Below are 72089 nucleotides of genomic sequence, written 5' to 3'. Positions count from 1 at the left end.
AGTAGTTTCCGATGCACATCTGGTGGCATTCTATAATCTGTGGACTATCAGAGTGTTGATGAAACACAGAAATGGCATCGGGATTGAATACAACAGTCACCATGCACACTTTCGTCCACGGGAGTAATGTCTCAAACAGTCTACCCTTTGATCGTTCCCTGGAAGACCACTAGTATTTTGCGATGTACGTCTGTTATCATTCTGTAATCTGTGGACTATCAGGGTTTTGACGAAACACAGAAATTGCATCGGGATTGAATGCAACAGTCACCATGCCCACTTTCCCCCACGGGAGTAATGTCTCAAAGAGTCTACACTTTGATCTTTCCCTGGAAGACCAGTAGTAGTTTCCGATGCACTTCTGGATGCATTCTGTAATCTGTGGACCTTCAAAGTGTTGATGAAGCACAGAAATTGCATCGGGATTGAATACAACAGTCACAATGCACACTTTCCTCCATTTGAGTAATGTCTCTAACAGTCTACGACTCGATCGCTCCCTGGAAGACCAGTAGTAGTTTCCATTGCACATGTGGAGGTATACTGTAATCTGTGGACTATCAGAGTGTTGATGAAACATAGAAATTGCATCGGGATTGAATGCAACAGTCCCCTTGCGCACTTTCCTCCATGGGAGTCATGTCTCAAACAGTTTACAATTTGATCGTTCCCAGGAAGACCAGTAGTAGTTTCCGATGCACATCTGGAGGCATTCTGTAATCTGTGGGCTATCAGGGTGTTGATGAAACACAGAAATTGCATCGAGACTGAATACAACAGTCACCATGCGCACTTTCCACCACTGGAGTAATGACACAAACAGTCTACGTTTTGATCGTTCCCTGGAAGACCAGTAGTAGTTTCCGAAGCACATCTGGTGGCATTCTGTAATCTGTGGACTATAGGAATGTCGATGAAACACAGAAATTGCATCGTGATTGAATACAACAGTCACGATGCGCACTTTCCTAAACGGGAGTAATGTCACAAACCGTCTACGACTTGATCATTCCCTGGAAGACCAGTAGTAGTTTATTTGGCATGTCTGGTGGCATTCTAAATCTGTTGACCTTCAAAGTGTTGATGAAAAACAGAAATTGCATCGGGATTGAATACAACAGTCACTATGAGCACTTTCCTCCAGGGGAGTAATGTCTCAAAGAGTCTACGCTTTGATCGTTAGCTGGAAGACCAGTAGTAGTTTCCGATGCACATCAGGTGGCATTCTGTAATCTGTGGACTATCAGAGTGTTGATGAAACACAGAAATTGCATCGGGATTGAACACAACAGTCACTATGCGCACTTCCCTCCACGGGGGTAATGTCTCAAACAGTCTACGCTTTGATCGTTCCCTGGAAGACCAGTAGTAGTTTCCGAAGCACATCTGGTGGCATTCTGTAATCTGTGGACTATCAGAGTGTTGACGAAACACAGAAATTGAATCGGGATTGAATACAACAGTCACCATTCGCACTTACCTCCACGGGAGTAATGTCTCAAATAGTCTACGCTTTGATCGTTCCCTGGAAGACCACTAGTAGTTTCCGATGCACATCTGGTGGCATTCTGAAATCTGTGGACTATCAGACTGTTGATTAAACACAGAAAATGCATCGGGATTGAATACAACAGTCACCATGCGCACTTTCCTCCATGGGAGTAATGTTTTAAATAGATTACGCTTTGATCGTTCCCTGGAAGACCAGTAGTAGTTTCCGATGCACATCTGGAGGCGTTCTGTAATCTGTGGACTATCAGAGTGTTGATGAAACACAAAATTGCATCGGGAATGAATACAACAGTCACCATGCGCACTTTCCTCCACGGGAGTAATGTCTCAAATAGTCTACGCTTTGATCGTTCCCTGGAAGACCAGTAGTAGTTTCCGATTCACATCAGGTGGCATTCTGTAATCTGTGGACTATCAGAGTGTTGATGAAACACAGAAATTGCATCGGGACTGAATATAACAGTCACAATGCGCACTTTCCTCCATTTGAGTAATGTCTCTAACATTCTACGACTCGATCGCTCCCTGGAAGACCAGTAGTAGTTTCCGTTGCACATCTGGAGGCATACTGTAATCTGTGGACTATCAGAGTGTTGATGAAACATAGAAATTGCATCGGGATTGAATGCAACAGTCCCCTTGCGCACTTTCCTCCATGGGAGTCATATCTCAAACAGTCTACAATTTGATCGTTCCCAGGAAGACCAGTAGTAGTTTCCGATGCACATCTGGAGGCATTCTGTAATCTGTGGGCTATCAGAGTGTTGATGAAACACAGAAATTGCATCGAGACTGAATACAACAGTCACCATGCGCTCTATCCTCCACGGGAGTAATGACTCAAACAGTCTACGTTTTGATCGTTCCCTGGAAGACCAGTAGTAGTTTCCGATGCACATCTGGTGGCATTCTGTAATCTGTGGACTATCAGAATGTCGATGAAACACAGAAATTGCATCGTGATTGAATACAACAGTCACGATGCGCACTTTCCTAAACGGGAGTAATGTCACAAACCGTCTACGACTTGATCATTCCCTGGAAGACCAGTAGTAGTTTATTTTGCATGTCTGGTGGCTTTCTAAATCTGTTGACCTTCAAAGTGTTGATGAAAAACAGAAATTGCATCGGGATTGAATACAACAGTCACTATGCGCACTTTCCTCCAGGGGAGTAATGTCTCAAAGAGTCTACGCTTTGATCGTTAGCTGGAAGACAAGTAGTGGTTTCCGATGCACATCAGGTGGCATTCTGTAATCTGTGGACTATCAGAGTGTTGATGAAACACTGAAATTGCATCGGGATTGAACACAACAGTCACTATGCGCACTTCCCTCCACGGGGGTAATGTCTCAAACAGTCTACGCTTTGATCGTTCCCTGGAAGACCAGTAGTAGTTTCCGATGCACATCTGGTGGAATTCTGTAATCTGTGGACTATCAGAGTGTTGACGAAACACAGAAATTGAATCGGGATTGAATACAACAGTCACCATTCGCACTTTCCTCCACGGGAGTAATGTCTCAAATAGTCTACGCTTTGATCGTTCCCTGGAAGACCAGTAGTAGTTTCCGATGCACATCTGGTGGAATTCTGTAATCTGTGGACTATCAGACTGTTGATTAAACACAGAAAATGCATAGGGATTGAATACAACAGTCACCATGCGCACTTTCCTCCATGGGAGTAATGTTTTAAATAGTTTACGCTTTGATCGTTCCCTGGAAGGCCAGTAGTAGTTTCCGATGCACATATGGAGGCGTTCTGTAATCTGTGGACTATCAGAGTGTTGATGAAACACAAAATTGCATCTGGATTGAATACAACAGTCACCATGCGCACTTTCCTCCACGGGAGTAATGTCTCAAATAGTCTACGCTTTGATCGTTCCCTGGAAGACCAGTAGTAGTTTCCGATGCACATCTGGATGCATTCTGTAATCTGTGGTCCTTCAAAGTGTTGATGAAACACAGAAATTGCATCGGGATTGAATACAACAGTCACCATGTGCACTTACCTCCATGGGAGTAATGTTTCAAACAGTCTACGCTTTGATCGTTCCCTGGAAGACCAGTAGTAGTTTCCGATGCACATCTGGAGGCATTCTGTAATCTGTGGAACTATCAGAGTGTTGATGAAACACAGAAATTGCATCGGGATTAAATACAACAGTCACCATGCGCACTTTCCTCCATGGGAGTAATGTCTCAAACAGTCTACGCTTTGTTCGTTCAAAGAAAGACCAGTAGTAGTTTCCGATGCACATCTGGAGGCATTCTGTAATCTGTGAACTATCAGAGTGTTGATGAAACACAGAAAAGGCATCGGGACTGAATACAACAGTCACAATGCGTTCTTTCCATCCACGGGAGTAATGTCTCAAACAGTCTACGTTTTGATCGTTCCCTGGAAGAGCTGTAGTAGTTTCCGATGCACATCTGGTGGCATTCTATAATCTGTGGACTATCAGAGTGTTGATGAAACACAGAAATGGCATCGGGATTGAATACAACAGTCACCATGCACACTTTCGTCCACGGGAGTAATGTCTCAAACAGTCTACCCTTTGATCGTTCCCTGGAAGACCACTAGTATTTTGCGATGTACGTCTGTTATCATTCTGTAATCTGTGGACTATCAGGGTTTTGACGAAACACAGAAATTGCATCGGGATTGAATGCAACAGTCACCATGCCCACTTTCCCCCACGGGAGTAATGTCTCAAAGAGTCTACACTTTGATCTTTCCCTGGAAGACCAGTAGTAGTTTCCGATGCACTTCTGGATGCATTCTGTAATCTGTGGACCTTCAAAGTGTTGATGAAGCACAGAAATTGCATCGGGATTGAATACAACAGTCACAATGCACACTTTCCTCCATTTGAGTAATGTCTCTAACAGTCTACGACTCGATCGCTCCCTGGAAGACCAGTAGTAGTTTCCATTGCACATGTGGAGGTATACTGTAATCTGTGGACTATCAGAGTGTTGATGAAACATAGAAATTGCATCGGGATTGAATGCAACAGTCCCCTTGCGCACTTTCCTCCATGGGAGTCATGTCTCAAACAGTTTACAATTTGATCGTTCCCAGGAAGACCAGTAGTAGTTTCCGATGCACATCTGGAGGCATTCTGTAATCTGTGGGCTATCAGGGTGTTGATGAAACACAGAAATTGCATCGAGACTGAATACAACAGTCACCATGCGCACTTTCCACCACTGGAGTAATGACACAAACAGTCTACGTTTTGATCGTTCCCTGGAAGACCAGTAGTAGTTTCCGAAGCACATCTGGTGGCATTCTGTAATCTGTGGACTATAGGAATGTCGATGAAACACAGAAATTGCATCGTGATTGAATACAACAGTCACGATGCGCACTTTCCTAAACGGGAGTAATGTCACAAACCGTCTACGACTTGATCATTCCCTGGAAGACCAGTAGTAGTTTATTTTGCATGTCTGGTGGCATTCTAAATCTGTTGACCTTCAAAGTGTTGATGAAAAACAGAAATTGCATCGGGATTGAATACAACAGTCACTATGCGCACTTTCCTCCAGGGGAGTAATGTCTCAAAGAGTCTATGCTTTGATCGTTAGCTGGAAGACCAGTAGTAGTTTCCGATGCACATCAGGTGGCATTCTGTAATCTGTGGACTATCAGAGTGTTGATGAAACACAGAAATTGCATCGGGATTGAACACAACAGTCACTACGCGCACTTCCCTCCACGGGGGTAATGTCTCAAACAGTCTACGCTTTGATCGTTCCCTGGAAGACCAGTAGTAGTTTCCGATGCACATCTGGTGGCATTCTGTAATCTGTGGACTATCAGAGTGTTGACGAAACACAGAAATTGAATCGGGATTGAATACAACAGTCACCATTCGCACTTTCCTCCACGGGAGTAATGTCTCAAACAGTCTACGCTTTGATCGTTCCCTGGAAGACCACTAGTAGTTTCCGATGCACATCTGGTGGCATTCTGAAATCTGTGGACTATCAGACTGTTGATTAAACACAGAAAATGCATCGGGATTGAATACAACAGTCACCATGCGCACTTTCCTCCATGGGAGTAGTGTCTCAAACAGTCTAATCTTTTTTCGTTCCCAGGAAGACCAGTAGTAGTTTCCGATGCACATCTGGAGGCATTCTGTAATCTGTGGACTATCAGAGTGTTGATGAAACACAGAAACGGCATCGGGACTGAATACAACAGTCACAATGCGCACTTTCCATCAACGGGAGTAATGTCTCAAACAGTCTACGTTTTAATCGTTCCCTGGAAGAGCTGTAGTAGTTTCCGATGCACATCTGGTGGCATTCTATAATCTGTGGACTATCAGAGTGTTGATGAAACACAGAAATGGCATCGGGATTGAATACAACAGTCACCATGCCCACTTTCCTCCACGGGAGTAATGTCTCAAACAGTCTACCACTTGATCGTTCCCTGGAAGACCACTAGTAGTTTCCGATGCACGTCTGGTGGCATTCTGTAATCTGTGGACTCTCAGAGTGTTGATGAAACGCAGAAATTGCATCGGGATTGAATACAACAGTCCCCATGCGCACTTTCTCTACGTTAGTAATGTCTCAAACAGTCTACGCTTTGTTCGTTCAAAGAAAGACTAGTAGTAGTTTCCGATGCACATCTGGAGTGATTCTGTAATCTGTGGACTATCAGAGTGTTGATGAAACACACAAATTGCATCGGGATTGAATACAACAGTGACAATGCGCACTTTCCTCCATGGGAGTAATGTCTCAAACAGTCTACGCTTTGATCCTTCCCTGGAAGACCAGTAGTAGTTTCCGATGCACATCTGGGGTCATTCTGTAATCAGTGGAACTATGAGAGTGTTGATGAAACACAGAAATTGCATCGGGACTGAATATAACAGTCACCATGCGCACTTTCCTCCATGGGAGTAATGTCTCAAACAGTCTACGCTTTGTTCGTTCAAAGAAAGACCAGTAGTAGTTTCCGATGCACATCTGGAGTGATTCTGTAATCTGAGGACTATCAGAGTGTTGATGAAACACACAAATTGCATCGGGATTGAATACAACAGAGACAATGCGCACTTTCCTCCATGGGAGTAATGTCTCAAACAGTCTACGCTTTGATCGTTCCCTGGAAGACCAGTCGTAGTTTCCGATGCACATCTGGAGGTTTTCTGTAATCTGTGAACTATCAGTGTGTTGATGAATCACAGAAATTGCATCCGGATTGAATACAACAGTCACCATGTGCACTTACCTCCATGGGAGTAATGTCTCAAACAGTCTACGCTTTGATCGTTCCCTGGAAGACCAGTAGTAGTTTCTGATGCACATCTGGAGGCATTCTGTAATCTGTGGACTATCAAAGTGTTGATGAAACACAGAAATTGCATCGGGATTGAATACAACAGTCACCATGCGCACCTTCCTCCATGGGAGTAGTGTCTCAAACAGTCTACGCTTTTTTCGTTCCCAGGAGGACCAGTAGTTGTTTCCGACGCAGATCTGGATGCATTCTGTAATCTGTGGACCTTCAAAGTGTTGATGAAACACAGATATTGCATCGGGATTGAATACAACAGTCCCTATGCGCACTTTCCCCACGGGAGTAATGTCTCAATCAGTCTACGATTTGATCGTTCCCTGAAAGAACAGTAGTAGTTTCCGATGCACATCTGGAAGCATTCTGAAATCTGTGGACCTTCAAAGTGTTGATGAAACACAGAAATTGCATCGGGATTGAATACAACTGTCACCATGTGCACTTACCTCCATGGGAGTAATGTTTCAAACAGTCTACGGTTTGATCGTTCCCTGGAAGACCAGTAGTAGTTTCCGATGCACATCTGGGGTCATTCTGTAATCTGTGGAACTATGAGAGTGTTGATGAAACACAGAAATTGCATCGGGATTGAATATAACAGTCACCATGCGCACTTTCCTCCATGGGAGTAATGTCTCAAACAGTCTACGCTTTGTTCGTTCAAAGAAAGACCAGTAGTAGCTTCCGATGCACATCTGGAGGCATTCTGTAATCTGTGGACTATCAGAGTGTTGATGAAACAGAGAAACGGCATCGGGACTGAATACAACAGTCACAATGCGCACTTTCCATCCACGGGAGTAATGTCTCAAACAGTCTACGTTTTGATCGTTCCCTGGAAGAGCTGTAGTAGTTTCCGATGCACATCTGATGTCATTCTATAATCTGTGGATTATCAGAGTGTTGATGAAACACAGAAATGCCATCGGGATTGATTACAACAGTCACCATGCACACTTCCTTCAACGGGAGTAATGTCTCAAACAGTCTACCCTTTGATCGTTCCCTGGAAGACCACTAGTAGTTTCCGATGCACGTCTGGTGGCATTCTGTAATCTGTGGACTATCAGAGTGTTGATGAAACACAGAAATTGCATCGGGATTGAATACAACAGGCCCCCACGCACTTTCCTCCATGTTAGTAATGTGTCAAACAGTCTACGCTTTGATCGTTCCCTCGAAGACCAGTGGTAGTTTCCCATTCACATCTGGAGGCATTCTGTAATCTGTGGACTATCTGAGTGTTGATGAAACACAGAAATTGCATCGGGATTGAATACAACAGTCACCATGCGCACCTTACTCCATGGGAGTAATGTCTCAAAGAGTTTACGCTTTGATGGTTCCCTGGAAGACCAGTAGTAGTTTCCGATGCACATCTGGAGTGATTCTGTAATCTGTGGACTATCAGAGTGTTGATGAAACACAGATATTGCATCGGGACTGAATACAACAGTCACCATGCGCACTTTCCTCCACGAGAGTAATGTCTCAAACACTCTACGCTTTGATCGTTCCCTGGAAGACCCGTAGTAGTTTCAGATGCACATCTGGTGGCATTATGAAATCTGTGGACTTTCAGAGTGTTGATGAAACACAGAACATGCATCGGGATTGAATACAACAGTCACCAGCGCACTTTCCTCCATGTTAGTAATGTGTAAAACAGTCTAAGCTTTGATCGTTCAATCGAAGACCAGTGGTAGTTTCCCATTCACATCTGGAGGCATTCTGTAATCTGTGGACTATCAGAGTGTTGATGAAACACAGAAATTGCATCGGGATTGAATACAACAGTCCCCATGCGCACTTTCTCCACGGGAGTAATGTCACAATCAATCTACGCTTTGATCGTTCCCTGCAAGACCAGTAGTAGTTTCCGATGCACATCTGGATGCATTCTGAATTCTGTGGACCTTCAAAGTGTTGATGAAACACAGAAATTTCATCGGGATTGAATACAACTGTCACCATGTGCACTTACCTCCAATGGAGTAATGTCTCAAACAGTCTACGCTTTGATCGTTCCCTGGAAGAGCAGTAGTAGTTTCTGATGCACATCAGGAGGCATTCTGTAATCTGTGGACTATCAGAGTGTTGATGAAACACAGAAATTGCATCGGGGTTGAATACAACAGTCACCATGCGCACCTTCCTCCATGGGAGTAGTGTCTCAAACAGTCTAATCTTTTTTCGTTCCCAGGAAGACCAGTAGTAGTTTCCGATGCACATCTGGATGCATTTTGCAATCTGTGGACCTTCAAAGTGTTGATGAAACACAGAAATTTCATCGGGATTGAATACAACAGTCACCATGTGCACTTACCTCCAATGGAGTAATGTCTCAATCAGTCTACGATTTAATCGTTCCCTGCAAGACCAGTAGTAGTTTCCGATGCACATCGGGATGCATTCTGAAATCTGTAGACCTTCAAAGTGTTGATGAAACACAGAAATTGCATCGGGATTGAATACAACAGTCACCATGTGCACTTACCTCTATGGGAGTAATGTTTCAAACAGTCTACGGTTTGATCGTTCCCTGGAAGGCCAGTAGTAGTTTCCGATGCACATCTGGAGGCATTCTGTAAACTGTGGAACTATTAGAGTGTTGATGAAACACAGAAATTGCATCGGGATTGAATACAACAGTCACCATGCGCACTTTCCTCCATGGGAGTAATGTCTCAAACAGTCTACGCTTTGTTCGTTCAAAGGAAGACCAGTAGTAGTTTCCGATGCACATCTGGAGGCATTCTGTAATCTGTGGACTATCAGAGTGATGATGAAACACAGAAACGGCATCGGGACTGAATACAACAGTCACAATGCGCACTTTCCATCAACGGGAGTAATGTCTCAAACAGTCTACGATTTAATCGTTCCCTGGAAGAGCTGTAGTAGTTTCCGATGCACATCTGGTGGCATTCTATAATCTGTGGACTATCAGAGTGTTGATGAAACACAGAAATGGCATCGGGATTGAATACAACAGTCACCATGCCCACTTTCCTCCAAGGGAGTAGTGTCTCAAACAGTCTACCCCTTGATCATTCCCTGGAAGACCACTAGTAGTTTCCGATGCACGTCTGGTGGCATTCTGTAATCTGTGGACTCTCAGAGTGTTGATGAAACGCAGAAATTGCATCGGGATTGAATACAACAGTCCCCATGCGCACTTTCTCTACGTTAGTAATGTCTCAAACAGTCTACGATTTGATCGTTCCCTGGAAGACCAGTAATAGTTTCCGATGCACATCTGGATGCATTCTGAAATCTGTGGACCTTCAAAGTGTTGATGAAACACAGAAATTGCATCGGGATTAAATACAACAGTCACCTTGTGCACTTACCTCCACGGGAGTAATGTCTCAAACAGTCTACGCTTTGTTCGTTCAAAGAAAGACCAGTAGTAGTTTCCGATGCACATCTGGAGTGATTCTGTAATCTGTGGACTATCAGAGTGTTGATGAAACACACAAATTGCATCGGGATTGAATACAACAGTGACAATGCGCACTTTCCTCCATGGGAGTAATGTCTCAAACAGTCTACGCTTTGATCCTTCCCTGGAAGACCAGTAGTAGTTTCCGATGCACATCTGGGGTCATTCTGTAATCAGTGGAACTGTGAGAGTGTTGATGAAACACAGAAATTGCATCGGGATTGAATATAACAGTCACCATGCGCACTTTCCTCCATGGGAGTAATGTCTCAAACAGTCTACGCTTTGTTCGTTCAAAGAAAGACCAGTAGTAGTTTCCGATGCACATCTGGAGTGATTCTGTAGTCTGTGGACTATCAGAGTGTTGATGAAACACACAAATTGCATCGGGATTGAATACAACAGTGACAATGCGCACTTTCCTCCATGGGAGTAATGTCTCAAACAGTCTACGCTTTGATCGTTCCCTGGAAGACCAGTCGTAGTTTCCGATGCACATCTGGAGGTTTTCTGTAATCTGTGAACTATCAGTGTGTTGATGAATCACAGAAATTGCATCCGGATTGAATACAACAGTCACCATGTGCACTTACCTCCATGGGAGTAATGTCTCAAACAGTCTACGCTTTGATCGTTCCCTGGAAGACCAGTAGTAGTTTCTGATGCACATCTGGAGGCATTCTGTAATCTGTGGACTATCAAAGTGTTGATGAAACACAGAAATTGCATCGGGATTGAATACAACAGTCACCATGCGCACCTTCCTCCATGGGAGTAGTGTCTCAAACAGTCTACGCTTTTTTCGTTCCCAGGAGGACCAGTAGTAGTTTCCGACGCACATCTGGATGCATTCTGTAATCTGTGGACCTTCAAAGTGTTGATGAAACACAGATATTGCATCGGGATTGAATACAACAGTCCCTATGCCCACTTTCTCCACGGGAGTAATGTCTCAATCAGTCTACGATTTGATCGTTCCCTGAAAGACCAGTAGTAGTTTCCGATGCACATCTGGATGCATTCAGAAATCTGTGGACCTTCAAAGTGTTGATGAAACACAGAAATTGCATCGGGATTGAATACAACTGTCACCATGTGCACTTACCTCCATGGGAGTAATGTTTCAAACCGTCTACGGTTTGATCGTTCCCTGGAAGACCAGTAGTAGTTTCCGATGCACATCTGGGGTCATTCTGTAATCTGTGGAACTATGAGAGTGTTGATGAAACACAGAAATTGCATCGGGATTGAATATAACAGTCACCATGCGCACTTTCCTCCATGGGAGTAATGTCTCAAACAGTCTACGCTTTGTTCGTTCAAAGAAAGACCAGTAGTAGTTTCCGATGCACATCTGGAGGCATTCTGTAATCTGTGGACTATCAGAGTGTTGATGAAACAGAGAAACAGCATCGGGACTGAATACAACAGTCACAATGCGCACTTTCCATCCACGGGAGTAATGTCTCAAACAGTCTACGTTTTGATCGTTCCCTGGAAGAGCTGTAGTAGTTTCCGATGCACATCTGATGTCATTCTATAATCTGTGGATTATCAGAGTGTTGATGAAACACAGACATGCCATCGGGATTGATTACAACAGTCACCATGCACACTTTCCTCCACGGGAGTAATGTCTCAAACAGTCTACCCTTTGATCGGGTCCTGGAAGACCACTAGTAGTTTCCGATGCACGTCTGGTGGCATTCTGTAATCTGTGGACTATCAGAGTGTTGATGAAACACAGAAATTGCATCGGGATTGAATACAACAGTCACCATTCGCACTTTCCTCCACGAGAGTAATGTCTCAAACAATCTACGCTTTGATCGTGCCCTGTAAGACCAGTAGTAGCTTCAGATGCACATCTGGTGGCATTCTGAAATCTGTGGACTATCAGAGTGTTGATGAAACACAGAAATTGCATCGGGATTGAATACAACAGTCACCAGCGCACTTTCCTCCATGTTAGTAATGTGTCAAACAGTCTACGCTTTGATCGTTCCCTCGAAGACCAGTGGTAGTTTCCCATTCACATCTGGAGGCATTCTGTAATCTGTGGACTATCTGAGTGTTGATGAAACACAGAAATTGCGTCGGGATTGAATACAACAGTCACCATGCGCACCTTACTCCATGGGAGTAATGTCTCAAAGAGTTTACGCTTTGATGGTTCCCTGGAAGACCAGTAGTAGTTTCCGATGCACATCTGGAGTGATTCTGTAATCTGTGGACTATCAGAGTGTTGATGAAACACAGATATTGCATCGGGACTGAATACAACAGTCACCATGCGCACTTTCCTCCACGAGAGTAATGTCTCAAACACTCTACGCTTTGATCGTTCCCTGGAAGACCCGTAGTAGTTTCAGATGCACATCTGTTGGCATTATGAAATCTGTGGACTATCAGAGTGTTGATGAAACACAGAACATGCATCGGGATTGAATACAACAGTCACCAGCGCACTTTCCTCCATGTTAGTAATGTGTAAAACAGTCTAAGCTTTGATCGTTCAATCGAAGACCAGTGGTAGTTTCCCATTCACATCTGGAGGCATTCTGTAATCTGTGGACTATCAGAGTGTTGATGAAACACAGAAATTGCATCGGGATTGAATACAACAATCCCCATGCGCACTTTCTCCACGGGAGTAATGTCACAATCAATCTACGCTTTGATCGTTCCCTGCAAGACCAGTAGTAGTTGCCGATGCACATCTGGATGCATTCTGAATTCTGTGGACCTTCAAAGTGTTGATGAAACACAGAAATTTCATCGGGATTGAATACAACTGTCACCATGTGCACTTACCTCCAATGGAGTAATGTCTCAAACAGTCTACGCTTTGATCGTTCCCTGGAAGAGCAGTAGTAGTTTCTGATGCACATCAGGAGGCATTCTGTAATCTGTGGACTATCAGAGTGTTGATGAAACACAGAAATTGCATCGGGGTTGAATACAACAGTCACCATGCGCACCTTCCTCCATGGGAGTAGTGTCTCAAAGAGTCTAATCTTTTTTCGTTCCCAGGAAGACCAGTAGTAGTTTCCGATGCACATCTGGATGCATTTTGTAATCTGTGGACCTTCAAAGTGTTGATGAAACACAGAAATTTCATCGGGATTGAATACAACAGTCACCATGTGCACTTACCTCCAATGGAGTAATGTCTCAATCAGTCTACGATTTGATAGTTCCCTGCAAGACCAGTAGTAGTTTCCGATGCACATCTGGATGCATTCTGAAATCTGTAGACCTTCAAAGTGTTGATGAAACACAGAAATTGCATCGGGATTGAATACAACAGTCACCATGTGCACTTACCTCTATGGGAGTAATCTTTCAAACAGTCTACGGTTTGATCGTTCCCTGGAAGGCCAGTAGTAGTTTCCGATGCACATCTGGAGGCATTCTGTAATCTGTGGAACTATTAGAGTGTTGATGAAACACAGAAATTGCATCGGGATTGAATACAACAGTCACCATGCGCACTTTCCTCCATGGGAGTAATGTCTCAAACAGTCTACGCTTTGTTCGTTCAAAGGAAGACCAGTAGTAGTTTCCGATGCACATCTGGAGGCATTCTGTAATCTGTGGACTATCAGAGTGTTGATGAAACACAGAAACGGCATCGGGACTGAATACAACAGTCACAATGCGCACTTTCCATCAACGGGAGTAATGTCTCAAACAGTCTACGTTTTAATCGTTCCCTGGAAGAGCTGTAGTAGTTTCCGATGCACATCTGGTGGCATTCTATAATCTGTGGACTATCAGAGTGTTGATGAAACACAGAAATGGCATCGGGATTGAATACAACAGTCACCATGTGCACTTTCCTCCACGGGAGTAATGTCTCAAACAGTCTACGCTTTGATCGTTCCCTGGAAGACCAGTAGTAGTTTCCGATGCACATCTGGATGCATTCTGTAATCTGTGGATCTTCAAAGTGTTGATGAAACACAGAAATTGCATCGGGATTGAATACAACTGTCCCTATGCGCACTTTCTCCACGGGAGTAATGTCTCATTCAGTCTACGCTTTGATCGTTCCCTGGAAGACCAGTAGTAGTTTCCGATGCACATCTGGATGCATTCTGTTATCTGTGGACTATCAGAGTGTTGATGAAACACAGAAATTGCATCGGGATTGAATACAACAGTCACCATGCCCACTTTCCTCCATGGGAGTAATGTCTCAAACTGTCTACGCTTTGATCGTTCCCTGGAAGACCAGAAGTAGTTTCCGGTGCACATCTGCAGGAATTCTCTAGTCTGTGGACTATCAGAGTGTTGATGAAACACAGAAATTGCATCTGGATTGAATAGAACAGTCAGCATGTGCACTTACCGACATGGGAGTAATGTTTTAAACCGTCTACGCTTTGATCGTTCCCTGGAAGACCACTAGTAGTTTCCGATGCACATCTGGTGGCATTCTGAAATCTGTGGACTATCAGAGTGTTGATGAAACACAGAAATTGCATCGGGATTGAATACGACAGTCACCAGCGCACTTTCCTCCATGTTAGTAATGTGTCAAACAGTCTACGCTTTGATCGTTCCCTCGAAGACCAGTGGTAGTTTCCCATTCACATCTGGAGGCATTCTGTAATCTGTGGACTATCAGAGTGTTGATGAAACACACACATTGCATCGGGATTGAACCCAACAGTGACAATGCGCACTTTCCTCCATGGGAGTAATGTCTCAAACAGTTTACGCTTTGATCGTTCCCTGGAAGACCAGTCGTAGTTTCCGATGCACATCTGGAGGTTTTCTGTAATCTGTGAACTATCAGAGTGTTGATGAAACACAGAAATTGCATCGGGATTGAAGACAACAGTCACCATGTGCACTTACCTCCATGGGAGTAATCTCTCAAACAGTCTACGCTTTGATCGTTCCCTGGAAGAGCTGTAGTAGTTTCCGATGCACATCTGGTGTCATTCTATTATCTGACGACTATCAGAGTGTTGATGAAACACAGAAATGGCATCGGGATTGAATACAACAGTCACCATGCACACTTTCGTCCACGGGAGTAATGTCTCAAACAGTCTACCCTTTGATCGTTCCCTGGAAGACCACTAGTAGTTTCCGATGCACGTGTGGTGGCATTCTGTAATCTGTGGACTATCAGAGTGTTGATGAAACACAGAAATTGCATCGGGATTGAATACAACAGTCACCATGAGCACTTTCCTCCACGAGAGTAATGTCTCAAACAATCTACGCTTTGATCGTGCCTTGTAAGACCAGTAGTAGCTTCAGATGCACATCTGGTGGCATTCTGAAATCTGTGGACTATCAGAGGGTTGATGAAACACAAAAATTGCATCGGGATTGAATACAACAGTCCCCATGCGCACTTTCTCTACGTTAGTAATGTCTCAAACAGTCTACTATTTGATCGTTCCCTGGAAGACCAGTAGTAGTTTCCGATGCACATCTGGATGCATTCTGAAATATGTGGACCTTCAAAGTGTTGATGAAACACAGAAATTGCATAGGGATTGAATACAACAGTCACCATGTGCACTTACCTCCATGGGAGTAATGTCTCAAACAGTCTACGCTTTGATCGTTCCCTGGAAGTTCAGTAGTAGTTTCCGATGCACATCTGTTGGCATTCTGTAATCTGTGGACTATCAGAGTGTTGATGAAACACAGAAATTGCATCGGGATTGAATACAACAGTCACCATGCGCACTTTCCTCCATGGGAGTAATGTCTCAAACAGTCTACGCTATATTCGTTCCCAGGAAGACCAGTAGTAGTTTCCGATGCACATCTGGAGGCATTGTGTAAACTGTGGACTATCAGAGTGTTGATGAAACATAGAAACGGCGTCGGGACTGAATACAACAGTCACAATGTGCACTTTCCATCAACGGGAGTAATGTCTCAAACAGTCTACGTTTTGATCGTTCCCTGGAAGAGCTGTAGTAGTTTCCGATGCACATCTGGTGGCATTCTATAACCTGTGGACTATCAGAGTGTTGATGAAACACAGATATGGCATCGGGATTGAATACAACAGTCACCATCCGCACTTTCCTCCATGGGAGTAATGTCTCAAACAGTCTACGCTATGATCGTTCCCTGGAAGACCACTAGTAGTTTCCGATGCTCGTCTGGTGGCATTCTGTAATCTGTGGACTATCAGAGTCTTGATGAAACACAGAAATTGCATCGGGATTGAATACAACATTCCCCATGCGCACTTTCTCTACGTGAGTAATGTTTCAAACAGTCTACGATTTGATCGTTCCCTGGAAGACCAGTAGTAGTTTCCGATGCACATTTGGTGGCATTCTGTAATCTGTGGACTATCAGAATATTGACGAAACACAGATATTGCACCGGGTTGAATACAACAGTCACCATGCGCACTTTCCTCCACGCGAGTAATTACTCAAATAGTCTACGCTTTGATCGTTCGTTGGAAGACCAGTAGTAGTTTCCGATGCACATCTGGATGCATTCTGTTATCTGTGGACTATCAGAGTGTTGATGAAACACAGAAATTGCATCGGGATTGAATACAACAGTCATCATGCCCACTTTCCTCCATGGGAGTAATGTCTCAAACTGTCTACGCTTTGATCGTTCCCTGGAAGACCAGAAGTAGTTTCCGGTGCACATCTGCAGGAATTCTCTAGTCTGTGGACTATCAGAGTGTTGATGAAACACAGTAATTGCATCGGGATTGAATATAACAGTCACCATGCGCAATTTTCTCCATGGGAGTAATGTCTCAAACAGTCTACGCTTTGTTCGTTCCCAGGAAGACCAGTAGTAGTTTCCGATGCTCGTCTGGTGGCATTCTGTAATCTGTGGACTATCAGAGTGTTGATGAAACACAGAAATTGCATCGGGATTGAATACAACTGTCCCCATGCGCACTTTCTCCACGGGAGTAATGCCTCATTCAGTCTACGCTTTGATCGTTCCCTGGAAGACCAGTAGTAGTTTCCGATGCACAACTGGTGGCATTCCGTAATCTGTGGACTATCAGAGTTTTGACGAAACACAGAAATTGCACCGGGTTGAATACAACAGTCACCATGCGCACTATCCTCCACGGGAGTAATTTCTCAAGTAGTCTACGCTTTGATCGTTCCCTGGAAGACCAGTAGTAGTTTCCGATGCACATCTGGATGCATTCTGTAATCTGTGGATCTTCAAAGTGTTGATGAAACACAGAAATTGCATCGGGATTGAATACAACTGTCCCCATGCGCACTTTCTCCACGGGAGTAATGTCCCATTCAGTCTACGCTTTGATCGTTCCCTGGAAGACCAGTAGTAGTTTCCGATGCACATCTGGTGGCATTCCGTAATCTGTGGACTATCAGAGTGTTGACGAAACACAGAAATTGCATCGGGTTTGAATACAACAGTCACCATGCGCACTTTCCTCCACGGGAGTAATGTCTCAAACAGTCTACGCTTTGATCGTTCGTTGGAAGACCAGTAGTAGTTTCCGATGCACATCTGGATGCATTCTGTTATCTGTGGACTATCAGAGTGTTGATGAAACACAGAAATTGCATCGGGATTGAATACAACAGTCACCATGCCCACTTTCCTCCATGGGAGTAATGTCTCAAACAGTCTACGCTTTGATCGTTCCCTGGAAGACCAGAAGTAATTTCCGGTGCACATCTGCAGGAATTCTCTAGTCTGTGGACTATCAGAGTGTTGATGAAACACAGAAATTGCATCGGAACTGAATACAACAGTCACCATGCGCACTTTCCTGCACGAGAGTAATGTCTCAAACAGTCTACGCTTTGATCGTTCAATGGGAGACCAGTATATGTTTTTGATGCACATCTGGTGGCATTCTGAAATCTGTGGACTATCAGAGTGTTGATGAAACACAGAAATTGCATCGGGATTGAATACAACAGTCACCATGCGCACTTTCCTCTATGGGAGTAATGTCTCAAAGAGTCTACGCTTTGATCGTTCCCTGGAAGACCAGTCGTAGTTTCCGATGCACATCTGGAGGTATTCTGTAATCTGTGGACTATCAGAGTGTTGATGAAACACAGAAATTGCATCTGGATTGAATAGAACAGTCACCATGTGCACTTACCGACATGGGAGTAATGTTTTAAACAGTCTACGCTTTGATCGTTCCCTGGAAGACCAGTAGTAGTTTCCGATGCACATCTGGTGGCATTCTGAAATCTGTGGACTATCAGAGTGTTGATGAACCACAGAAATTGCGTCGGGATTGAATACAACAGTCACCAGGGCACTTTCCTCCATGTTAGTAATATGTCAAACAGTCTACGCATTGATCGTTCCCTCGAAGACCAGTGGTAGTTTCCCATTCACATCTGGAGGCATTCTGTAATCTGTGGACTATCAGAGTGTTGATGAAACACACAAATTGCATCGGGATTGAATACAACAGTGACAATGCGCACTTTCCTCCATGGGAGTAATGTCTCAAACAGTCTACGCTTTGATCGTTCCCTGGAAGACCAGTCGTAGTTTCCGATGCACATCTGGAGGTTTTCTGTAATCTGTGAACTATCAGAGTGTTGATGAAACACAGAAATTGCATCGGGATTGAATACAACAGTCACCATGTGCACTTACCTCCATGGGAGTAATATCTCAAACAGTCTACGCTTTGATCGTTCCCTGGAAGACCAGTAGTAGTTTCCGATGCACATCTGGTGGCATTCTGACATCTGTGGACTATCAGAGTGTGGATGAAACACAGAAATTGCATCGGGATTGAATACAACAGTCACCATGCGCACTTTCCTCCACGGGAGTAATGTCTCAAACAGTCTACCCCTTGATCGTTCCCTGGAAGACCACTAGTAGTTTCCGATGCACGTCTGGTGGCATTCTGTAATCAGTGGACTATCAGAGTGTTGATGAAACACAGACATTGCATCGGGATTGAATACAACAGTCCCCATGCACACTTTCTCTACGTTAGTAATGTCTCAAACAGTCTACGATTTGATCGTTCCCTGGAAGACCAGTAGTAGTTTCCGATGCACATCTGGATGGATTCTGAAATCTGTGGACCTTCAAAGTGTTGATGAAACACAGAAATTGCATAGGGTTTGAATACAACAGTCACCATGTGCACTTACCTCCATGGGAGTAATGTCTCAAACAGTCTACGCTTTGATCGTTCCCTGGAAGTTCAGTAGTAGTTTCCGATGCACATCTGTTGGCATTCTGTAATTTGTGGAATATCAGAGTGTTGATGAAACACAGAAATTGCATCGGGATCGAATACAACAGTCACCATGTGCACTTTCCTCCATGGGAGTAATGCTTCGAACGGTTTACGCTTTTATCGTCCCTGGAAGACCAGTAGCAGTTTCCGATGCACATCTGGGGGCATTCTGTAATCTGTGGACCTTCAAAGTGTTGTGAAACACAGAAATTGCATCGGGATTGAATACAACAGTCACCATGCGCACTTTCCTCCACGGGAGTAATGTCTCAAACAGTCTACCCCTTGATCGTTCCCTGGAAGACCACTAGTAGTTTCCGATGCACGTCTGGTGGCATTCTGTAATCTGTGGACTATCAGAGTGTTGATGAAACACAGACATTGCATCGGGATTGAATACAACAGTCCCCATGCACACTTTCTCTACGTTAGTAATGTCTCAAACAGTCTACGATTTGATCGTTCCCTGGAAGACCAGTAGTAGTTTCCGATGCACATCTGGATGGATTCTGAAATCTGTGGACCTTCAAAGTGTTGATGAAACACAGAAATTGCATAGGGTTTGAATACAACAGTCACCATGTGCACTTACCTCCATGGGAGTAATGTCTCAAACAGTCTACGCTTTGATCGTTCCCTGGAAGTTCAGTAGTAGTTTCCGATGCACATCTGTTGGCATTCTGTAATTTGTGGAATATCAGAGTGTTGATGAAACACAGAAATTGCATCGGGATCGAATACAACAGTCACCATGTGCACTTTCCTCCATGGGAGTAATGCTTCGAACGGTTTACGCTTTTATCGTCCCTGGAAGACCAGTAGCAGTTTCCGATGCACATCTGGGGGCATTCTGTAATCTGTGGACCTTCAAAGTGTTGTGAAACACAGAAATTGCATCGGGATTGAATACAACAGTCACCATGAGCACTTTCCTCCACGAGAGTAATGTCTCAAACAATCTACGCTTTGATCGTGCCTTGTAAGACCAGTAGTAGCTTCAGATGCACATCTGGTGGCATTCTGAAATCTGTGGACTATCAGAGTGTTGATGAAACACAAAAATTGCATCGGGATTGAATACAACAGTCCCCATGCGCACTTTCTCTACGTTAGTAATGTCTCAAACAGTCTACTATTTGATCGTTCCCTGGAAGACCAGTAGTAGTTTCCGATGCACATCTGGATGCATTCTGAAATATGTGGACCTTCAAAGTGTTGATGAAACACAGAAATTGCATAGGGATTGAATACAACAGTCACCATGTGCACTTACCTCCATGGGAGTAATGTCTCAAACAGTCTACGCTTTGATCGTTCCCTGGAAGTTCAGTAGTAGTTTCCGATGCACATCTGTTGGCATTCTGTAATCTGTGGACTATCAGAGTGTTGATGAAACACAGAAATTGCATCGGGATTGAATACAACAGTCACCATGCGCACTTTCCTCCATGGGAGTAATGTCTCAAACAGTCTACGCTATATTCGTTCCCAGGAAGACCAGTAGTAGTTTCCGATGCACATCTGGAGGCATTGTGTAAACTGTGGACTATCAGAGTGTTGATGAAACACAGAAACGGCGTCGGGACTGAATACAACAGTCACAATGTGCACTTTCCATCAACGGGAGTAATGTCTCAAACAGTCTACGTTTTGATCGTTCCCTGGAAGAGCTGTAGTAGTTTCCGATGCACATCTGGTGGCATTCTATAACCTGTGGACTATCAGAGTGTTGATGAAACACAGATATGGCATCGGGATTGAATACAACAGTCACCATCCGCACTTTCCTCCATGGGAGTAATGTCTCAAACAGTCTACGCTATGATCGTTCCCTGGAAGACCACTAGTAGTTTCCGATGCTCGTCTGGTGGCATTCTGTAATCTGTGGACTATCAGAGTCTTGATGAAACACAGAAATTGCATCGGGATTGAATACAACATTCCCCATGCGCACTTTCTCTACGTGAGTAATGTTTCAAACAGTCTACGATTTGATCGTTCCCTGGAAGACCAGTAGTAGTTTCCGATGCACATTTGGTGGCATTCTGTAATCTGTGGACTATCAGAATATTGACGAAACACAGATATTGCACCGGGTTGAATACAACAGTCACCATGCGCACTTTCCTCCACGCGAGTAATTACTCAAATAGTCTACGCTTTGATCGTTCGTTGGAAGACCAGTAGTAGTTTCCGATGCACATCTGGATGCATTCTGTTATCTGTGGACTATCAGAGTGTTGATGAAACACAGAAATTGCATCGGGATTGAATACAACAGTCACCATGCCCACTTTCCTCCATGGGAGTAATGTCTCAAACTGTCTACGCTTTGATCGTTCCCTGGAAGACCAGAAGTAGTTTCCGGTGCACATCTGCAGGAATTCTCTAGTCTGTGGACTATCAGAGTGTTGATGAAACACAGTAATTGCATCGGGATTGAATATAACAGTCACCATGCGCAATTTTCTCCATGGGAGTAATGTCTCAAACAGTCTACGCTTTGTTCGTTCCCAGGAAGACCAGTAGTAGTTTCCGATGCTCGTCTGGTGGCATTCTGTAATCTGTGGACTATCAGAGTGTTGATGAAACACAGAAATTGCATCGGGATTGAATACAACTGTCCCCATGCGCACTTTCTCCACGGGAGTAATGCCTCATTCAGTCTACGCTTTGATCGTTCCCTGGAAGACCAGTAGTAGTTTCCGATGCACAACTGGTGGCATTCCGTAATCTCTGGACTATCAGAGTTTTGACGAAACACAGAAATTGCACCGGGTTGAATACAACAGTCACCATGCGCACTATCCTCCACGGGAGTAATTTCTCAAGTAGTCTACGCTTTGATCGTTCCCTGGAAGACCAGTAGTAGTTTCCGATGCACATCTGGATGCATTCTGTAATCTGTGGATCTTCAAAGTGTTGATGAAACACAGAAATTGCATCGGGTTTGAATACAACTGTCCCCATGCGCACTTTCTCCACGGGAGTAATGTCCCATTCAGTCTACGCTTTGATCGTTCCCTGGAAGACCAGTAGTAGTTTCCGATGCACATCTGGTGGCATTCCGTAATCTGTGGACTATCAGAGTGTTGACGAAACACAGAAATTGCATCGGGTTTGAATACAACAGTCACCATGCGCACTTTCCTCCACGGGAGTAATGTCTCAAATAGTCTACGCTTTGATCGTTCGTTGGAAGACCAGTAGTAGTTTCCGATGCACATCTGGATGCATTCTGTTATCTGTGGACTATCAGAGTGTTGATGAAACACAGAAATTGCATCGGGATTGAATACAACAGTCACCATGCCCACTTTCCTCCATGGGAGTAATGTCTCAAACAGTCTACGCTTTGATCGTTCCCTGGAAGACCAGAAGTAATTTCCGGTGCACATCTGCAGGAATTCTCTAGTCTGTGGACTATCAGAGTGTTGATGAAACACAGAAATCGCATCGGAACTGAATACAACAGTCACCATGCGCACTTTCCTGCACGAGAGTAATGTCTCAAACAGTCTACGCTTTGATCGTTCAATGGGAGACCAGTATATGTTTTTGATGCACATCTGGTGGCATTCTGAAATCTGTGGACTATCAGAGTGTTGATGAAACACAGAAATTGCATCGGGATTGAATACAACAGTCACCATGCGCACTTTCCTCTATGGGAGTAATGTCTCAAAGAGTCTACGCTTTGATCGTTCCCTGGAAGACCAGTCGTAGTTTCCGATGCACATCTGGAGGTATTCTGTAATCTGTGGACTATCAGAGTGTTGATGAAACACAGAAATTGCATCTGGATTGAATAGAACAGTCACCATGTGCACTTACCGACATGGGAGTAATGTTTTAAACAGTCTACGCTTTGATCGTTCCCTGGAAGACCAGTAGTAGTTTCCGATGCACATCTGGTGGCATTCTGAAATCTGTGGACTATCAGAGTGTTGATGAACCACAGAAATTGCGCCGGGATTGAATACAACAGTCACCAGCGCACTTTCCTCCATGTTAGTAATATGTCAAACAGTCTACGCATTGATCGTTCCCTCGAAGACCAGTGGTAGTTTCCCATTCACATCTGGAGGCATTCTGTAATCTGTGGACTATCAGAGTGTTGATGAAACACACAAATTGCATCGGGATTGAATACAACAGTGACAATGCGCACTTTCCTCCATGGGAGTAATGTCTCAAACAGTCTACGCTTTGATCGTTCCCTGGAAGACCAGTCGTAGTTTCCGATGCACATCTGGAGGTTTTCTGTAATCTGTGAACTATCAGAGTGTTGATGAAACACAGAAATTGCATCGGGATTGAATACAACAGTCACCATGTGCACTTACCTCCATGGGAGTAATATCTCAAACAGTCTACGCTTTGATCGTTCCCTGGAAGACCAGTAGTAGTTTCCGATGCACATCTGGTGGCATTCTGAAATCTGTGGACTATCAGAGTGTGGATGAAACACAGAAATTGCATCGGGATTGAATACAACAGTCACCATGCGCACTTTCCTCCACGGGAGTAATGTCTCAAACAGTCTACCCCTTGATCGTTCCCTGGAAGACCACTAGTAGTTTCCGATGCACGTCTGGTGGCATTCTGTAATCTGTGGACTATCAGAGTGTTGATGAAACACAGACATTGCATCGGGATTGAATACAACAGTCCCCATGCACACTTTCTCTACGTTAGTAATGTCTCAAACAGTCTACGATTTGATCGTTCCCTGGAAGACCAGTAGTAGTTTCCGATGCACATCTGGATGGATTCTGAAATCTGTGGACCTTCAAAGTGTTGATGAAACACAGAAATTGCATAGGGTTTGAATACAACAGTCACCATGTGCACTTACCTCCATGGGAGTAATGTCTCAAACAGTCTACGCTTTGATCGTTCCCTGGAAGTTCAGTAGTAGTTTCCGATGCACATCTGTTGGCATTCTGTAATCTGTGGAATATCAGAGTGTTGATGAAACACAGAAATTGCATCGGGATTGAATACAACAGTCCCCATGCACACTTTCTCTACGTTAGTAATGTCTCAAACAGTCTACGATTTGATCATTCCCTGGAAGACCAGTAGTAGTTTCCGATGCACATCTGGATGGATTCTGAAATCTGTGGACCTTCAAAGTGTTGATGAAACACAGAAATTGCATAGGGATTGAATACAACAGTCACCATGTGCACTTACCTCCATGGGAGTAATGTCTCAAACAGTCTACGCTTTGATCGTTCCCTGGAAGACCAGAAGTAGTTTCCGGTGCACATCTGCAGGAATTCTCTAGTCTGTGGACAATCAGAGTGTTGATGAAACACAGAAATTGCATCTGGATTGAATAGAACAGTCACCATGTGCACTTACCGACATGGGAGTAATGTCTCAAACAATCTACGCTTTGATCGTGCCCTGTAAGAGCAGTAGTAGCTTCAGATGCACATCTGGTTTCATTCTGAAATCTGTGGACTATCAGAGTGTTGATGAAACACAGAAATTGCATCAGGATTGAATACAACAGTCACCATGCGCACTTTCCTCCACGGGAGTAATGTCTCAAAGAGTCTACCCCTTGATCGTTCCCTGGAAGACCACTAGTAGTTTCCGATGCACGTCTGGTGGCATTCTGTAATCTGTGGACTATCAGAGTGTTGATGAAACACAGAAATTGCATCGGGATTGAATACAACAGTCCCCATGCACACATTCTCTACGTTAGTAATGTCTCAAACAGTCTACGATTTGATCGTTCCCTGGAAGACCAGTAGTAGTTTCCGATGCACATCTGGATGGATTCTGAAATATGTGGACCTTCAAAGTGTTGATGAAACACAGAAATTGCATAGGGATTGAATACAACAGTCACCATGTGCACTTACCTCCATGGGAGTAATGTCTCAAACAGTCTACGCTTTGATCGTTCCCTGGAAGTTCAGTAGTAGTTTCCGATTCACATCTGTTGGCATTCTGTAATCTGTGGACTATCAGAGTGTTGATGAAACACAGAAATTGCATCGGGATTGAATACAACAGTCACCATGCGCACATTCCTTCATGGGAGTAATGTCTCAAACAGTCTACGCTTTATTCGTTCCCAGGAAGACCAGTAGTAGTTTCCGATGCACATCTGGAGGCATTCTGTAATCTGTGGACTATCAGAGTGTTGATGAAACACAGAAACGGCATCGGGACTGAATACAACAGTCACAATGCGCACTTTCCATCAACGGGAGTAATGTCTCAAACAGTCTACTTTTTCATCGTTCCCTGGAAGAGCTGTAGTAGTTTCCGATGCACATCTGGTGGCATTCTATAATCTGTGGACTATCAGAGTGTTGATGAAACACAGATATGGCATGGGGATTGAATACAACAGTCACCATGCGCACTTTCCTCCACGGGAGTAATGTCTCAAACAGTCTACGATTTGATCGTTCCCTTAAGACCACTAGTAGTTTCCGATGCTCGTCTGGTGGCATTCTGTAAACTGTGGACTATCAGAGTGATGATGAAACACAGAAATTGCATCGGGATTGAATACATCATTCCCCATGCGCACTTTCTCTACGTGAGTAATTTTTCAAACAGTCTACGATTTGATCGTTCCCTGGAAGACCAGTGGTAGTTTCCGATGCACATCTGGTGGCATTCTGTAATCTGTGGACTATCAGAATGTTGACGAAACACAGATATTGCACGTGGTTGAATACAACAGTCACCATACGCACTTTCCTCCACGGGAGTTATGTCTCAAATAGCCTACGCTTTGACCGTTTCCTGGAAGACCAGTTGTAGTTTCCGATGCACATCTGGATGCATTCTGTAATCTGTGGACCTCCAAAGTGTTGATGAAACACAGAAATTGCATCGGGATTGAATACAACTGTCCCCATGCGCACTTTCTCCACGGGAGTAATGTCTCATTCAGTCTACGCTTTGATCGTTCCCTGGAAGACCAGTAGTAGTTTCCGATGCACATCTGGTGGCATTCCGTAATCTGTGGACTATCAGAGTGTTGACGAAACACAGATATTGCATCGGGATTGAATACTACAGTCACCATGCGCACTTTCCTCCACGGGAGTAATGTCTCAAATAGTCTACGCTTTGATCGTTCGTTGGAAGACCAGTAGTAGTTTCCGATGCACATCTGGATGCATTCTGTAATCTGTGGACTATCAGAGTGTCGATGAAACACAGAAATTGCATCGGGATTGAATACAACAGTAACCATGCCCACTTTCCTCCATGGGAGTAATGTCTCAAACTGTCTACGCTTTGATCGTTCCCTGGAAGACCAGAAGTAGTTTCCGATGCACATCTGCAGGAATTCTCTAGTCTGTGGACTATCAGAGTGTTGATGAAACACAGTAATTGCATCGGGATTGAATATAACAGTCACCATGCGCAATTTTCTCCATGGTCGTTATGTCTTAAACAGTCTACGCTTTGATCGTTCCCAGGAAGTCCAGTAGTAGTTTCCGATGCACATCTGGAGACATTCTGAAATCTGTGGACTATCAGAGTGTTGATGAAACACAGAAATTGCATCGGGATTGAATACAACAGTCACCATGCGCACTTTACTCCACGGGACTATTGTCTCAAACAGTCTACGCTTTGATCGTTCCCTGGAAGACCAGTAGTAGTTTCCGATGCACGTCTGGTGGCATTCTGTAATCTGTGGTCTATCTGAGCGTTGACGAAACACAGAAATTGCATCGGGATTGAATACAACAGTCACCATGCGCATTTTCCATCCACGGGATTAGTGTCTCAAATAGTCTACGCTTTGATCGTTCCCTGGAAGACCAGTAGTAGTTTCCGATGCACATCTGGATGCATTCTGTAATCTGTGGACCTTCAAAGTGTTGACGAAACACCGAAATTGCATCGGGATTGAATACAACAGTCACCATGCGCACTTTCCTCCATGTTAGTAATGTCTCAAACAGACTACGCTTTCATCGTTCCCTCGAAGACCAGTGGTACTTTCCCATTCACATCTGGAGGCATTCTGTAATCTGTGGACTATCAGAGTGTTGATGAAACACAGAAATTGCATCGGGATTGAATACAACAGTCACCATGCGCACTTTCCTCCATGGGAGTAATGTCTCAAAGAGTCTACGCTTTGATCGTTCTCTGGAAGACCAGTCCTAGTTTCCGATGCACATCTGGAGGTATTCTGTAATCTGTGGACTATCAGAGTGTTGATGAAACACAGAAATTGCATCGGGATTGAATAGAACAGTCACCATGTGCACTTACTTCCATGGGAGTAAAGTTTTACACAGTCTACGCTTTGATCGTTCCCAGGAAGACCAGTAGTAGTTTCCGATGCACATTTGGAACCATTCTGTAATCTGAGGAGTATCAGAGTGTTGATGAAACACAGAAATTGCATCGGGATTGAATACAACAGTCACCATGCGCACCTTCCTCCATGGGAGTAGTGTCTCAAACAGTCTACGTTTTTTTCGTTCCCAGGAGGACCAGTAGTAGTTTCCGACGCACATCTGGGTGCATTCTGTAATCTGTGGACCTTCAAAGTGTTGATGAAACACAGAAATTGCATCGGGATTGAGTACAACAGTCCCTATGCGCACTTTCTCCGCGGGAGTAATGTCTCAATCAGTCTACGCTTTGATCGTTCCCTGCTAGACCAGTAGTAGTTTCCGATGCACATCTGGATGCATTCTGAAATCTGTGGACCTTCAAAGTGTTGATGAAACACAGAAATTGCATCGGGATTGAATACAACTGTCACCATGTGCACTTACCTCCATGGGAGTAATGTTTCAAACGGTCTACGCTTTGATCGTTCCCTGGAAGACCAGTAGTAGTTTCCGATGCACATCTGGGGTCATTCTGTAATCTGTGGAACTATGAGAGTGTTGATGAAACACAGAAATTGCTTCGGGATGAATACAACAGTCACCATTCGCACTTTCCTCCACGAGAGTAATGTCTCAAACAATCTACGCTTTGATCGTGCCCTGTAAGACCAGTAGTAGCTTCAGATGCACATCTGGTGGCATTCTGAAATCTGTGGACTATCAGAGTGTAGATGAAACACAGAAATTGCATCGCGATTGAATACAACAGTCACCAGCGCACTTTCCTCCATGTTAGTAATGTGTCAAACAGTCTACGCATTGATCGTTCCCTCGAAGACCAGTGGTAGTTTCCCATTCACATCTGGAGGCAATCTGTAATCTGTGGACTATCAGAGTGTTGATGAAACACAGAAATTGCAGCGGGATTGAATACAACAGTCCCCATGCGCACTTTCTCCTTGGGAGTAATGTCACAATCAATCTACGCTTTGATCGTTCCCTGCAAGACCAGTAGTAGTTTCCGATGCACATCTGGATGCATTCTGAATTCTGTGGACCTTCAAAGTGTTGATGAAACACAGAAATTTCATCGGGATTGAATACAACAGTCACCATGTGCACTTACCTCCAATGGAGTATTGTCTCAAACAGTCTACTCTTTGATCGTTCCCTGGATGACCAGTAGTAGTTTCTGATGCACATCTGGAGGCATTCTGTAATCTGTGGACTATCAGAGTGTTGATGAAACACAGAAATTGCATCGGGGTTGAATACAACAGTCACCATGCGCACCTTCCTCCATGGGAGTAGTGTCTCAAACAGTCTAATTTTTTTCGTTCCCAGGAAGACCAGTAGTAAGTTCCGATGCACATCTGGATGCATTCTGTAATCTGTGGACCTTCAAATGGTTGATGAAACACAGAAATTGCATCGGGATTGAATACAACAGTCCCCATGCGCACTTTCTCCACGGGAGTAATGTCTCAATCAGTCTACGATTTGATCGTTCCCTGCAAGACCAGTAGTAGTTTCCGATGCACATCTGGAAGCATTCTGAAATCTGTGGACCTTCAAAGTGTTGATGAAACACAGAAACTGCGTCGGGATTGAATACAACAGTCACCATGCGCTCTTTCCTCCACGGGAGTAATGTCTCAAACAGTCTACACCTTGATCGTTCCCTGGAAGACCACTAGTAGTTTCCGATGCACGTCTGGTGGCATTCTGTAATCTGTGGACTCTCAGAGTGTTGATGAAACGCAGAAATTGCATCGGGATTGAATACAACAGTCCCCATGCGCACTTTCTCTAAGTTAGTAATGTCTCAAACAGTCTACGATTTGATCGTTCCCTGGAAGACCAGTAGTAGTTTCCGATGCACCTCTGGATGCATTCTGAAATCTGTGGACCTTCAAAGTGTTGATGAAACACAGAAATTGCATCGGGATTGAATACAACAGTCACCTTGTGCACTTACCTGCACGGGAGTAATGTCTCAAACAGTCTACGCGTTGATCGTTCGCTGGAAGTTCAGTAGTAGTTTCCGATGCACATCTGTTGGCATTCTGTAATCTGTGGACTATCAGAGTGTTGATGAAACACAGAAGTTGCATCGGGATTGAATACAACAGTCACCATGCGGACTTTCTATACGTGAGTAATGTTTCAAACAGTCTACGATTTGATCGTTCCCTGGAAGACCAGTAGTAGTTTCCGATGCACATCTGGTGGCATTCTGTAATCTGTGGACTATCAGAATGTTGACGAAACACAGATATTGCACCGGGTTGAATACAACAGTCACCATGCGCACTTTCCTCCACGGGAGTAATTTCTCAAATAGTCTTCGCTTTGATCGTTCCCTGGGAGACCAGTAGTAGTTTCCGATGCACATCTGGATGCATTCTGTAATCTGTGGATCTTCAAAGTGTTGATGAAACACAGAAATTGCATCGGGATTGAATACAACTGTAGCCATGCGCACTTTCTCCACGGGAGTAATGTCTCATTCAGTCTACGCTTTGATCGTTCCCTTTAAGACCAGTAGTAGTTTCCTATGCACATCTGGTGGCATTACGTAATCTGTGGACTATCTGAGTGTTGACGAAACACAGAAATTGCATCGGGTTTGAATACAACAGTCACCATGCCCACTTTCCTCAATGGGAGTAATGTCTCAAACTGTATACGCTTTGATCGTTCCCTGGAAGACCAGAAGTAGTTTCCGATGCACATCTGGATGCATTCTGTTATCTGTGGACTATCAGAGTGTTGATGAAACACAGAAATTGCATCGGGATTGAATACAACAGTCACCATGCCCACTTTCCTCAATGGGAGTAATGTCTCAAACAGTCTACGCTTTGTTCGTTCCCAGGAAGACCAGTAGTAGTTTCCGATGCACATCTGGAGGCATTCTGTAATCTGTGGACTATCAGAGTGTTGATGAAACACAGAAATTGCATCTGGATTGAATAGAACAGTCACCATGTGCACTTACCGACATGGGAGTAATGTTTTAAACAGTCTACGCTTTGATCGTTCCCTGGAAGACCAGTAGTAGTTTCTGATGCACATCTGGTGGCATTCTGAAATCTGTGGACTATCAGAGTGTTGATGAAACAGAAATTGCATCGGGATTGAATACAACAGTCACCAGCGCACTTTCCTCCATGTCAGTAATGTGTCAAACAGTCTACGCTTTGATCGTTCCCTCGAAGACCAGTGGTACTTTCCCATTCACATCTGGAGGCATTCTGTAATCTGTGGACTATCAGAGTGTTGATGAAACACACACATTGCATCGGGATTGAATACAACAGTGACAATGCGCTCTTTCCTCCATGGGAGTAATGTCTCAAACAGTCTACGCTTTGATCGTTCCCTGGAAGACCAGTCGTAGTTTCCGATGCACATCTGGAGGTTTTCTGTAATCTGTGAACTATCAGAGTGTTGATGAAACACAGAAATGGCATCGGGATTGAATACAACAGTCACCATGTGCACTTACCTCCATGGGAGTAATCTCTCAAACAGTCTACGCTTTGATCGTTCCCTGGAAGAGCTGTAGTAGTTTCCGATGCACATCTGGTGTCATTCTATAATCTGTGGACTATCAGAGTGTTGATGAAACACAGAAATGGCATCGGGATTGAATACTACAGTCACCATGCACACTTCCCTCCACGGGGGTAATGTCTCAAACAGTCTACCCTTTGATCGTTCCCTGGAAGACCACTAGTAGTTTCCGATGCACGTGTGGTGGCATTCTGTAATCTGTGGACTATCAGAGTGTTGATGAAACACAGAAATTGCATCGGGATTGAATACAACAGTCACCATGCGCACTTTCCTCCACGAGAGTAATGTCTCAAACAATCTACGCTTTGATCGTGCCCTGTAAGACCAGTAGTAGCTTCAGATGCACATCTGGTGGCATTCTGAAATCTGTGGACTATCAGAGTGTTGATGAAACACTGAAATTGCATCGGGATTGAATACAACAGTCACCATGCGCACTTTCCTCCACGGGAGTAATGTCTCAACCAGTCTACCCCTTGATCGTTCCCTGGAAGACCACTAGTAGTTTCCGATGCACGTCTGGTGGCATTCTGTAATCTGTGGACTATCAGAGTGTTGATGAAACACAGAAATTGCATCGGGATTGAATACAACAGTCCCCATGCGCACTTTCTCTACGTTAGTAATGTCTCAAACAGTCTACTATTTGAACGTTCCCTGGAAGACCAGTAGTAGTTTCCGATGCACATCTGGATGCATTCTGAAATCTGTGGAACTTCAAAGTGTTGATGAAACACAGAAATTGCATAGGGATTGAATACAACAGTCTTCATGTGCACTTACCTCCATGGGAGTAATGTCTCAAACAGTCTACGCTTTGATCGTTCCCTGGAAGTTCAGTAGTAGTTTCCGATGCACATCTGGAGGCATTCTGTAATCTGTGGACTATCAGAGTGTTGATGAAACACAGAAACGGCATCGGGACTGAATACAACAGTCACAATGCGCACTTTCCATCAACGGGAGTAATGTCTCAAACAGTCTACGTTTTGATCGTTCCCTGGAAGAGCTGTAGTAGTTTCCGATGCACATCTGGTGGCATTCTATAATCTGTGGACTATCAGAGTGTTGATGAAAGACAGATATGGCATCGGGATTGAATACAACAGTCACCATGCGCACTTTCCTCCACGGGAGTAATGTCTCAAACAGTCTACCCCTTGATCGTTCCCTGGAAGACCACTAGTAGTTTCCGATGCACGTCTAGTGGCATTCTGTAATCTGTGGACTATCAGAGTGTTGATGAAACACAGAAATTGCATCGGGATCGAATACAACAGTCCCCATGCGCACTTTCTCTACGTTAGTAATGTCTAAAACAGTCTACTATTTGATCGTTCCCTGGAAGACCAGTAGTAATTTCCGATGCACATCTGGATGCATTCTGAAATCTGTGGACCTTCAAAGTGTTGATGAAACACAGAAATTGCCTAGGGATTGAATACAACAGTCTCCATGTGCACTTACCTCCATGGGAGTAATGTCTCAAACAGTCCACGCTTTGATCGTTCCCTGGAAGACCACTAGTAGTTTCCGATGCTCGTCTGGTGGCATTCTGTAATCTGAGGACTATCAGAGTGTTGATGAAACACAGAAATTGCATCGGGATTGAATACAACATTCCCCATGCGCACTTTCTCTACGTGAGTAATGTTTCAAACAGTCTACGATTTGATCGTTCCCTGGAAGACCAGTAGTAGTTTCCGATGCACATCTGGTGGCATTCTGTAATCTGTGGACCTTCAAAGTGTTGATGAAACACAGAAATTGCATCGGGATTGAATACAACTGTCCCCATGCGCACTTTCTCCACGGGAGTAATGTCTCATTCAGTCTACGCTTTGATCGTTCCCTGGAAGCCCAGTAGTAGTTTCCGATGCACATCTGGTGGTATTCCGTAATCTGTGGACTATCAGAGTGTTGACGAAACACAGAAATTGCATCGGGATTGAATACAACAGTCACCAAGCGCACTTTCCTCCACGGGAGTAATGTCTCAAATAGTCTACGCTTTGATCGTTCCCTGGAAGACCAGTAGTAGTTTCCGATGCACATCTGGATGCATTCTGTAATCTGTGGACTATCAGAGTGTTGATGAAACACAGAAATTGCATCGGGATTGAATACAACAGTCACCATGCCCACTTTCCTCCATGGGAGTAATTTCTCAAACTGTCTACGCTTTGATCGTTCCCTGGAAGACCAGAAGTAGTTTCCGAAGCACATCTGCAGGAACTCTCTAGTCTGTGGACTATCAGAGTGTTGATGAAACACAGTAATTGCATCGGGATTGAATATAACAGTCACCAGGCGCAATTTTCTCCATGGTCGTTATGTCTTAAACAGTCTACGCTTTCTTCGTTCCCAGGAAGACCAGTAGTAGTTTCCGATGCACATCTGGAGGCATTCTGAAATCTGTGGACTATCAGAGTGTTGATGAAACACAGAAGTTGCATCGGGACTGAATACAACAGTCACCATGCGCACTTTCCTGCACGAGAGTAATGTCTCAAACAGTCTACGCTTTGATCGTTCCCTGGGAGACCAGTATATGTTTCCGATGCACATCTGGTGGCATTCTGTAATCTGTGGACTACCAGAATGTTGACGAAACACAGATATTGCACCGGGTTGAATACAACAGTCACCATGCGCACTTTCCTCCACGGGAGTAATTTCTCAAATAGTCTACGCTTTGATCGTTCCCTGGAAGACCAGTAGTAGTTTCCGATGCACATCTGGATGCATTCTGTAATCTGTGGATCTTCAAAGTGTTGATGAAACACAGAAATTGCATCGGGATTGAATACAACTGTCCCCATGCGCACTTTCTCCACGGGAGTAATGTCTCATTCAGTCTACGCTTTGATCGTTCCCTGGAAGACCAGTAGTAGTTTCCGATGCACATCTGGTGGCATTCCGTAATCTGTGGACTATCTGAGTGTTGAAGAAACACAGAAATTGCATCGGGTTTGAATACAACAGTCACCATGCGCACTTTCCTCCATGGGAGTAATGTCTCAAATAGTCTACGCTTTGATCGTTCCCTGGAAGACCAGTAGTAGTTTCCGATGCACATCTGGATGCATTCTGTTATCTGTGGACTATCAGAGTGTTGATGAAACACAGAAATTGCATCGGGATTGAATACAACTGTAGCCATGCGCACTTTCTCCACGGGAGTAATGTCTCATTCAGTCTACGCTTTGATCGTTCCCTTTAAGACCAGTAGTAGTTTCCTATGCACATCTGGTGGCATTACGTAATCTGTGGACTATCTGAGTGTTGACGAAACACAGAAATTGCATCGGGTTTGAATACAACAGTCACCATGCCCACTTTCCTCAATGGGAGTAATGTCTCAAACTGTATACGCTTTGATCGTTCCCTGGAAGACCAGAAGTAGTTTCCGATGCACATCTGGATGCATTCTGTTATCTGTGGACTATCAGAGTGTTGATGAAACACAGAAATTGCATCGGGATTGAATACAACAGTCACCATGCCCACTTTCCTCAATGGGAGTAATGTCTCAAACAGTCTACGCTTTGTTCGTTCCCAGGAAGACCAGTAGTAGTTTCCGATGCACATCTGGAGGCATTCTGTAATCTGTGGACTATCAGAGTGTTGATGAAACACAGAAATTGCATCTGGATTGAATAGAACAGTCACCATGTGCACTTACCGACATGGGAGTAATGTTTTAAACAGTCTACGCTTTGATCGTTCCCTGGAAGACCAGTAGTAGTTTCTGATGCACATCTGGTGGCATTCTGAAATCTGTGGACTATCAGAGTGTTGATGAAACAGAAATTGCATCGGGATTGAATACAACAGTCACCAGCGCACTTTCCTCCATGTCAGTAATGTGTCAAACAGTCTACGCTTTGATCGTTCCCTCGAAGACCAGTGGTACTTTCCCATTCACATCTGGAGGCATTCTGTAATCTGTGGACTATCAGAGTGTTGATGAAACACACACATTGCATCGGGATTGAATACAACAGTGACAATGCGCTCTTTCCTCCATGGGAGTAATGTCTCAAACAGTCTACGCTTTGATCGTTCCCTGGAAGACCAGTCGTAGTTTCCGATGCACATCTGGAGGTTTTCTGTAATCTGTGAACTATCAGAGTGTTGATGAAACACAGAAATGGCATCGGGATTGAATACAACAGTCACCATGTGCACTTACCTCCATGGGAGTAATCTCTCAAACAGTCTACGCTTTGATCGTTCCCTGGAAGAGCTGTAGTAGTTTCCGATGCACATCTGGTGTCATTCTATAATCTGTGGACTATCAGAGTGTTGATGAAACACAGAAATGGCATCGGGATTGAATACTACAGTCACCATGCACACTTCCCTCCACGGGGGTAATGTCTCAAACAGTCTACCCTTTGATCGTTCCCTGGAAGACCACTAGTAGTTTCCGATGCACGTGTGGTGGCATTCTGTAATCTGTGGACTATCAGAGTGTTGATGAAACACAGAAATTGCATCGGGATTGAATACAACAGTCACCATGCGCACTTTCCTCCACGAGAGTAATGTCTCAAACAATCTACGCTTTGATCGTGCCCTGTAAGACCAGTAGTAGCTTCAGATGCACATCTGGTGGCATTCTGAAATCTGTGGACTATCAGAGTGTTGATGAAACACTGAAATTGCATCGGGATTGAATACAACAGTCACCATGCGCACTTTCCTCCACGGGAGTAATGTCTCAACCAGTCTACCCCTTGATCGTTCCCTGGAAGACCACTAGTAGTTTCCGATGCACGTCTGGTGGCATTCTGTAATCTGTGGACTATCAGAGTGTTGATGAAACACAGAAATTGCATCGGGATTGAATACAACAGTCCCCATGCGCACTTTCTCTACGTTAGTAATGTCTCAAACAGTCTACTATTTGAACGTTCCCTGGAAGACCAGTAGTAGTTTCCGATGCACATCTGGATGCATTCTGAAATCTGTGGAACTTCAAAGTGTTGATGAAACACAGAAATTGCATAGGGATTGAATACAACAGTCTTCATGTGCACTTACCTCCATGGGAGTAATGTCTCAAACAGTCTACGCTTTGATCGTTCCCTGGAAGTTCAGTAGTAGTTTCCGATGCACATCTGGAGGCATTCTGTAATCTGTGGACTATCAGAGTGTTGATGAAACACAGAAACGGCATCGGGACTGAATACAACAGTCACAATGCGCACTTTCCATCAACGGGAGTAATGTCTCAAACAGTCTACGTTTTGATCGTTCCCTGGAAGAGCTGTAGTAGTTTCCGATGCACATCTGGTGGCATTCTATAATCTGTGGACTATCAGAGTGTTGATGAAAGACAGATATGGCATCGGGATTGAATACAACAGTCACCATGCGCACTTTCCTCCACGGGAGTAATGTCTCAAACAGTCTACCCCTTGATCGTTCCCTGGAAGACCACTAGTAGTTTCCGATGCACGTCTAGTGGCATTCTGTAATCTGTGGACTATCAGAGTGTTGATGAAACACAGAAATTGCATCGGGATCGAATACAACAGTCCCCATGCGCACTTTCTCTACGTTAGTAATGTCTAAAACAGTCTACTATTTGATCGTTCCCTGGAAGACCAGTAGTAATTTCCGATGCACATCTGGATGCATTCTGAAATCTGTGGACCTTCAAAGTGTTGATGAAACACAGAAATTGCCTAGGGATTGAATACAACAGTCTCCATGTGCACTTACCTCCATGGGAGTAATGTCTCAAACAGTCCACGCTTTGATCGTTCCCTGGAAGACCACTAGTAGTTTCCGATGCTCGTCTGGTGGCATTCTGTAATCTGAGGACTATCAGAGTGTTGATGAAACACAGAAATTGCATCGGGATTGAATACAACATTCCCCATGCGCACTTTCTCTACGTGAGTAATGTTTCAAACAGTCTACGATTTGATCGTTCCCTGGAAGACCAGTAGTAGTTTCCGATGCACATCTGGTGGCATTCTGTAATCTGTGGACCTTCAAAGTGTTGATGAAACACAGAAATTGCATCGGGATTGAATACAACTGTCCCCATGCGCACTTTCTCCACGGGAGTAATGTCTCATTCAGTCTACGCTTTGATCGTTCCCTGGAAGCCCAGTAGTAGTTTCCGATGCACATCTGGTGGTATTCCGTAATCTGTGGACTATCAGAGTGTTGACGAAACACAGAAATTGCATCGGGATTGAATACAACAGTCACCAAGCGCACTTTCCTCCACGGGAGTAATGTCTCAAATAGTCTACGCTTTGATCGTTCCCTGGAAGACCAGTAGTAGTTTCCGATGCACATCTGGATGCATTCTGTAATCTGTGGACTATCAGAGTGTTGATGAAACACAGAAATTGCATCGGGATTGAATACAACAGTCACCATGCCCACTTTCCTCCATGGGAGTAATTTCTCAAACTGTCTACGCTTTGATCGTTCCCTGGAAGACCAGAAGTAGTTTCCGAAGCACATCTGCAGGAACTCTCTAGTCTGTGGACTATCAGAGTGTTGATGAAACACAGTAATTGCATCGGGATTGAATATAACAGTCACCAGGCGCAATTTTCTCCATGGTCGTTATGTCTTAAACAGTCTACGCTTTCTTCGTTCCCAGGAAGACCAGTAGTAGTTTCCGATGCACATCTGGAGGCATTCTGAAATCTGTGGACTATCAGAGTGTTGATGAAACACAGAAGTTGCATCGGGACTGAATACAACAGTCACCATGCGCACTTTCCTGCACGAGAGTAATGTCTCAAACAGTCTACGCTTTGATCGTTCCCTGGGAGACCAGTATATGTTTCCGATGCACATCTGGTGGCATTCTGTAATCTGTGGACTACCAGAATGTTGACGAAACACAGATATTGCACCGGGTTGAATACAACAGTCACCATGCGCACTTTCCTCCACGGGAGTAATTTCTCAAATAGTCTACGCTTTGATCGTTCCCTGGAAGACCAGTAGTAGTTTCCGATGCACATCTGGATGCATTCTGTAATCTGTGGATCTTCAAAGTGTTGATGAAACACAGAAATTGCATCGGGATTGAATACAACTGTCCCCATGCGCACTTTCTCCACGGGAGTAATGTCTCATTCAGTCTACGCTTTGATCGTTCCCTGGAAGACCAGTAGTAGTTTCCGATGCACATCTGGTGGCATTCCGTAATCTGTGGACTATCTGAGTGTTGAAGAAACACAGAAATTGCATCGGGTTTGAATACAACAGTCACCATGCGCACTTTCCTCCATGGGAGTAATGTCTCAAATAGTCTACGCTTTGATCGTTCCCTGGAAGACCAGTAGTAGTTTCCGATGCACATCTGGATGCATTCTGTTATCTGTGGACTATCAGAGTGTTGATGAAACACAGAAATTGCATCGGGATTGAATACAACAGTCACCATGCCCACTTTCCTCCATGGGAGTAATGTCTCATACTGTCTACGCTTTGATCGTTCCCTGGAAGACCAGAAGTAGTTTCCGGTGCACATCTGCAGGAATTCTCTAGTCTGTGGACTATCAGAGTGTTGATGAAACACAGTAATTGCATCGGGATTGAATATAACAGTCACCATGCGCAATTTTCTCCATGGGAGTAATGTCTCAAACAGTCTACGCTTTGTTCGTTCCCAGGAAGCCCGGTAGTAGTTTCCGATGCACATCTCTAGGCATTCTGTAATCTGTGGACTATCAGAGTGTTGATGAAACACAGAAATTGCATCTGGATTGAATAGAACAGTCACCATGTGCACTTACCGACATGGTAGTAATGTTTTAAACAGTCTACGCTTTGATCGTTCCCTGGAAGACCAGTAGTAGTTTCCGATGCACATCTGGTGGCATTCTGAAATCTGTGGACTATCAGAGTGTTGATGAAACACAGGAATTGCATCGGGATTGAATACAACAGTCACCAGCGCACTTTCCTCCATGTTAGTAATGTGTCAAACAGTCTACGCTTTGATCGTTCCCTCGAAGACCAGTGGTAGTTTCCCATTCACATCTGGAGGCATTCTGTAATTTGTGGACTATCAGAGTGTTGATGAAACCCACACATTGCATCGGGATTGAATACAACAGTCACCATGCCCACTTTCCTCCATGGGAGTAATGTCTCAAACTGTCTACGCTTTGATCGTTCCCTGGAAGACCAGAAGTAGTTTCCGAAGCACATCTGCAGGAACTCTCTAGTCTGTGGACTATCAGAGTGTTGATGAAACACAGTAATTGCATCGGGATTGAATATAACAGTCACCAAGCGCAATTTTCTCCATGGTCGTTATGTCTTAAACAGTCTACGCTTTCTTCGTTCCCAGGAAGACCAGTAGTAGTTTCCGATGCACATCTGGAGGCATTCTGTAATCTGTGGACTATCAGAGTGTTGATGAAACACAGAAGTTGCATCGGGACTGAATACAACAGTCACCATGCGCACTTTCCTGCACGAGAGTAATGTCTCAAACAGTCTACGCTTTGATCGTTCCCTGGGAGACCAGTATATGTTTCCGATGCACATCTGGTGGCATTCTGTAATCTGTGGACTATCAGAGTGTTGACGAAACACAGATATTGCACTGGGTTGAATACAACAGTCACCATGCGCACTTTCCTCCACGGGAGTAATGTCTCATTCAGTCTACGCTTTGATCGTTCCCTGGAAGACCAGTAGTAGTTTCCGATGCACATCTGGTGGCATTCCGTAATCTGTGGACTATCTGAGTGTTGACGAAACACAGAAATTGCATCGGGTTTGAATACAACAGTCACCATGCGCACTTTCCTCCATGGGAGTAATGTCTCAAATAGTCTACGCTTTGATCGTTCCCTGGAAGACCAGTAGTAGTTTCCGATGCACATCTGGATGCATTCTGTTATCTGTGGACTATCAGAGTGTTGATGAAACACAGAAATTGCATCGGGATTGAATACAACAGTCACCATGCCCACATTCCTCCATGGGAGTAATGTCTCATACTGTCTACGCTTTGATCGTTCCCTGGAAGACCAGAAGTAGTTTCCGGTGCACATCTGCAGGAATTCTCTAGTCTGTGGACTATCAGAGTGTTGATGAAACACAGTAATTGCATCGGGATTGAATATAACAGTCACCATGCGCAATTTTCTCCATGGGAGTAATGTCTCAAACAGTCTACGCTTTGTTCGTTCCCAGGAAGACCGGTAGTAGTTTCCGATGCACATCTCTAGGCATTCTGTAATCTGTGGACTATAAGGGTGTTGATGAAACACAGAAATTGCATCTGGATTGAATAGAACATTCACCATGTGCACTTACCGACATGGTAGTAATGTTTTAAACAGTCTACGCTTTGATCGTTCCCTGGAAGACCAGTAGTAGTTTCCGATGCACATCTGGTGGCATTCCGTAATCTGTGGACTATCAGAGTGTTGATGAAACACAGAAATTGCATCGGGATTGAATACAACAGTCACCAGCGCACTTTCCTCCATGTTAGTAATGTGTCAAACAGTCTACGCTTTGATCGTTCCCTCGAAGACCAGTAGTAGTTTCCCATTCACATCTGGAGGCATTCTGTAATCTGTGGACTATCAAAGTGTTGATGAAACACACACATTGCATCGGGATTGAATACAACAGTGACAATAGGCACTTACCTCCATGGGAGTAATGTCTCAAACAGTCTACGCTTTGATCGTTCCCTGGAAGACCAGTCGTAGTTTCCGATGCACATCTGGAGGTTTTCTGTAATCTGAGAACTATCAGAGTGTTGATGAAACACAGAAATTTCATCGGGATTGAATACAACAGTCACCATGTGCACTTACCCCCATGGGAGTAATCTGTCAAACAGTCTACGCTTTGATCGTTCCCTGGAAGAGCTGTAGTAGTTTCCGATGCACATCTGGTGTCATTCTATAATCTGTGGACTATCAGAGTGTTGATGAAACACAGAAATGGCATCGGGATTGAATACAACAGTCACCATGCACACTCTCCTCCACGGGAATAATGTCTCAAACAGTCTACCCTTTGATCGTTCCCTGGAAGACCACTAGTAGTTTCCGATGCACGTGTGGTGGCATTCTGTAATCTGTGGACTATCAGAGTGTTGATGAAACACAGAAATTGCATCAGGATTGAATACAACAGTCACCATGCGCACTTTCCTCCACGAGAGTAATGTCTCAAACAATCTACGCTTTGATCGTGCCCTGTAAGACCAGCAGTAGCTTCAGATGCACATCTGGTGGCATTCTGAAATCAGTGGACTATCAGAGTGTTGATGAAACACAGAAATTGCATCGGGATTGAATACAACAGTCACCATGCGCACTTTCCTCCACGGGAGTAATGTCTCAAACAGTCTACCCCTTGATCGTTCCCTGGAAGACCACTAGTAGTTTCCGATGCACGTCTGGTGGCATTCTGTAATCTGTGGACTATCAGAGTGTTGATGAAACACAGAAATTGCATCGGGATTGAATACAACAGTCCCCATGCGCACTTTCTCTACGTTAGTAATGTCTCAAACAGTCTACTATTTGATCGTTCCCTGGAAGACCAGTAGTAGTTTCCGATGCACATCTGGATGCATTCTGAAATCTGTGGACCTTCAAAGTGTTGATGAAACACAGAAATTGCATAGGGATTGAATACAACAGTCACCATGTGCACTTACCTCCATGGGAGTAATGTCTCAAACAGTCTACGCTTTGATCGTTCCCTGGAAGTTCAGTAGTAGTTTCCGATGCACATCTGTTGGCATTCTGTAATCTATGGACTATCAGAGTGTTGATGAAACACAGAAATTGCATCGGGATTGAATACAACAGTCACCATGCGCACTTTCCTCCATGGGAGTAATGTCTCAAACAGTCTACGCTTTATTCGTTCCCAGGAAGTCCAGTAGTAGTTTCCGATGCACATCTGGAGGCATTTTGTAATCTGTGGACTATCAGAGTGTTGATGAAACACAGAAACGGCATCGGGACTGAATACAACAGTCACAATGCGCACTTTACATCAACGGGAGTAATGTCTAAAACAGTCTACTTTTTGATCGTTCCCTGGAAGAGCTGTAGTATTTTCCGATGCACATCTGGTGGCATTCTATAATCTGTGGACTATCAGAGTGTTGATGAAACACGTATATGGCATCGGGATTGAATACAACAGTCACCATGCGCACTTTCCTCCACGGGAGTAATGTCTCAAACAGTCCACGCTTTGATCGTTCCCTGGAAGACCACTAGTAGTTTCAGATGCTCGTCTGGTGGCATTCTGTAATCTGTGGACTATCAGAGTGTTGATGAAACACAGAAATTGCATCGGGATTGAATACAACATTCCCCATGCTGACTTTCTCTACGTGAGTAATGTTTCAAACAGTCTACGATTTGATCGTTCACTGGAAGACCAGTAGTAGTTTCCGATGCACATCTGGTGGCATCCTGTAATCTGTGGACCTTCAAAGTGTTGATGAAGCACAGAAATAGCATCGGGATTGAATACAACTGTCCCCATGCGCACTTTCCCCACGGGAGTAATGTCTCATTCAGTCTACGCTTTGATCGTTCCCTGGAAGACCAGTAGTAGTTTCCGATGCACATCTGGTGGCATTCCGTAATCTGTGGACTATCAGAGTGTTGACGAAACACAGAAATTGCATCGGGATTGAATACAACAGTCACCATGCGCACTTTCCTATACGGGAGTAATGTCTCAAATAGTCTACGCTTTGATCGTTCCCTGGAAGACCAGTAGTAGTTTCCGATGCACAGCTGGATGCATTCTGTAATCTGTGGACTATCAGAGTGTTGATGAAACACAGAAATTGCATCGGGATTGAATACAACAGTCACCATGCCCACTTTCCTCCATGGGAGGAATGTCTCAAACTGTCTACGCTTTGATCGTTCCCTGGAAGACCAGATGTAGTTTCCGATGCACATCTGCAGGAATTCTCTAGTCTGTGGACTATCAGAGTGTTGATGAAACACAGTAATTGCATCGGGATTGAATATAACAGTCACCAAGCGCAAATTTCTCCATGGTCGTTATGTCTTAAACAGTCTACGCTTTCTTCGTTCCCAGGAAGACCAGTAGTAGTTTCCGATGCACATCTGGAGGCATTCTGTAATCTGTGGACTATCAGAGTGTTGATGAAACACAGAAGTTGCATCGGGACTGAATACAACAGTCACCATGCGCACTTTCCTGCACGAGAGTAATGTCTCAAACAGTCTACGATTTGATCGATCCCTAGGAGACCAGTATATGTTTCCGATGCACATCTGGTGGCATTCTGTAATCTGTGGACTATCAGAATGTTGACGAAACACAGATATTGCACCGGGTTGAATACAACAGTCACCATGCGCACTATCCTCCACGGGAGATATTTCTCAAATAGTCTACGCTTTGATCGTTCCCTGGAAGACCAGTAGTAGCTTCCGATGCACATCTGGATGCATTCTGTAATCTGTGGATCTTCAAAGTGTTGATGAAACACAGAAATTGCTTCGGGATTGAATACAACTGTCCCCATGCGCACTTTCTCCACGGGAGTAATGTCTCATTCAGTCTACGCTTTGATCGTTCCCTGGAAGACCAGTAGTAGTTTCCGATGCACATCTGGTGGCATTCCGTAATCTGTGGACTATCTAAGTGTTGACGAAACACAGAAATTGCATCGGGTTTGAATACAACAGTCACCATGCGCACTTTCCTCCATAGGAGTAATGTCTCAAATAGTCTACGCTTTGATCGTTCCCTGGAAGACCAGTAGTAGTTTCCGATGCACATCTGGATGCATTCTGTTATCTGTGGACTATCAGAGTGTTGATGAAACACAGAAATTGCATCGGGATTGAATACAACAGTCACCAGCGCACTTTCCTCCATGTTAGTAATGTGTCAAACAGTCTACGCTTTGATCGTTCCCGCGAAGACCAGTGGTAGTTTCCCATTCACATCTGGAGGCATTCTGTAATCTGTGGAGTATCAGAGTGTTGATGAAACACACACATTGCATCGGGATTGAATACAACAGTGACAATGCGCACTTTCCTCCATGGGAGTAATGTCTCAAACAGTCTACGCTTTGATCGTTCCCTGGAAGACCAGTCGTAGTTTCCGATGCACATCTGGAGGCTTTCTGTAATCTGTGAACTATCAGAGTGTTGATGAAACACAGAAATTGCATCGGGATTGAATACAACAGTCACCATGTGCACTTACCTCCATGGGAGTAATCTCTCAAACAGTCTACGCTTTGATCGTTCCCTGGAAGAGCTGTAGTAGTTTCCGATGCACATCTGGTGTCATTCTATAATCTGTGGACTATCAGAGTGTTGATGAAACACAGAAATGGCATCGGGATTGAATACAACAGTCACCATGCACACTTTCCTCCACGGGAGTAATGTCTCAAACAGTCTACCCCTTGATCGTTCCCTGGAAGACCAGTAGTAGTTTCCGATGCACGTGTGGTGGCATTCTGTAATCTGTGGACTATCAGAGTGTTGATGAAACACAGAAATTGCATCGGGATTGAATACAACAGTCACCATGCGCACTTTCCTCCACGAGAGTAATGTCTCAAACAATCTACGCTTTGATCGTGCCCTGTAACACCAGTAGTAGCTTCAGATGCACATCTGGTGGCATTCTGAAATCTGTGGACTATCAGAGTGTTGATGAAACACAGAAATTGCATCGGGATTGAATACAACAGTCACCATGCGCACTTTCCTCCACGGGAGTAATGTCTCAAACAGTCTACCCCTTGATCGTTCCCTGGAAGACCAGTAGTAGTTTCCGATGCACGTCTGGTGGCATTCTGTAATCTGTGGACTATCTGAGTGTTGATGAAACACAGAAATTGAAACGGGATTGAATACAACAGTCCCCATGCGCACTTTCTCTACGTTAGTAATGTCTCAAACAGTCTACTATTTGATCGTTCCCTGGAAGACCAGTAGTAGTTTCCGATGCACATCTGGATGCATTCTGAAATCTGTGGACCTTCAAAGTGTTGATGAAACACAGAAATTGCATAGGGATTGAATACAACAGTCACCATGTGCACTTACCTCCATGGGAGTAATGTCTCAAACAGTCTACGCTTTGATCGTTCCCTGGAAGTTCAGTAGTAGTTTCCGATGCACATCTGTTGGCATTCTGTAATCTATGGACTATCAGAGTGTTGATGAAACACAGAAATTGCATCGGGATTGAATACAACAGTCACCATGCGCACTTTCCTCCATGGGAGTAATGTCTCAAACAGTCTACGCTTTATTCGTTCCCAGGAAGACCAGTAGTAGTTTCCGATGCACATCTGGAGGCATTCTGTAATCTGTGGACTATCAGAGTGTTGATGAAACACAGAAACGGCATCGGGACTGAATACAACAGTCACAATGCGCACTTTCCATCAACGGGAGTAATGTCTCAAACAGTCTACGGTTTGATCGTTCCCTGGAAGAGCTGTAGTAGTTTCCGATGCACATCTGGAGGCATTCTATAATCTGTGGACTATCAGAGTGTTGATGAAACACATATATGGCATCGGGATTGAATACAACAGTCACCATGCGCACTTTCCTCCACGGGAGTAATGTCTCAAATAGTCTACGCTTTGATCGTTCCCTGGAAGACCAGTAGTAGTTTCCGATGCACATCTGGAGGCATTCTGTAATCTGTGGACTATCAGAGTGTTGATGAAACACAGAAATTGCATCGGGATTGAATACAACAGTCACCATGCCTACTTTCCTCCATGGGAGGAATGTCTTAAACTCTCTACGCTTTGATCGTTCCCTGGAAGACCAGAAGTAGTTTCCGATGCACATCTGCAGGAATTCTCTAGTCTGTGGACTATCAGAGTGTTGATGAAACACAGTAATTGCATCGGGATTGAATATAACAGTCACCAAGCGCAATTTTCTCCATAGTCGTTATGTCTTAAACAGTCTACGCTTTCTTCGTTCCCAGGAAGACCAGTAGTAGTTTCCGATGCACATCTGGAGGCATTCTGTAATCTGTGGACTATCAGAGTGTTGATGAAACACAGAAGTTGCTTCGGGACTGAATACAACAGTCACCATGCGCACTTTCCTGCACGAGAGTAATGTCTCAAACAGTCTACGATTTGATCGATCCCTGGGAGACCAGTATATGTTTCCGATGCACATCTGGTGGCATTCTGTAATCTGTGGACTATCAGAATGTTGACGAAACACAGATATTGCACCGGGTTGAATACAACAGTCACCATGCGCACTATCCTCCACGGAAGTAATTTCTCAAATAGTCTACGCTTTGATCGTTCCCTGGAAGACCAGTAGTAGTTTCCGATGCACATCTGGATGCATTCTGTAATCTGTGGATCTTCAAAGTGTTGATGAAACACAGAAATTGCATCGGGACTGAATACAACTGTCCCCATGCGCACTTTCTCCACGGGAGTAATGTCTCATTCAGTCTACGCTTTGATCGTTCCCTGGAAGACCAGTAGTAGTTTCCGATGCACATCTGGTGGCATTCCGTATTCTGTGGACTATCAGAGTGTTGACGAAACACAGAAATTGCATCGGGTTTGAATACAACAGTCACCATGCGCACTTTCCTCCACGGGAGTAATGTCTCAAATAGTCTATGCTTTGATCGTTCGTTGGAAGACCAGTAGTAGTTTCCGATGCACATCTGGTTGCATTCTGTTATCAGTGGACTATCAGAGTGTTGATGAAACACAGAAATTGCATCGGGATTGAATACAACAGTCACCATGCCCACTTTCCTCCATGGGAGTAATGTCTCAAACTGTCTACGCTTTGATCGTTAGCTGGAAGACCAGAAGTAGTTTCCGGTGCACATCTGCAGGAATTCTCTAGTCTGTGGACTATCAGAGTGTTGATGAAACACAGTAATTGCATCGGGATTGAATATAACAGTCACCATGCGCAATTTTCTCCATGGGAGTAATGTCTCAAACAGTCTACGCTTTGTTCGTTCCCAGGAAGACCAGTAGTAGTTTCCGATGCACATCTGGAGGCATTCTGTAATCTGTGGGCTATCAGAGTGTTGATGAAACACAGAAATTGCATCGGGACTGAATACAACAGTCACCATTCGCACTCTCCTGCACGAGAGTAATGTCTCAAACAGTCTACGCTTTGATCGTTCCCTGGAAGACCAGTAGTAGTTTCCGATGCACATCTGGAGGTGTTCTGTAATCTGTGGACCTTCAAAGTGTTGACGAAACACCGAAATTGCATCGGGATTGAATACAACAGTCACCATGCGCACTTTCCTCCATGTTAGTAATGTCTCAAACAGACTACGCTTTCATCGTTCCCTCGAAGACCAGTGGTAGTTTCCCATTCACATCCGGAGGCATTCTGTAATCTGTGGACTATCAGAGTGTTGAAGAAACACACAAATTGCATCGGGATTGAATACAACAGTCACCATGCGCACTTTCCTCCATGGGAGTAATGTCTCAAAGAGTCTACGCTTTGATCGTTCCCTGGAAGACCAGTCGTAGTTTCCGATGCACATCTGGAGGTATTCTGTAATCTGTGGACTATCACAGTGTTGATGAAACACAGAAATTGCATCTGGATTGAATAGAACAGTCACCATGTGCACTTACCGACATGGGAGTAATGTTTTAAACAGTCTACGCTTAGATCGTTCCCTGGAAGACCAGTAGTAGTTTCCGATGCACATCTGGTGGCATTCTGAAATCTGTGGACTATCTGTGTGTTGATGAAACACAGAAATTGGATCGGGATTGAATACAACAGTCACCAGCGCACTTTCCTCCATGTTAGTAATGTGTCAAACAGTCTACGCTTTGATCGTTCCCTCGAAGGCCAGTGGTAGTTTCCCATTCACATCTGGAGGCATTCTGTAATCTGTGGACTATCAGAGTGTTGATGAAACACACAAATTGCATCGGGATTGAATACAACAGTGACAATGCGCACTTTCCTCCATGGGAGTAATGTCTCAAACAGTCTACGCTTTGATCGTTCCCTGGAAGACCAGTCGTAGTTTCCGATGCACATCTGGAGGTTTTCTGTAATCTGTGAACTATCAGAGTGTTGATGAAACACAGAAATTGCATCGGGATTGAATACAACAGTCACCATGTGCACTTACCTCCATGGGAGTAATGTCTCAAACAGTCTATACTTTGATCGTTCCCTGGAAGAGCTGTAGTAGTTTCCGATACACATCTGGTGTCATTCTATAATCTGTGGACTATCAGAGTGTTGATGAAACACAGAAATGGCATCGGGATTGAATACAACAGTCACCATGCACACTTTCCTCCACGGGAGTAATGTCTCAAACAGTCTACCCTTTGATCGTTCCCTGGAAGACCACTAGTAGTTTCCGATGCACGTCTGGTGGCATTCTGTAATCTGTGGACTATCAGAGTGTTGATGAAACACAGAAATTGCATCGGGATTGAATACAACAGTCACCATGCGCACTTTCCTCCACGAGAGTAATGTCTCAAACAATCTACGCTTTGATCGTGCCCTGTAAGACCAGTAGTAGCTTCAGATGCTCATCTGGTGGCATTCTGAAATCTGTGGACTGTCAGAGTGTTGATGAAACACAGAAATTGCATCGGGATTGAATACAACAGTCACCATGCGCACTTTCCTCCACGGGAGTAATGTCTCAAACAGTCTACCACTTGATCGTTCCCTGGAAGACCACTAGTAGTTTCCGATGCACGTCTGGTGGCATTCTGTAATCTGTGGACTTCAGAGTGTTGATGAAACACAGAAATTGCATCGGGATTGAATACAACAGTCCCCATGCACACTTTCTCTATGTTAGTAATGTCTCATACAGTCTACGATTTGATCGTTCCCTGGAAGACCAGTAGTAGTTTCCGATGCACATCTGGATGGATTCTGAAATCTGTGGACCTTCAAAGTGTTGATGAAACACAGAAATTGCATAGGGAATGAATACAACAGTCACCATATGCACTTACCGCCATGGGAGTAATGTCTCAAACAGTCTACGCTTTAATCGTTCCCTGGAAGTTCAGTAGTAGTTTCCGATGCACATCTGTTGGCATTCTGTAATCTGTGGACTATCAGAGTGTTGATGAAACACAGAAATTGCATCGGGATTGAATACAACAGTCACCATGCGCACTTTCCTCCACGGGAATAATGTCTCAAACTGTCTACGCTTTGATCGTTCCCTGGAAGACCAGAAGTAGTTTCCGATGCACATCTGCAGGAATTCTCTAGTCTGTGGACTATCAGAGTGTTGATGAAACACAGTAATTGCATCGGGATTGAATATAACAGTCACCATGCGCAATTTTCTCCATGGTCGTTATGTCTTAAGAAGTCTACGCTTTCTTCGTTCCCAGGAAGACCAGTAGTAGTTTCCGATGCACATCTGGAGACATTCTGCAATCTGTGGACTATCAGAGTGTTGATGAAACACAGAAGTTGCATCGGGACTGAATACAACAGTCACCATGCGCACTTTCCTGCACGAGAGTAATGTCTCAAACAGTCTACGCTTTGATCGTTCCCTGGGAGACCAGTATATGTTTCCGATGCACATCTGGTGGCATTCTGAAATCTGTGGACTATCAGAGTGTTGATGAAACACAGAAATTGCATCAGGATTGAATACAACAGTCACCATGCGCACTATACTCCACGGGACTAATGTCTCAAACAGTCTACGCTTTGATCGTTCCCTGGAAGACCAGTAGTAGTTTCCGGTGCACGTCTGGTGGCATTCTGTAATCTGTGATCTATATGAGCGTCGACGAAACACAGAAATTGCATCGGGATTGAATACAACAGTCACCATGCGCATTTTCCATCCACGGGATTAGTGTCTCAAGTAGTCTACGCTTTGATCGTTCCCTGGAAGACCAGTAGTAGTTTCCGATGCACATCTGGATGCATTCTGTAATCTGTGGACCTTCAAAGTGTTGACGAGACACTGAAATTGCATCGGGATTGAATACAACAGTCACCATGCGCACTTTCCTCCATGTTAGTAATGTCTCAAACAGACTACGCTTCCATCTTTCCCTCGAAGACCACTGGAAGTTTCCCATTCACATCTGGAGGCATTCTGTAATCTGTGGACTATCAGAGTGTTGATGAAACACAGAAATTGCATCGAGATTGAATACAACAGTCACCATGCGCACCTTACTCCATGGGAGTAATGTCTCAAAGAGTTTACGCTTTGATGGTTCCCTGGAAGACCAGTAGTAGTTTCCGATGCACATCTGGTATAATTCTGAAATCTGTGGACTATCAGAGTGTTGATGATACACAGAAATTGCATCGGGATTGAATACAACAGTCACCATGTGCACTTACCGACATGGGAGTAATGTTTTAAACAGTCTACGCTTTGATCGTTCCCTGGAAGACCAGTAGTAGTTTCCGATGCACATCTGGTGGCATTCTGAAATCTGTGGACTATCAGAGTGTTGATGAAACACAGAAATTGCATCGGGATTGAATACAACAGTCACCAGCGCACTTTCCTCCATGTTAGTAATGTGTCAAACAGTCTACGCTTTGATCGTTCCCTCGAAGACCAGAAGTAGTTTCCCATTCACATCTGGAGGCATTCTGTAATCTGTGGACTATCAGAGTGTTGATGAAACACACAAATTGCATCGGGATTGAATACAACAGTGACAATGCGCACTTTCCTCCATGGGAGTAATGTCTCAAACAGTCTACGCTTTGATCGTTCCCTGGAAAACCAGAAGTAGTTTCCGAAGCACATCTGGAGGTTTTCTGTAATCTGTGAACTATCAGAGTGTTGATGAAACACATAAATTGCATCGGGATTGAATACAACAGTCACCATGTGCACTTACCTCCATGGGAGTAATGTCTCAAACAGTCTACGCTTTGATCGTTCCCTGGAAGACCAGTAGTAGTTTCTGATGCACATCTTTAGGCATTCTGTAATCTGTGGACTATCAAAGTGTTGATGAAACACAGAAATTGCATCGGGATTGAATACAACAGTCACCATGCGCACCTTCCTCCATGGGAGTGGTGTCTCAAACAGTCTACGCTTTTTTCGTTCCCAGGAAGACCAGTAGTAGTTTCCGACGCACATCTGGATTCATTCTGTAATCTGTGGACATTCAAAGTGTTGATGAAACACAGAAATTGCATCGGGATTGAATACAACAGTCCCTATGCGCACTTTCTCCACGGGAGTAATGTCTCAAACAGTCTACGCTTTGATCGTTCCCTGCAAGACCTGTAGTAGTTTCCGATGCACATCTGGATGCATTCTGAAATCTGTGGACCTTCAAAGTGTTGATGAAACACAGAAATTGCATCGGGATTGAATACAACAGTCACCATGTGCACTTACCTCCATGAGAGTAATGTTTCAAACAGTCTACGCTTTGATCGTTCCCTGGAAGACCAGTAGTAGTTTCCGATGCACATCTGGGGTCATTCTGTAATCTGTGGAACTATGAGAGTGTTGATGAAACACAGAAATTGCAAGTGGATTGAATACAACAGTCACCATGCGCACTTTCCTCCATGGGAGTAATGTCTCAAACAGTCTACGCTTTGTTCGTTCAAAGGAAGACCAGTAGTAGTTTCCGATGCACATCTGGAGGCATTCTGTAATCTGTGGACTATCAGAGTGTTGATGAAACACAGAAACGCCATCGGGACTGAATACAACAGTCACAATGCGCACTTTCCATCCACGGGAGTAATGTCTCAAACAGTCTACGTTTTGATCGTTCCCTGGAAGAGCTGTAGTAGTTTCCGATGCACATCTGGTGTCATTCTATAATCTGTGGACTATCACAGTGTTGATGAAACACAGAAATGGCATCGGGATTGAATACAACAGTCACCATGTACACTTTCCTCCACGGGAGTAATGTCTCAAACAGTCTACCCTTTGATCGTTCCCTGCAAGACCACTAGTAGTTTCCGATGAACGTCTGGTGGTATTCTGTAATCTGTGGACTATCAGAGTGTTGATGAAACACAGAAATTGCATCGGGATTGATTACAACAGTCACCATGCACACTTTCCTCCACGAGAGTAATGTCTCAAACAATCTACGCATTGATCGTGCCCAGTAAGACCAGTAGTAGCTTCAGATGCACATTTGCTGGCATTCTGAAATCTGTGGACTATCAGAGTGTTGATCAAACACAAAAATTGCATCGGGATTGAATACAACAGTCACCAGCGCACTTTCCTCCATGTTAGTAATGTGTCAAACAGTCTACGCTTTGATCGTTCCCTGGAAGACCAGTCGTAGTTTCCGATGCACATCTGGAGGTATTCTGTAATCTGTGGACTATCAGAGTGTTGATGAAACACAGAAATTGCATCGGGATTGAATACGACAGTCACTATGCGCACCTTACTCCATGGGAGTAATGTCTCAAAGAGTTTACGCTTTGATGGTTCCCTGGAAGACCAGTAGTAGTTTACGATGCACATCTGGAGTGATTCTGTAATCTGTGGACTATCAGAGTGTTGATGAAACACAGAAATTGCATCTTGACTGAATACAACAGTCACCATGCGCACTTTCCTCCACGAGAGTAATGTCTCAAACAATCTACGCTTTGATCGTTCCCTGGAAGACCAGTAGTAGTTTCAGATGCACATCTGGTGGCATTCTGAAATCTGTGGACTATCAGAGTGTTGATGAAACACAGAACTTGCATCGGGATTGAATACAACAGTCACCAGCACACTTTCCTCCATGTTAGTAATGTGTAAAACAGTCGACGATTTGATCGTTCCCTCGAAGACCAGTGGTAGTTTCCCATTCACATCTGGAGGCATTCTGTAATCTGTGGACTATCAGAGTGTTGATGAAACACAGACATTGCATCGGGATTGAATACAACAGTCCCCATGCGCACTTTCTTCACGGGAGTAATGTCACAATCAATCTAGGTTTTGATGGTTCCCTGGAAGACCAGTAGTAGTTTCCGATGCACATCTGGAGTGATTCTGTAATCTGTGGACTATCAGAGTGTTGATGAAACACAGAAATTGCATCTTGTCTGAATACAACAGTCACCATGCGCACTTTCCTCCACGAGAGTAATGTCTCAAACAATCTACGCTTAGATCGTGCCCAGTAAGACCAGTAGTAGCTTCAGATGCACATTTGCTGGCATTCTGAAATCTGTGGACTATCAGAGTGTTGATCAAACACAAAAATTGCATCGGGATTGAATACAACAGTCACCAGCGCACTTTCCTCCATGTTAGTAATGTGTCAAACAGTCTACGCTTTGATCGTTCCCTCGAAGACCAGTGGTAGTTTCCCATTCACATCTGGAGGCATTCTGTATTCTGTGGACTATCAGAGTGTTGATGAAACACACAAATTGCATCGGGATTGAATACGACAGTCACCATGCGCACTTTCCTCCATGGGAGTAATGTCTCAAACAGTCTACGCTTTGATCGTTCCCTGGAAGACCAGTCGTAGTTTCCGATGCACATCTGGAGGTATTCTGTAATCTGTGGACTATCAGAGTGTTGATGAAACACAGAAATTGCATCGGGATTGAATACAACAGTCACTATGCGCACCTTACTCCATGGGATTAATGTCTCAAAGAGTTTACGCTTTGATGGTTCCCTGGAAGACCAGTAGTAGTTTCCGATGCACATATGGAGTGATTCTGTAATCTGTGGACTATCAGAGTGTTAATGAAACACAGAAATTGCATCTTGACTGAATAGAACAGTCACCATGCGCACTTTCCTCCACGAGAGTAATGTCTCAAACAATCTACGCTTTGATCGTTCCCTGGAAGACCAGTAGTAGTTTCAGATGCACATCTGGTGGCATTCTGAAATCTGTGGACTATCAGAGTGTTGATGAAACACAGAACTTGCATCGGGATTGAATACAACAGTCACCAGCACACTTTCCTCCATGTTAGTAATGTGTAAAACAGTCGACGATTTGATCGTTCCCTCGAAGACCAGTGGTAGTTTCCCATTCACATCTGGAGGCATTCTGTAATCTGTGGACTATCAGAGTGTTGATGAAACACAGACATTGCATCGGGATTGAATACAACAGTCCCCATGCGCACTTTCTTCACGGGAGTAATGTCACAATCAATCTAGGCTTTGATGGTTCCCTGGAAGACCAGTAGTAGTTTCCGATGCACATCTGGAGTGATTCTGTAATCTGTGGACTATCAGAGTGTTGATGAAACACAGAAATTGCATCTTGTCTGAATACAACAGTCACCATGCGCAATTTCCTCCACGAGAGTAATGTCTCAAACAGTCTACGCTTTGCTCGTTCCCTCGAAGACCAGTGGTAGTTTCCCATTCACATCTGGAGGCATTCTGAAATCTGTGGACTATCAGAGTGTTGATGAAACACACAAATTGCATCGGGATTGAATACGACAGTCACCATGCGCACTTTCCTCCATGGGAGTAATGTCTCAAACAGTCTACGCTTTGATCGTTCCCTGGAAGACCAGTCGTAGTTTCCGATGCACATCTGGGGTCATTCTGTAATCTGTGGAACTATGAGAGTGTTGATGAAACACAGAAATTGCATCGGGATTGAATACAACAGTCACCATGCGCACTTTCCTCCATTGGAGTAATGTCTCAAACAGTCTACGCTTTGTTCGTTCAAAGGAAGACCAGTAGTAGTTTCCGATGCACATCTGAAGGCATTCTGTAATCTGTGGTCTATCAGAGTGTTGATGAAACACAGAAACGGCATCGGGACTGAATACAACGGTCACAATGCGCACTTTCCATCTACGGGAGTAATGTCTCAAACAGTCGACGTTTTGATCGTTCCCTGGAAGAGCTGTAGTAGTTTCCGATGCACATCTGGTGTCATTCTATAATCTGTGGACTATCACAGTGTTGATGAAACACAGAAATGGCATCGGGATTGAATACAACAGTCACCATGTACACTTTCCTCCACGGGAGTAATGTCTCAAACAGTCTACCTTTTGATCGTTCCCTGCAAGACCACTAGTAGTTTCCGATGCACGTCTGGTGGCATTCTGTAATCTGTGGACTATCAGAGTGTTGATGAAACACAGAAATTGCATCGGGATTGAATACAACAGTCACCATGCGCACTTTCCTCCACGAGAGTAATGTCTCAAACAATCTACGTTTTCGATCGTGCCCTGTAAGACCAGTAGTAGCTTCAGATGCACATCTGCTGGCATTCTGAAATCTGTGGACTATCAGAGTGTTGATGAAACACAGAAATTGCATCGGGATTGAACACAACAGTCACCAGCGCACTTTCTTCCATGTTAGTAATGTGTCAAACAGTCTACGCATTGATCGTTCCCTCGAAGACCAGTGGTAGTTTCCCATTCACATCTGGAGGCACTCTGTAATCTGTGGACTATCAGAGTGTTGATGAAACACACAAATTGCTTCGGCATTGAATACAACAGTCACCATCCGCACTTTCCTCCATTTGAGTAATGTCTCAAACAGTCTACGTTTTGATCGTTCCCTGGAAGACCAGTCGTAGTTTCCGATGCACTTCTGGAAGTATTCTGTAATCTGTGGACTATCAGAGTGTTGATGAAACACAGAAATTGCATCGGGATTGAATACAACAGTCACCATGTGCACTTACCTCCATGGGAGTAATGTTTTAAACAGTCTACGCTTTGATCGTTCCCAGTTAGACCAGTAGTAGTTTCCGATGCACATTTGGAGGCATTCTGTAATCTGAGGAGTATCAGAGTGTTGATGAAACACAGAAATTGCATCGGGATTGAATACAACAGTCCCCATGCGCACTTTCTCTACGTTAGTAATGTCTCAAACAGTCTACGATTCGATCGTTCCCTGGAAGACCAGTAGTAGTTTCCGATGCACATCTGGTGGCATTCTATAATCTGTGGACTATCAGAGTGTTGATGAAACACAGAAATGGCACCGGTATTGAATACAACAACCACCATGCGCACTTTCCTCCATGGGAGTAATGTCTCAAACAGTCTACGCTTTGATCGTTCCCTGGAAGACCACTAGTAGTTTCCGATGCTCGTCTGGTGGCATTCTGTAATCTGTGGACTATCAGAGTGTTGATGAAACACAGAAATTGCATCGGGATTGAATACAACAGTCCCCATGCGCACTTTCTCTACGTGAGTAATGTTTCAAACAGTCTACGATTTGATCATTCCCTGGAAGTCCAGTAGTAGTTTCCGATGCACATCTGGTGGCATTCTGTAATCTGGGGACTATCAGAGTGTTCATGAAACACAGAAATTGCATCGGGATTGAATACAACAGTCACCATGCGCACTTTCCTGCACGAGAGTAATGTCTCAAACAGTCTACGCTTTGATCGTTCCCTGGAAGACCAGTAGTAGTTTCTGATGCACATCTGGAGGCATTCTGTAATCTGTGGACTATCAGAGCGTTGATGAAACAAAGAAATTGCATCGGGATTGAATACAACAATCACCATGCGCACATTCCTCCATGGGAGTAGTGTCTCAAACAGTCTAATCTTTTTTCGTTCCCAGGAAGACCAGTAGTAGTTTCCGATGCACATCTGGATGCATTCTGTAATCTGTGGACCATAGAAGTGTTGATGAAACACAGAAATTGCATCGGGATTGAATACAACAGTCCCCATGCGCATTTTCTCCACGGGAGTAATGTCTCAATCAGTCTACGCTTTGATCGTTCCCTGGAAGACCAGTAGTAGTTTCCGACGCACATCTGGATGCATTCTGTAATCTGTGGACCTTCAAAGTGTTGATGAAACACAGAAATTGCATCGGGATTGAATACAACTGTCCCCATGCGCACTTTCTCCACGGGAGTAATGTCTCATTCAGTCTACGCTTTGATCGTTCCCTGGAAGAACAGTAGTAGTTTCCGATGCACATCTGGTGGCATTCCGTAATCTGTGGACTATCAGAGTGTTGACGAAACACAGAAATTGCATCGGGATTGAATACAACAGTCACCATGCGCACTTTCCTCCACGGGAGTAATGTCTTAAATAGTCTACGCTTTGATCGTTCCCTGGAAGACCAGTTGTAGTTTCCGATGCACATCTGGATGCATTATGTAATCTGTGGACTATCAGAGTATTGACGAAACACAGAAATTGCATCGGAATTGAATACAACAGTCACCATGCCTACTTTCCTCCATGGGAGTAATGTCTCAAACTGTCTACGCTTCGATCGTTCCCTGGAAGACCAGAAGTAGTTTCCGATGCACATCTGCAGGAATTCTCTAGTCTGTGGACTATCAGAGTGTTGATGAAACACAGTAACTGCATCGGGAATGAATATAACAGTCTCCATGCGCAATTTTCTCCATGGGAGTAATGTCTCAAACAGTCTACGCTTTGTTCGTTCCCAGGAATACCAGTAATAGTTTCCGATGCACATCTGGAGGCATTCTGTAATCTGTGGACTATCAGAGTGTTGATGAAACACAGAAATTGCATCGGGACTGAATACAACAGTCACCATGCGCACTTTACTGCACGAGAGTAATGTCTCAAACAGTCTACGCTTTGATCGTTCCCTGGTAGACCAGTATATGTTTCCGATGGATATCCGGAGGTTTTCTGTAATCTGTGGACTATCAGAGTGCTGATGAAACACAGAAATTGCATCGGGATTGAATACAACAGTCACCATGTGCACTTACCTCCATGGGAGTAATGTCTCAAACAGTCTACGCTTTGATCGTTTCCTGGAACACCAGTAGTAGTTTGCGATGCACATCTGGTGGCATTCCGTAATCTGTGGACTATCAGAGTGTTGATGAAACACAGTAATTGCATCGGGATTGAATATAACAGTCACCATGATCAATTTTCTCCATGGGAGTAATGTCTCAAAGAGTCTACGCTTTCTTCGTTCCCAGGAAGACCAGTAGTAGTTTCCGATGCACATCTGGAGGCATTCTGTAATCTGTGGACTATCAGAGTGTTGATGAAACACAGAAATTGCATCGGGACTGAATAAAACAGTCACCATGCGCACTTTCCTGCACGAGAGTAATGTCTCAAACAGTCCACGCTTTGATCGTTCCCTGGGAGACTAGTATATGTTTCCGATGCCCATCTGGTGGCATTCTGAAATATGTGGACTATCAGAGTGTTGATGAAACACAGAAATTGCAAGTGGATTGAATAGAACAGTCACCATGCGCACTTTCCTCCATGGGAGTAATGTCTCAAACAGTCTACGCTTTGTTCGTTACCAGGAAGACCAGTAGTAGTTTCCGATGCCCATCTGGAGGCATTCTGTAATCTGTGGACTATCAGAGTGTTGATGAAACACAGAAACTTCATCCGAACTGAATACAACAGTCACCATGCGCATTTTCCATCCACAGGAGTAATGTCTCAAACAGTCTACGCTTTGATCGTTCCCTGGAAGACCTGTAGTAGTTTCCGATGCACATCTGGTGGCATTCTGTAATGTGTGGACTATCAAAGAGTTGATGAAACACAGAAATTGCATCGGGATTGAATACAACAGTCCCCATGCGCACTTTCTCCACGGGAGTAATGTTTCAAACAGTCTACGCTTTGATTGTTCCCTGGAAGACCAGTAGTAGTTTCCGATGCGCATCTGGTGGCATTCCGTAATCTTTGGACTATCAAAGTGTTGATATAACACAGACATTGCATCGGGATTGAATACAACAGTCACCATGCGCACTTTCCTCCACGGGAGTAATGTCTCAAATAGTTTACGCTTTGATCTTTCCTTGGAAGACCAGTAGTAGTTTCCGATGAACATCTGGATGCATTCTGTAATCTGTGGACCCTCAAAGTGTTGATGAAACACAGAAATTGCATCGGGATTGAATACAACAGTCCCCATGCGCACTCTCTCCACGGGAGTAATGTCTCAATCAGTCTACGCTCTGATCGTTCCATGGAAGACCACTAGTAGTTTCCGATGCACATCTGGTGGCATTCTGTAATCTGTCGACTATCAGAGTGTTGACGAAACACTGAAATTGCATCGGGATTGAATACAACAGTCACCATGTGCACTATCCTCCATGGGAGTAATGTCTCAAACAGTCTACGCTTTGATCGTTCCCAGGAAGACCAGTAGTAGTTTCCGTTGCACATCTGGTGGCATTAGGTTATCTGTGGACTATCAGAGTGTTGACGAAACACAGAAATTGCATCGGGATTGCTTACAACAGTCACCATGCGCACTTTCCTCCACGGGAGTAATGTCTCAAATAGTCTACGCTTTGATAGTTCCCTTGAAGACCAGTAGTAGTTTCCGATGCACATCTGGATGCATTCTGTAATCTGTGGACTATCAGAGTGTTAATGAAACACAGAAATTGCATCGGGATTGAATACAACAGTCACCATGAGCACTTTCCTCCATGGGATTAATGTCTCAAAGAGTCTACGCTTTGATCGTTCCCTGGGAGACCAGAAGTAGTTTCCGATGCACATCTTGAGGCATTCTGTAATCAATGGACTATCAGTGTGTTGACGAAACACAGAAATTGCATCGGGATTGAACACAACAGTCACAATGCGCACTTTCTCCGCGGGAGTGGTGTCTCAGACAGTATACGCTTTGATCGTTCCCTGGAAGACCAGTAGTAGTTTACGATGCACATCTAGTGGCATCTTGTAATCTGTTTACTATCAGAGTGTTGACGAAACACAGAAATTGCATTGGGATTGAATACAACAGTCACCCTGCGCACTTTCTCCACGGGAGTAATGTCTCAAACAGTGTATGCTTTTATCGTTGACTGGAAGACCACTAGTAGTTTCCGATGCACATCTGGTGGCATTCTGTAATCTCCGGACTATCCGAGTGTTGACGAAACACAGAAATTTCATCGGGATTGAATACAACAGTCACCATGCGCACTTTCCTCCACATGAGTAATGTCTCAAATAGTCTACGCTTTGATCGTTCCCTGGAAGACCAGTAGTAGTTTCCGATGAACATCTGGATGCATTCTGTAATCTGTGGACCTTCAAAGTGTTGATGAAACACAGAAATTGCATCGGGATTGAATACAACAGTCCCCATGATCACTTCCTCCACGGGAGTAACGTCTCAATCAGTCTACGCTTTGATAGTTCCCTGGAAGACCAGTAGTAGTTTCCGATGCACATCTGGTGGCATTCTGTAATCTGTGGAATATCAGAGTGTTGACGAAACACAGAAATTGCATCGGGATAGAATACAACAGTCACTCTGCGCGCTTTCCTCCATGGCGGTAACGTCTCAAATGGTCTACGGTTTGATCGTTCCCTGGAAGACCAGTAGTAATTTCCGATGCACATCTGGATGCATTCCGTAGTCTGTGGACCTTCAAAGTGTTGATGAAACACAGAAATTGCATCGGGATTTAATACAACAGTCCCCATGCGCACTTTCTCCACGGGAGTAATGTCTCAAACTGTCTACGCTTTGATCGTTCCATGGAAGACCAGTAGTAGTTTCCGATGCACATCTGGTGGCATTCTGTAGTCTGTGGACTATCAGAGTGTTGACAAAACACAGAAATTGCATCGGGATTGAATACAACAGTCACCATGCGCGATTTCCTCCATGGCAGTAACGTCTCAAATAGTCTACGCTTTGATCGTTCCCTGGAAGACCAGTAGTAATTTCCGATGCACATCTGGATGCATTCTGTAGTCTGTGGACCTTCAAAGTGTTGATGAAACACAGAAATTGCATCGGGATTGAATACAACAGTCCCCATGCGCACTTTCTCCACGGGAGTAATGTCTCAAACAGTCTACGCTTTGATCGTTCCATGGAAGACCAGTAGTAGTTTCCGTTGCACATCTGGTGGCATTCTGTAGTCTGTGGACTATCAGAATGTTGCCGAAACACAGAAATTGCATCGGGATTGAATACAACAGTCAAAATGCCCACTTTCTCCACGGGAGTAATGTCTCAAACAGTCTACGCTTTAATCGTTCCCTGGAAGACCAGTAGTAGTTTCCGATGCACATCTGGTGGCATCTTATAATCTGTGGACTATCAGAGTGTTGACGAAACACAGAAATTGCATCGGGATTAAATACAGCAGTCAAAATGCGCACTTTCTCCACGGGAGTAATGTCTCAAACAGTCTATGCTTCGATCGTTCCCTGGAAGACCACTAGTAGTTTCCGATGCACATCTGGTGGCATTCTGTAATCTGTGGACTACCAGAGTGTTAATGAAACACAGAAATTGCATCGGGATTGAATACAACAGTCACCATTAGCACTTTCCTCCATGGGATTAATGTCTCAAAGAGTCTACGCTTTGATCGTTCCCTGGAAGACCAGTAGTAGTTTCCGATGCACATCTTGAGGCATTCTGTAATCTATGGACTATCAGAGTGTTGACGAAACACAGAAATTGCATCGGGATTGAACACAACAGTCACAATGCGCACTTTCTCCGCGGGAGTGGTGTCTCAAACAGTATACGCTTTGATCGTTCCCTGGAAGACCAGTAGTAGTTTCCGATGCACATCTGGTGGCATCTTATAATCTGTGGACTATCAGAGTGTTGACGAAACACAGAAATTGCATCGGGATTAAATACAACAGTCACCCTGCGCACTTTCTCCACGGGAGTAATGTCTCAAACAGTCTACGATTTGATCGTTTCCTGGAAGACCACTAGTAGTTTCTGATGCACATCTGGTGGCATTCTGTAATCTCCGGACTATCCGAGTGTTGACGAAACACAAAATTACATCGGGATTGAATACAACAGTCACCATGCGCACTTTCCTCCACATGAGTAATGTCTCAAATAGTCTACGCTTTGATCGTTCCCTGGAAGACCAGTAGTAGTTTCCGATGAACATCTGGATGCATTCTGTAATCTGTGGACCTTCAAAGTGTTGATGAAACACAGAAATTCCATCGGGATTGAATACAACAGTCCCCATGCGCACTTCCTCCACGGGAGTAACGTCTCAATCAGTCTACGCTTTGATAGTTCCCTGGAAGACCAGTAGTAGTTCACGATGCACATCTGGTGGCATTCTGTAATCTGTGGAATATCAGAGTGTTGACGAAACACAGACATTGCATCGGGATAGAATACAACAGTCACCCTGCGCGCTTTAATCCATGGCGGTAACGTCTCAAATAGTGTACGCTTTGATCGTTCCCTGGAAGACCAGTAGTAGTTTACGATGCACATCTAGTGGCATCTTGTAATCTGTTTACTATCAGAGTGTTGACGAAACACAGAAATTGCATTGGGATTGAATACAACAGTCACCCTGCGCACTTTCTCCACGGGAGTAATGTCTCAAACAGTGTATGCTTTTATCGTTGACTGGAAGACCACTAGTAGTTTCCGATGCACATCTGGTGGCATTCTGTAATCTCCGGACTATCCGAGTGTTGACGAAACACAGAAATTTCATCGGGATTGAATACAACAGTCACCATGCGCACTTTCCTCCACATGAGTAATGTCTCAAATAGGCTACGCTTTGATCGTTCCCTGGAAGACCAGTAGTAGCTTCCGATGAACATCTGGATGCATTCTGTAATCTGTGGACCTTCAAAGTGTTGATGAAACACAGAAATTGCTTCGGGATTGAATACAACAGTCCCCATGATCACTTCCTCCACGGGAGTAACGTCTCAATCAGTCTACGCTTTGATAGTTCCCTGGAAGACCAGTAGTAGTTTCCGATGCACATCTGGTGGCATTCTGTAATCTGTGGAATATCAGAGTGTTGACGAAACACAGAAATTGCATCGGGATAGAATACAACAGTCACTCTGCACGCTTTCCTCCATGGCGGTAACGTCTCAAATAGTCTACGCTTTGATCGTTCCCTGGAAGACCAGTAGTAATTTCCGATGCACATCTGGATGCATTCCGTAGTCTGTGGACCTTCAAAGTGTTGATGAAACACAGAAATTGCATCGGGATTGAATACAACAGTCCCCATGCGCACTTTCTCCACGGGAGTAATGTCTCAAACTGTCTACGCTTTGATCGTTCCATGGAAGACCAGTAGTAGTTTCCGATGCACATCTGGTGGCATTCTGTAGTCTGTGGACTATCGGAGTGTTGACAAAACACAGAAATTGCATCGGGATTGAATACAACAGTCACCATGCGCGATTTCCTCCATGGCAGTAACGTCTCAAATAGTCTACGCTTTGATCGTTCCCTGGAAGACCAGTAGTAATTTCCGATGCACATCTGGATGCATTCTGTAGTCTGTGGACCTTCAAAGTGTTGATGAAACACAGAAATTGCATCGGGATTGAATACAACAGTCCCCATGCGCACTTTCTCCACGGGAGTAATGTCTCAAACAGTCTACGCTTTGATCGTTCCATGGAAGACCAGTAGTAGTTTCCGATGCACATCTGGTGGCATTCTGTAGTCTGTGGACTATCAGAATGTTGACGAAACATAGAAATTGCATCGGGATTGAATACAACAGTCAAAATGCCCACTTTCTCCACGGGAGTAATGTCTCAAACAGTCTACGCTTAATCGTTCCCTGGAAGACCAGTAGTAGTTTCCGATGCACATCTGGTGGCATCTTATAATCTGTGGACTATCAGAGTGTTGACGAAACACAGAAATTGCATTGGGATTAAATACAGCAGTCAAAATGCGCACTTTCTCCACGGGAGTAATGTCTCAAACAGTCTATGCTTCGATCGTTCCCTGGAAGACCACTAGTAATTTCCGATGCACATCTGGTGGCATTCTGTAATCTGTGGACTATCAGAGTGTTAATGAAACACAGAAATTGCATCGGGATTGAATACAACAGTCACCATGAGCACTTTCCTCCATGGGATTAATGTCTCAAAGAGTCTACGCTTTGATCGTTCCCTGGAAGACCAGAAGTAGTTTCCGATGCACATCTTGAGGCATTCTGTAATCTATGGACTATCAGAGTGTTGACGAAACACAGAAATTGCATCGGGATTGAACACAACAGTCACAATGCGCACTTTCTCCGCGTGAGTGGTGTCTCAAACAGTATACGCTTTGATCGTTCCCTGGAAGACCAGTAGTAGTTTCCGATGCACATCTGGTGGCATCTTATAATCTGTGAACTATCAGAGTGTTGACGAAACACAGAAATTGCATCGGGATTAAATACAACGGTCACCCTGCGCACTTTCTCCACGGGAGTAATGTCTCAAACAGTCTACGATTTGATCGTTTCCTGGAAGACCACTAGTAGTTTCTGATGCACATCTGGTGGCATTCTGTAATCTCCGGACTATCCGAGTGTTGACGAAACACAAAATTGCATCGGGATTGAATACAACAGTCACCATGCGCACTATCCTCCACATGAGTAATGTCTCAAATAGTCTACGCTTTGATCGTTCCCTGGAAGACCAGTAGTAGTTTCCGATGAACATATGGATGCATTCTGTAATCTGTGGACCTTCAAAGTGTTGATGAAACACAGAAATTCCATCGGGATTGAATACAACAGTCCCCATGCGCACTACCTCCACGGGAGTAACGTCTCAATCAGTCTACGCTTTGATAGTTCCCTGGAAGACCAGTAGTAGTTTACGATGCACATCTGGTGGCATTCTGTAATCTGTGGAATATCAGAGTGTTGACGAAACACAGAAATTGCATCGGGATAGAATACAACAGTCACTCTGCGCGCTTTAATCCATGGCGGTAACGTCTCAAATAGTCTACGCTTTGATCGTTCCTTGGAAGATCAGTAGTAATTTCCGATGCACATCTGGTGGCATCTTATAATCTGTGGACTATCAGAGTGTTGACGACACACAGAAATGGCATCGGGATTAAATACAACAGTCAAAATGCGCACTTTCTCCACGGGAGTAATGTCTCAAACTGTCTACGCTTTGATCGCTCCATGGAAGACCAGTAGTAGTTTCCGATGCACATCTGGTGGCATTCTGTAGTCTGTGGACTATCAGAATGCTGACGAAACATAGAAATTGCATCGGGATTGAATACAACAGTCAAAATGCCCACTTTCTCCACGGGAGTAATGTCTCAAACAGTCTACGCTTTAATCGTTCCCTGGAAGACCAGTAGTAGTTTCCGATGCACATCTGGTGGCATCTTATAATCTGTGGACTATCAGAGTGTTGACGAAACACAGAAATTGCATTGGGATTAAATACAGCAGTCAAAATGCGCACTTTCTCCACGGGAGTAACGTCTCAAACAGTCTATGCTTCGATCGTTCCCTGGAAGACCACTAGTAATTTCCGATGCACATCTGGTGGCATTCTGTAATCTGTGGACTAACAGAGTGTTAATGTAACACAGAAATTGCATCGGGATTGAATACAACAGTCACCATGAGCACTTTCCTCCATGGGATTAATGTCTCAAAGAGTCTACGCTTTGATCGTTCCCTGGAAGACCAGAAGTAGTTTCCGATGCACATCTTGAGGCATTCTGTAATCTATGGACTATCAGAGTGTTGACGAAACACAGAAATTGCATCGGGATTGAACACAACAGTCACAATGCGCACTTTCTCCGTGGGAGTGGTGTCTCAAACAGTATACGCTTTGATCGTTCCCTGGAAGACCAGTAGTAGTTTCCGATGCACATCTGGTGGCATCTTATAATCTGTGGACTATCAGAGTGTTGACGAAACACAGAAATTGCATCGGGATTAAATACAACAGTCACCCTGCGCACTTTCTCCACGGGAGTAATGTCTCAAACAGTCTACGATTTGATCGTTTCCTGGAAGACCACTAGTAGTTTCTGATGCACATCTGGTGGCATTCTGTAATCTCCGGACTATCCGAGTGTTGACGAAACACAAAATTGCATCGGGATTGAATACAACAGTCACCATGCGCACTTTCCTCCACATGAGTAATGTCTCAAATAGTCTACGCTTTGATCGTTCCCTGGAAGACCAGTAGTAGTTTCCGATGAACATCTGGATGCATTCTGTAATCTGTGGACCTTCAAAGTGTTGATGAAACACAGAAATTCCATCGGGATTGAATACAACAGTCCCCATGCGCACTTCCTCCACGGGAGTAACGTCTCAATCAGTCTACGCTTTGATAGTTCCCTGGAAGACCAGTAGTAGTTTACGATGCACATCTGGTGGCATTCTGTAATCTGTGGAATATCAGAGTGTTGACGAAACACAGAAATTGCATCGGGATAGAATACAACAGTCACTCTGCGCGCTTTAATCCATGGCGGTAACGTCTCAAATAGTCTACGCTTTGATCGTTCCTTGGAAGACCAGTAGTAATTTCCGATGCACATCTGGATGCATTCCGTAGTCTGTGGACCTTCAAAGTGTTGATGAAACACAGAAATTGCATGGGGATTGAATACAACATTCCCCATGCGCACTTTCTCCACGTGAGTAATGTCTCAAACCTTCTACGTTTTGATCGTTCCCTGGAAGACCAGTAGTAGTTTCCGATGCACATCTGGTGGCATTCTGTAATCTGTGGACTATCAGAGTGTTGATGAAACACAGATATTGCATCGGGATTGAATACAACAGTCACCATGCACACTTTCCTTCACGGGAGTAATGTCTCAAATAGCCTACGCTTTGATCGTTCCCTGGAAGACTAGAAGTAGTTTCCGATGCACATCTTGAGGCATTCTGTAATCTATGGACTATCAGAGTGTTGACGAAACACAGAAATTGCATCGGGATTGAACACAACAGTCAAATTGCGCACTTTCTCCGCGGGAGTGGTGTCTCAAACAGTATACGCTTTGATCGTTCCCTGGAAGACCACTAGTAGTTTCCGATGCACATCTGGTGGCACTCTGTAATCTCCGGACTATCCGAGTGTTGACGAAACACAGAAATTGCATCGGGATTGAATACAACAGTCACCATGCGCACTTTCCTCCACATGAGTAATGTCTCAAATAGTCTACGCTTTGATCGTTCCCTGAAAGACCAGTAGTAGTTTCCGATGAACATCTGGATGCATTCTGTAATCTGTGGACCTTCAAAGTGTTGATGAAACACAGAAATTGCATCGGGATTGAATACAACAGTCCCCATGCGCACTTTCTCCACGGGAGTAATGTCTCAAACTGTCTACGCTTTGATCGTTCCATGGAAGACCAGTAGTAGTTTCCGATGCACATCTGGTGGCATTCTGTAGTCTGTGGACTATCAGAGTGTTGACAAAACACAGAAATTGCATCGGGATTGAATACAACAGTCACCATGCGCGCTTCCCTCCATGGCAGTAACGTCTCAAATAGTCTACGCTTTGATCGTTCCCTGGAAGACCAGTAGTAATTTCCGATGCACATCTGGATGCATTCTGTAGTCTGTGGAACTTCAAAGTGTTGATGAAACACAGAAATTGCATCGGGATTGAATACAACAGTCACCATGCGCACTTTCCTCCACATGAGTAATGTCTCAAATAGTCTACGCTTTGATCGTTCCATGGAAGACCAGTAGTAGTTTCCGATGCACATCTGGTGGCATTCTGTAGTCTGTGGACTATCAGAATGTTGACGAAACACAGAAATTGCATCGGGATTGAATACAACAGTCAAAATGCCCACTTTCTCCGCGGGAGTAATGTCTCAAACAGTCTACGCTTTGATCGTTCCCTGGAAGACCAGTAGTAGTTTCCGATGCACATCTGGTGGCATCTTATAATCTGTGGACTATCAGAGTGTTGACGACACACAGAAATTGCATCGGGATTAAATACAACAGTCAAAATGCGCACTTTCTCCACGGGAGTAATGTCTCAAACAGTCTACGCTTCGATCGTTCCCTGGAAGACCACTAGTAGTTTCCGATGCACATCTGGTGGCATTCTGTAATCTGTGGACTAACCGAGCGTTGACGAAACACAGAAATTGCATCCGGATTGCTTACAACAGTCACCATGCGCACTTTCCTCCACGCGAGTAATGTCTCAAATAGTCTACGCTTTGATAGTTCCCTGGAAGACCAGTAGTAGTTTCCGATGCACATCTGGTGGCATCTTATAATCTGTGGACTATCAGAGTGTTGACGAAACACAGAAATTGCATCGGGATTAAATACAACAGTCAAAATGCGCACTTTCTCCACGGGAGTAATGTCTCAAACAGTCTACGATTCGATCGTTCCTTGGAAGACCACTAGTAGTTTCCGATGCGTATCTTGTGGCTTACTGTAATCTGTGGACTATCAGAGCGTTGACAAAACTCAGAAATTGCATCGGGATTGAATACAACAGCCACCATGAGCACTTTCCTCCACGGGAGTTTGTCTCAAATAGTCTACGCTTTGATCGTTCCCTGTAGTAGTTTCCGATGCACATCTGGATGCATTCTGTAATCTGTGGACCTTCAAAGTGTTGATGAAACACAGAAATTGCATCGGGATTGAATACAACAGTCCCCATTCGCACTTTCTCCACGGGATTAATGTCTCAATCAGTCTACGCTTTGATTGTTCCCTGGAAGACCAGTAGTAGTTTCCGATGCACATCTGGTGGCATTCTGTAATCTGTGGACTATCAGAGTGTTGACGAAACACAGAAATTGCATCGGGATTGAATACAACAGTCCCCATGCGCACTTTCCTCCATGGGAGTAATGTCTCAAACAGTCTACGCTTTGATCGTTCCCTGAAAGACCAGTAGTAGTTTCCGTTGCACATCTGGAGGCATTCTGTAATCTGTGGAGTATCAGAGTGTTGATGAGAACCAGAAATTGCATCGAGATTGAATACAACAGTCACCATGCGCACCTTCCTACATGGGAGTAATGTCTTGATCGTTCCCTGGAAGACCAGTAGTAGTTTCCGATACAAATCTCGTGGCATTCTGTGATCTGTGGACAATCAGAGTGTTGATGAAACACAGAAATTGAACCGGGATTGAATACAACAGTCACCATGTGCACTTTCCTCCATGGGAGTAATGTATCAAACAGTCTACACTTTGATCGTTCCCTGGAACACCAGTAGTAGTTTCCAGTGCACATCTGGAGGCATTCTGTAATCTGTGGACTATCAGAGTGTTGATGAAACACAGAAATTTCATCGGGATTAAATACAACAGTCACCATGTGCACTTTCCTCCATGGGAGTAATGTCTCAAATAGTCTACGGTTTGATCGTTCCCAGGAAGACCAGTAGTGGTTTCCGATGCACATCAATATGCATTCTGTAATCTGTGGACCTTCAAAGTGTTGATGAAACACAGAAATTGCATCGGGATTAAATACAACAGTCACCATGCGCACTTTCCTCCATGGGAGTAATGTCTCAAACAGTCTACGCTTTGATCGTTCCCTGGAAGACAAGTAGTAGTTTCCGATGGACATCTGGTGGCATTCTGTAATGTGTGGACTATCAGAGTGTTGATGAAACACAGAAATAGCATCGGGATTGAATACAACAGTCACCATGCGCACTTTCCTCCATGGGTGTAATGTCTCAAACAGTCTACGCTTTGATCGTTCCCTGAAAGAGCAGTGGTAGTTTCTGATTCTCATCTGGAGGCATTCTGTAATCTGTGGACTATCAGAGTGTTGATGAAACACAGAAATTGCATCGGGATTGAATACAACAGTCACCATGCGCACTTTCCTCCATGGGAGTAATGTATCTAAGAGTCTACGCTTTGATCGTTCCTTGGAAGACCAGAAGTAGATTCCAATGCACATCTGGAGGCATTCCTTAATCTGTGGACTATCAGAGTGTTGATGAAACACAGAAATTGCATCGGGATTGAATACAACATTCACCATGCGCATTTTCCTCCACATAAGTAATTTCTGAAACAGTCAAACGTTTTGATCGTTCCTTGGAAGGCCAGTAGTAGTTTCCGATGCAAATCTGGTGGCATTCTGTAATCTGTGGACTGTCAGAGTGTTGATGAAACACAGCAATTGCATCGGGATTGAATACAACAGTCACCATGCGCACTTTCCTCCATGGGAGTAATGTCTCAAACAGTCTACGCTTTGATTGTTCCCTGGAAGACCAGTAGTAGTTTCCAGTGCACATCTGGAGGCATTCTGTAATTTGTGGACTATCAGAGTGTTGATGAAACACAGAAATTGCATCGGGATTGAATACAACAGTCCCCATGCGCACTTTCTCCACGGGAGTAAAGTCTCAAACAGTCTACGCTTTGATCGTTCCCTGGAAGACCACTAGTAGTTTCCGATGCACATATGGTGACATTCTGTAATCTGTGGACTATCAGAGTGTTGACGAAACACAGAAATTGCATCGGTATTCGATACAACAATCCCCATGCGCACTTTCTCCACGGGAGTAATGTCTCAAACTGTCTACGCTTTGATCGTTAACTGGAACACCAGTTGTAGTTTCCGATGCACATCTGGTGGCATTCTGTAGCTTGTGGACTATCAGAGTGTTGACAAAACACAGAAATTGCATCGGGATTGAATACAACAGACACCATGCAAACTTTCTCCACGGGAGTAATGTCTCAAACTGTCTACGCTTTGATCGTTAACTGGAACACCAGTAGTAGTTTCCGATGCACATCTGGTGGCATTCTGTAGCTTGTGGACTATCAGAGTGTTGACAAAACACAGAAATTGCATCGGGATTGAATACAACAGACACCATGCAAACTTTCTCCACGGGAGTAATGTCTCAAACTGTCTACGCTTTGATCGTTCCATGGAAGACCAGTAGTAGTTTCCGATGCACATCTGGATGCATTCTGTAGTCTGTGGACCTTCAAAGTGTTGATGAAACACAGAAATTGCATCGGGATTGAATACAACAGTCACCATGCGCACTTTCCTCCACATGAGTAATGTCTCAAATAGTCTACGCTTTGATCGTTCCATGGAAGACCAGTAGTAGTTTCCGATGCACATCTGGTGGCATTCTGTAGTCTGTGGACTATCAGAATGTTGACGAAACACAGAAATTGCATCGGGATTGAATACAACAGTCCCCATGCGCACTTTCCTCCATGGGAGTAATGTCTCAAACAGTCTACGCTTCGATCGTTCCCTGGAAGACCAGTAGTAATTTCCGATGCACATCTGGATGCATTCTGTAGTCTGTGGACCTTCAAAGTGTTGATGAAACACAGAAATTGCATCGGGATTGAATACAAGAGTCACCATGCGCACTTTCCTCCACATGAGTAATGTCTCAAATAGTCTACGCTTTGATCGTTCCATGGAAGACCAGTAGTAGTTTCCGATGCACATCTGGTGGCATTCTGTAGTCTGTGGACTATCAGAATGTTGACGAAACACAGAAATTGCATCGGGATTGAATACAACAGTCAAAATGCCCACTTTCTCCGCGGGAGTAATGTCTCAAAGAGTCTACGCTTTAATCGTTCCCTGGAAGACCAGTAGTAGTTTCCGATGCACATCTGGTGGCATCTTATAATCTGTCGACTATCAGAGTGTTGACGACACACAGAAATTGCATCGGGATTAAATACAACAGTCAAAATGCGCACTTTCTCCACGGGAGTAATGTCTCAAACAGTCTACGCTTCGATCGTTCCCTGGAAGACCACTAGTAGTTTCCGATGCACATCTGGTGGCATTCTGTAATCTGTGGACTAACCGAGTGTTGACGAAACACA

The sequence above is a fragment of the Schistocerca gregaria genome, chromosome 3 (assembly GCF_023897955.1).
Source record: "Schistocerca gregaria isolate iqSchGreg1 chromosome 3, iqSchGreg1.2, whole genome shotgun sequence".
Classification (NCBI taxonomy): Eukaryota; Metazoa; Arthropoda; class Insecta; order Orthoptera; family Acrididae; genus Schistocerca; species Schistocerca gregaria.
The sequence above is the reverse complement of the archived record's forward strand: the minus strand, read 5'-3'. Positions refer to the sequence as shown.